The sequence below is a fragment of the Primulina tabacum genome, chromosome 9 (assembly GCF_025594145.1).
Source record: "Primulina tabacum isolate GXHZ01 chromosome 9, ASM2559414v2, whole genome shotgun sequence".
Taxonomy (NCBI): domain Eukaryota; kingdom Viridiplantae; phylum Streptophyta; class Magnoliopsida; order Lamiales; family Gesneriaceae; genus Primulina; species Primulina tabacum.
The window spans coordinates 31,281,344-31,353,432 of record NC_134558.1 but is presented as its reverse complement, the minus strand read 5'-3'; the positions used below and the strand labels follow the sequence as shown (position 1 = coordinate 31,353,432).

The window sequence follows — 72,089 nt, the reverse complement described above, 5'->3', positions numbered from 1 at the left end:
TTTCTGAAAATTGTACATTGTGGGTAGTGCTGTCAGAATTCTGACATTTACAGGTAATCGGAGACTATACTGAATCTTTTATCCGATAAATCTGCTTGATTTTGATCCTTGACATAGTAAACTGATAGTTTTCAAGAAATGTCTTCTGACGAGCCTTATTGTTTCAGTTGAGTATTGTTGGAAATTTCCTTGAGTAAAGGTAGATCTTGATCAGTTGATTTTGAAAATCAATTTTCCAATATCAAGCTCTCGATCTTTGTTCATACGTATCAATTTCTTTCGTAAAATTCTGTTCGATTAGGTTGTTGTTAATCATCCAAACTTTAATTGATTTAAAAATTTTGCCATTTTTTGTGATTGACAAAACTTGGCAACATAAACAATAGCAGAAAGACTAATTTTTTTAATCCCTGAAAAACTGAAGAAATAGAGACAAACTGATAAAGCTAATTCTGGTGGTGAATGTTGCTTGAATGCTTAGATTAACTGGAGTGCTTGTACTGACTAGATTTAGATTTCTTCTCAGGTTCAATCTTCTTCTTTTCAGGTGGCTTGGATGATTCAGTTTTTTTTATTCCCCCTTTTTGTCAATCCCAACTAGTGTCTTGAGAAATGCTATAACATCAGCCAGTTGAGTACTTGCACCATAAATCTCCGATGACAACTGAGAGTAAAAATTTTCGATCTTCACAGCCAACTGAAATTTGTTGGTTTGAATATGTCTGCTAAGATGATTTGTAGTGGCAACTTGAGCTTTCATAATATGTTCGATCTAGGAAAATAAGTCCATAATACTCTTAGACAAAGAATGGACTTATGAAGCACTTTGTCTCTGAAGTTGTTGACTGCTTTGTATGATTTTAGATGTCCACGGTGAAGTTTACTTAACTAAGAGATGATTCCAGTGGCACAGATATTGATAAAATCAAGCGTGTGATCTTCAGGTTTATCTAACTCAGGCGTATTAATCAATCTAAGAATGTATTTTGATCTTGTGGGTGGAGGAGTCAGGGCCAAAGACATATCTCCCGCATTGAAAAATTTATCAATCAACTAGGTTTCATTAGTTTCAACTAGGTTTCATTAGTTTTGTTTAGGGATGGCAATGAGATGGGGCAAGGCGGGGGGCGGGTATGTCATCCTCACCCCCATTCCCGAATTTCATCATCACCCACATACCCGCCCTGATCCCCGCTTTTTCAGGTTAAGAGGATCCCCGAACCCGAAACTGCAGGGATCAACTTCTCATCCTCGCCCACATCCCCGTTTCAAAAATATTAATGGGGCAAGACGATTGCAGGTTCAGGGATTTTTTCAAACCAAAACTTATTATTATCTATTATTATTAGTGATAATATTAATAATAATATCAATATTAATAATAATATATTATTATTATTTAAAAAATTATAACATTATTATATTATTAATACTAATAATAATATTATTTTATTATTGATATTATTTTAGGGGCGAGGATCTCCGTCCCCATTTAGGGTTTTTCCCGCGGAGAAAGTTGTCATCCCTACTTTTGCTCATCGTAGATTCTCCATCTTGATCAATAATAGAGTGGACTTAACCTTACTGATTTGATCAGCACTTTTTACTTATTCGATCTTGATATTCTCTTGATAGCCTGAAGAGATTTGAGTGACTCGAGGGCTTATTCTTCCATCAAAACTTTATCTTCTCATGGAATTACTTTTTTCTGGTATTAAACATCAAGTACTACTTCAAGAGAGCCAATACAATCTCCAAGAATTAAAAGCAAGATGAGAAGAAGAATCAGCGAGAGAGATGGAAGAGTTAAAGAAATACAAGAAGAAAAATTAAATTTGATTATCTCTGCAAGTTTCCTAATTATATTTGGTAACGAAAAATTCGGTTAGAAATATAATAGCCGGTGAATGGTGGATGGTAGGTACTTGCACGCAGTGCTAAGTAAATCAACTAAAGATTTGTTTCATAACCATTCACTAATGATTTGAAGTTTGATTTCATCAAACACAACATTTTCTTCAACATTTAATGTTTTCTTATTGAAAACACTACAAGCCTTTGTGACGACTGAGTAACCAAAAAATATGTCATTATCCGATTTAGCATCAAATATTGAAGATTAGTTTTACTATTATTGTAAATATAGCCTTTACAGCCAAATATTTGAAAGTACGAGAGATTATGCTTATTCTCATTCCATATTTCATATGGTGTTGATTGATTCTGCACAAAATCTATGTGAAATTCCTGAATCATCTAGCATTGTCCGAGCAGCTTCTTTCAGAGTTAAGTTTCTTCTTTCAAAAACTCTGTTTTGCTGAGGACTTCAGGCAACTAAGTATTCACAGTGAATCTTTTGTTATGAGAAATATAACTCAAGAGTTTTATTAATGAAATTAGTACCTCTATCACTTTTGATCTTGATTACTGAATTGGAGTTTTCATTCTGAATGCGCTTGAGATAATTTATCAGTTGGTCACATGTATGATCTTTAGCACTTAAGAAAATCACCCATGTAAATCTAGAGAGATCATCAATAATAACAATAATATATTTCATGTCCCCTAAACTCATTACTGATATATGACCAAATAAATTTATGTGCAACCATTCTAAACATCTTTAGTTTGCTTCCTTTATTTTTAAACCTAGATCTGCGTTGTTAACTTAACTGACAAACATAGCATATATTATTATTAACAAATTCTTTACAAGGCAATCCATCATCTAAGTTTAATTTTCACTAGTTATTAATTGATTTAAAATTAATATGATTTAATCTCTTATGTCATAACCATTATTTATCATTATTAATGGCAACAAAAACATGTTGGCGAGACTAGATAATTACTAGTCCAATCGATGTCATAAATGTTACCATTTCTAATACCAGTTAACAATGTACGATTATCAGCATCTTTAATTACTCTTATGAAATTCAATTAACCATTGTCACAAAGCTAACTGATACTAATCAAATTATAGCACAGATTCTCAACAAGTAGCACATCATTGATCACAACATTTTAATAAGTAATTTTATCCTTTCCCACGGCCTTACCCTTGGAATTGTAACGAAAGTGATCTTGGGTCTTTCATATTTGATTAGATCAATCCTTAGTTGTGCTTGGCCAGTCATGTGTCTCAAACAGTCACTGTTCAAGTATCAGACTGAATTTTTCATCTTCTCTTTATTTTTGTTATGCATTTACATGTTGAATCAACCGGTACCCAATCTTACTTGGGTCTAAATGAGATTAGTCCTTTAAGAACCCACAATTGGATCAGCTTGACTGGTCGACCACTTTATTTGTTTAAAACATATGTGTGTAATGCTCAATGTGCATTGGAAACAAAATATTGTCTCGCCTTTCTGTCATCATTGGTATGTATCTCTTTTGATCATGCTTGTTGTTATAGTATCAGTTGGGCATACCTCTCTCTGAGTTATGACTTTCCGAACTAAATCTTCTACCAGACCAATTAGGCTTAGTATTATAACTCTCATGTTTGTAACCAATACGAAACTTTCTGCCCTTGTTCATTTGTTCAACATGTTTCTTAATTTGAGCAGTTGGTTCCTGATATTCATATATCGCACTGACTTAATAAAGTGAATGTGTTTTTCTTTGCATATGTTCAGTTTCGATATAGTATTGCTGTCAATAAGGTTGCTACCATTAGTATTGAAGCCAAGACCATTTTGTCTCCTGATGGCTTCTGGCAGCTCTTGCATTTTTTTTAGACTGAATGATGACTTGTTTCACAGTCTGACCAGCTTAGCTAATTTTTTATATAATAAATCAACTGTTGATGCTTAAGGATGTAATCGAGTCGAGCCGAGCCGAACTCTTGAATGTTTGAGCTTGATTCGTTTATAATCGAGCCGAGCTCGAGCTTTATTTAACGAATATATGTATGGCTCACGAGCTTATTCAAGCATTTATCGATCCTAAACAAACTTAATAAATATGAATTATACATTTAAATTTTCATTAAATTAATTAAAAAGTAAATTATATATTTAAAAAAAATATATTATTCTTATTAAAATTTGTAAATTTATTATAATAAATAAATTTAATAGATTTTTCTATATATTTCATAAATAATATGCAAAATCAATAAATCAAATATCAAAACTATTATTTTTTCATCTAAAAGATTACTCATGAACTTATCAACGAACATGTTCACGAGCTAACGAGACGAATACTGTAAAGCTTGAGTTTGGTTTGTTTATCTTAACGAGCCTCATTAAACGAGCTCAAACGAGCTTTTATCGAATCGAGTTTCGAATAGCTCACGAATGGTTTGGTTCGTTTACATCCCTATTGATGCTCAATCAGCACTCGTTCATTCTTAGTCTTTAGCTTTGCAACTTCTTCCTTAAGACATAACACTTCGCCTGACTGTTCTCAGTTAGAATTTGTATCACTGTCAATTTGGCTTGTTCACTTTGCTTTTACTGTCCTCAAATGATCAAAAAAGTGTATTGTACTCATTAACCATATCATGTAGTGCAATAATGAAATCATCTCGTGAAAAATTAGTTGAGCTAAAGTCAAATACATCTTCACTACTAGATTCCAGCTCAACGTCCATCGTGAGGCACTGCACTTCTTTTTCATCACTCTCACTGGTGGAACACTCTGACTTAGATGAGTAAGAATCAGAATTTGTCCACTTGGCCTTACTTTCATCGGCCACTAGAACTTTTTGATCTCTTCTCTTCCTAAATTACTTTTTGTCATCCTTGAACCTCTTCTTGTCACGAGATCAGTCTTCTTTGTTAGTTTGCTTTCTCTCATCCTTATTTGCTTAGGGTAGTCAAATATGAAATGATCGGTTTTCACACAATCAAAACACACATTCTCCTCATCAGTGTAATTTTTTTTTTTTGCAAAGATTATGTCTGCTTCATATTTGAAAATTTCTCTAGTTCTTCTTTAAAAACTTGCCAAATTTCTTCACAAACAATGACATCGCACAATTGGTTAACTATTCGGCTTACTTTTATTTCGAAACAAATTGATCACTGGATGTAGCAGTCACGTCCTTTGTTACTTTTCAAAATAACGTATAAGCATCTTAAAACCACTCAAAAGCATCAAAATTCATGAGATCTTTAAAGTAATATTAAATCATGAACATAATGCGGCAAACTAGCAAAGGTCATCGGGTTATGTGCACCATCATTCTAGCTAGTTCAACCATCAAGTCCTCCATCATCAACAATAGCATGCTCAACCTGCATCGATCACATCTAGTGAGTCTATTGACTCAGCAAACTTTAACAATGATAACAAGTAATACATATATATTCACAAGCAACGGTGAAAGATAATTTTAATAAAATAACTTTTCATGAGCATGCATATCTTTAAACATTTTTCCTTTTATCATAAACATTGCATTTCATTATATACGTATACCTTTCCCTTTTATTGAATTCAGATCGTTAATTGTGACTTTTGTATCAACTGTAGTTCGATGGATCCATCTACGTATAACCATGGTACCAGGCGGCGGGGACATCAACGACTGAGCCTTGGGCTTACATATTATCATAATCATCATATTATCGTATTAGTTACAATCAAGCCACCTCCTTCAACCTTTGATCACTTATAAAAGTTTATGTATATATATCATTTTTCTTTTAAACCAAGCATGCAGTCTTCTAACATTAACGTTTCATCATAAAACTTCATAAACATTTAAAATAAACATTTTAACATTCATTACAGCATTCAGGGTACTGCCATGACGCTAACATTTTCAAGTGTAAAATGACTGTTTTGCCTCTGAAACCCTAACTTTCTCAATTTGTCCTTAAGACCTTAAAACGGCGACCCAAATCCATCCAAACTTAACATAACATCTTAAAATACACTCATAAATATTTCTTAGACGTAAACTTACGCTCATCGACTAATTTTCCCATTCGTTTTACAACTTAAACGTATGTCTCGATTTTAACCTGAATCAACTCGAAACTTAACCAAACCTTACCAAACTTCAACTATAGCTTATTAACACTAACCATACTCTATACAACCTAAATCAAGCCAATTTCAATCCTTGAACAAACCTAAACCTTGCTGGAATTTCTGCACATACCTTCATGTCCCTCGACTCCATCCCTTAACCACCATGTCAAGCCCCTAGCTGACCATCCTAGGACCATGACCGAACCCTAGGGACATTTCTGGACCAATCTTAACAAGCCTAGAAGCCACAGCCCCTAATCCGATCGATACTAGCCATGTGCGCCAAAGCCTCTCGCCACAACCCCTTGCCTTCGAACCAGCCGTCATGCAACCACCCTAGGACCATCATACCATCCCCTTAGGTCTCCTAGATGTAACATTACAGCAGCTAAGAGCTGTGCCCCTCTAGGAAACCCTAGCCTAAAACCCTAGCCATAAAAACCCAATTTTCGTTCATCCTCTCACCTCTCTTTTCGAGACTTTAAACGTACTCCTAAGGCCCTTAAACATGTTGAAAAATATCCCTTCCCACAGCCCTATCATGGCAGCCCATTTTTGCATCATAAGCAAGAGTTTTAAAAGATGAAAACTCTAGTTTTGTTAATGATAAGTCATATAAACAAAAATATAAAAAGTGTATCAAGTTTATTGAGATCTTTTAATTCTCGCATAACCATAGTTTTGACATATCATTCTCGCAGGAGTGCCCTCATTACTTTCAAGGCCATTTCACGATTTTCATACTCTCTGCGAGTGCCCTCATTACTTTCAAGGCCATTTCACGATTTTCATACTCTTTGCCAAGAGCACCCAATTCAATTATGATGATGCTCACTCTTTCATCAAAGTCTAACATATACTCACTGTCCTTCATCTTAATGCTATCAAACTTTTGTATTGCAATAGACCGTTTGTTCGCTTTCGTTTGGTCATTACACTCGCACAACTAGATCAGTTTCTTCTATGTGTATTTGGTAGTGGGGCACATCTTGACTTTTCTAAAAGTACTATTATCCAGTATTTTATAAAAGATGTCATTGGCAACATTATCCAGATTTTAGTTTTTCTTTATTCATCGGTACACTCCATTCTTGGCTTTTCAATCATCTGTGGAGAACGTCAGTGATGGCAATGACAATGTTTGCTTTCATGATTTTCATTTGTCCGCATGTGATGATGTACCACATAAAAATCGTCTTGTGCAACTAAATGAGCATGATCTTCCAATCATCAAAATGCTCTTTTGGGAACATGAGAATTTTGCTAAATAAGGTCATTTAAGTTTTTGTTCAGAGACAAGAAACAAAGCTATCTGATATTACTTGTCAAAATAATCTAAACACATTCAAAAATTATTTACTTAGAGGGGGTGAATAAATAATCTAAACACATTCAAAAATTATTTCATTTGGGTTTATGACACATAAATGGAATTCTCGTCAGTTGGGTATCAATAAACGGCCAGTTGAATACTGCACGGAAAAAAAGCTCACTTATATGATTTGAACACAATAAATGGTTTGGGTATGAAACATTTAGGCTAAAAAATGAAAGCTAAAAGCAGAGTAACTGAAATTTAGATTGCACAAATTTATATCTGGAAGTTCGGACACTTCACCCCTTCTTCATCATGAAAAGATTTCTCTAAAAAATTTTGATAATTACAACAATTTGCAAACTGCCTACTTCAGTAGCTGAAAGTCTTAGTATCTCACAAACTTAACACAAATGATCACTATGACTTTTTACTATCAAATTACAAGTATTTCATAATGAAAACACCACGCACAGTTGATCATTCATGATCTAATGAAACATTTTAAGTGCATGCTAATTAAAATCTCAATCTGTTTTTCTTCTAACTTAAAGCTTTTTCAAGGTCTGGAAAGGGAGATTGATTGCTCACTTACTCTATTTACAGGCTTCAATCTAACGGCTAGGAAAATGAAATATGATCCATTCCAAATCAGGTAGCCGTTGTTCACGTCGTTTTCCACATCACTACTATTCTTTCTGAAAATCATACAATGTGGGTAGTTTTGTCGGAATTCTGACATTTACAGGTAATCGGAGACTGTACGAAATGCTTTGTCCGATAAATCAGCTGTATTATGATACTTAATAGAATACACTGATAGTTTTTAGGGAATATCTTCTCACGAGCCTTATGATTCAGTTGAGTAGGGTTAACAGTTGGCTTGAGTAAAGGTTGCTCTTGTCAAATTGATTTCGACAATCAGTTTTTCAAGATTAAGCTCTTGATCATTGTTCGCACATATAATTTTTTTTAGCAGAATTCAATTCGATTATGATGTTGCTAATCATCCAAACTTTATTAATTAAACAAATTATTTGAAACTATTTTATATATAACAAAATAGTGATTAAAAATATTTTTAAATCAATTTTTGGCATTTAAATATAAATTAATTTTTTAAAATTATTTAATTAAAAGATTAATGAATTTAGCAACATAAGTTATTAAACCATCCATATTTTATTAATCAAACCGTCGCAAAATATTGATAGTTTAATAACTTCCGTCGCTAATGTTGTAATGATTTCATAGCTAAATAGTGAGGTTTGATTAAAAATCGTCTTTAAACTATTGTAGTTAACAATAGTTTAATGTTTGTTTGGTTTGGCGACAGTTTATTCATGCGACGGTCCCTACCATGAACCGTCTTCATATTAGGGAAATTTTGTTATATGTCGTCGCCAACTTAGCCACAATCTTCGTAACTCCGTCACAATAAACCAATGATAGTAGATTTAGCTACGAAGTACAAAATTATTGTTAAAATTGATGATAAAACTATCTTTTTTTTGTGTGTGTAGTATATATAATGTTTTAACTAATTTTTTTCATTTTGCATTAAATTATTTTCAAAATAATAAATACAATTATATCTTTCCATAAAGTTTTATTTAATATTTTGCCCAAGGAATACTGATTCCCAGCTTTAATAAATCTCAAAATGACAAAAGATGAGAGTGATCCAAACAGCAAATAATAAATAATAATAATAATAATAATAATAATAAAGAAGCGTGAAGTATACGCGAATAGGAGAGCGTGGAGGAAGAAGGGATGAAATCGCGGGATATGCAGGTAAAGCACGATGCAGGCGTAGCGTTGGGCTCGAGGAAAACACGCTTTACTTATTTCGTCTCTTTATTATTATTATTATTACCGTACAATATTTTACTACGAATAATATATAAATTAATAATTTAGTATTTTTTAAACTATTTTCTTAATGATGCAATACTCCTAACTTTTGAACTACAATTATAATTCGATATATTTTTTGAAAAATTATAATTCGATATTTTACGTAGTAGTAGTCAACCCTACTAATATTCACAATAAAAAATAATATTTTTAGCATAAAAAGTAATACTAGTTCATGGATGACCCAAATAAGATATCTGTCTCACAAAATACGACCCGTGAGATCGTCTTACACAAATTTTTGCCCGTTGACAATTATAATTCCAACAATTTGATTGCTTTTGTTTTATTTATTTTTTTCTATATTATTATGTTTTGTGCAATAATCGTCCATTTTGAGCACATCAATTGAAATATGACATTTGAATTATTATACAGTTAAAACTACACGTTTTCAATCATATATATATACATTATTAATTAAGTGTGAGCCTTTTTAATTTTAATTTTGGTCACCAAACGTAGGTTGCCTGAAATACTCCTCTTTCACATTGTGTTATGGTAAATAAAATATTATATTTATTTATAAAACTCAATTCGTCTAAAATTACAAATTAATTTGTTTCATTTTAGTTTTATAGAGAAAATATATTTACATTTTTTCAAACGTTTTTTTTAAGTTTCTTAAACAAATCTAAACGTATCAATTTTAACAAAATGAAATTATTGTCCAAAAATACGAATTTCTGATTCTATTCTCTTTTATAAAAAAAATAGTATATCTAATGGCATTGACAATATGTGTGTATAATCAAGCAAGCTTTGAGGGTTTTTTTTAAAAATAATATATTTCTAAAACTTATTTATTAAAATATAACAGATTCTAAAACATTATGAAAATATGACAATCCGGAGTTTAAAGTTTCGGATTCACTGTCCCGGTTAGAATCCGGGACAGACTGACACGGATCTTAAGAATCCGATTTTAATTTTTTTTTTTAAAAAAAAGAGAAATCGGCGACGGTTTGGTACCAAACCGTCGCTATACGCGATGATTTAACAAACCGTCGCAGTTTGCGACGATTTCAGCAAAAACCGTCGATAATTCCCAAAATTTAAAAAAAAAATTAAGAAATGTTCTTTCCTAAACAATAATAAAATAACTTTATTTCCCAAACAATATTTCATACTATTGAATCAAAAAATTTATTATTGTTTGGGAATCTTAATTTTTTTGGGATTTAGAAGTTGCGGTAACTTTTTTTAACCGTTGCTCTTTGCGACGGTTTAACCAAAAACCGTCGTTAATTCCAAAAATTTAAAAAAAAATTAAGAAATATTCTTTCATAAACAATAATAAAATAACGTTATTTCCAAACAATATTTCATACTATTGAATCAAAGAATTTATTATTGTTTGGGAATCTTAATTGTTTTGGGATTTAGAAGTTGCGCTAACTTTTTTTAACATTGTTGGAATTAAACAAATTAAGATTTTCATGTTCCTCTTAAAATATGAAAACAATTATTTATAGCTAGAAAAGAATTTACAAATTTTTTTAACATTTTTTAAACATTTCATTGTTAAGTTACGGTAAATTTAAACAATTACATTATTTATACTAATGACAGTAATTTAAATATATTTATTTATAGTAATTAAATTTAGATAATAATAGTATTAATTGTGTACTAATTTTTACATCCATATTTAAACAAATTTTTAATTCAACATAGAATATAAATATATTATGATATTAATTATTTAACTAATCGTTTATATTGAAATTAATATTTGGAGTATTAGTATAATCAAAATATTTGTAGTTATTCATATTACAAACATTATCAGAAATAATATACAAAAAACAATTCAATATAGAAAGAAAAAACAGATATTCGAATTAGACTCGGCGCAATTCTCCCAAATTCTGATACTCAACACAATTCTCAAAAATCAAATTTTGAATTACTGAGACTCGGCGCAATTCCCTCAAATTCTGTTATGCGACAGAAAACTATCAAATCAAATTAAGAATTCCGTTAGGCACACGATCGACGCAATTTATAAGGGAAAGAGAATCATTGAATTTTTATAACAAAAAAAAAGACACGGATCGAAGAAAAAAAAACTGCTCAAGAAGAATGCCGAAACCGAAAAGTTGAGCTGAAGGATGGGATGAATTCGCCAAATACTCGGTGCAATTTATAGGCATGCAATTGTGTCATGCATTCAAATGAAAATCCGTGCCGTAGAAAATAGCGACGGTTTAACTAAACCGTCGCCGATTTCCCTTTTTTAAAAAAAAAAAATTAAAATCGGATTCTTAGAATCCATGCCAGTCTGTCCCGGATTCTGACCGGGACAGTGAATCCGGAACTTCAAACTCCGGATTGTCATATTTTCATAATGTTTTAGAATCTGTTATATTTTAATAAATAAGTTTTAAAAATATATTATTTTTTTAAAAAAAACCAAGCTTTAATGCATTAAATGGTTAATTTTACACCATATATAAGAACTTCTCTACCCTTTTATATTATTTGAATAATCAGAGTAAATTTCAATATACAAGTTACGCATCATATAACATATATATTTTTTGAGTAGGTCTCGATTTTTACTAATTTATATCCATGAGATATATTCATTCAATCTATATTTGTATTAAAAATAATATTTTTCATAAATTGAATTGAATCAAATGAGATATTTGTCTCATAAGATTAAATTAAAAATCATCCACCAAGAGTTTTTGTTATTTTTTTTTAATGAGATTACACCTTATTATTTCGAAATCTTGGCTGCATATCATTTTGCAAATTATATTTTAAAATACTTATTTAATGCTGTACATAGAAATAACAGCACATTAATAGCAGTCTTAATGATTGAAAAAATTAATGCTTTCCCATAACGGATTGGATTTAGTGCTCATAATTAGACCATGACTTGTATAGTCACGAAAGGACATTAAATAAATATTCTATTTATAATACTAAATATTATTTATTTATTTATTATTATTAAAATATTATAATTATAATATAGAAAATACAACACAGTTTTCAAAGTTCGGACAATATTATATTTAGATTATTTCTTTGTTGTTTTTCAAGAAAGAAGTCAACTGCTTGGCAGAGTGGAGATGGTGAAACATTAATGGGACTAAACTTAAGAGTCTAAATTTAAAAATGTCACTATTTTCGATTGAGGAAAAATTACTAAAAATACAATTATTATATTTTGTTATGAATGTGTAAATGATTAATATTAAATGTACTTGTGATATAATTATTGGATTTTAGATAAAAGATACATTTATTTATATAATTAAATTAAATGAACATGGATTTGTGAAAACATAAATTTTTGTGAAAACATAAATTTTTGTAAGACGATTTTACAGATCAATTTTGTGATACAAATATTTTAATTAGATCATTCATAAAAAATTATTAATTTTAACGTGAAACATATTATTTTTTAAAATATTAAATTCATGTCATGAAATCAAACCAAAATTTCATGTTTTAAATATATTATAAATAAAGATATATCAATATATATAACATTAAAAATATATAGTTTCATAAACACTTTAATTAATTAATAAATATATCGAACAAGCAAAATTTTTTTAAAAAAATAACTTTAAACTATAATAAATTTAATATTAGGTCAAAAAATTAATGAAATAAAAATATTTTATAAGAATGTTGTGAAATACTTGACTTTAGGGTTCTAAAAACAAAGCCTAAAGAAAAAAAGAGAGAGAAATCAGCCACCAGTACTAGAGAACTTTTGCTTTGCAGATTCTCTCTCCAATAATCACAGTATTCTCATGCGATGGAGAGGAACCCACCTCACTTTCCACTTTCTGATATACACAGAGAAACAAGAAAGGATGAAACAACAATACCATGTTTTCTTTGAATATTGATTATGGAGAGAGAAGCCAGGCATGGGTCCAACAATGTCACAGCGGTACAGAGATGATAGAGCGACAAATATGTACGTTTCTGCTGCGATTTGTGTAGTATATGGTTGTAGGGGTCTCCCCACCTTCCCTATTCCTTCACAAATCAAGGGTTGTTAATTAATTAATTGTTTGAAAATATTTCTCTGTGTGCGTCTGCTTTTCTGAGCGTATACAAGTTCTTGCAGAGAAGCTTTTTGCACCAAAAGGTGGTAGAGATTTGATGTTTATGGTAAATATGGAGTAGAAGAAGCTCAGCTCAGCAGTAGGCAGAGGGAAGAAGAATCCGCCGTCCCTTCAGAAGCAGCAATTGCTGGCTTTTGATCTATATCAGTGTTCCTTGGTTCATTAAGATATGATTTACTGCTGAAAGAATTGCAGAGACCCCACTTCTTTTTCCAGTGTAAGATAAACGAGGCTTGTTAAATTCTTCTTAAGATTCGGAAAAGATTAGGTTTTTCTTGCAGTGCTTTGATGGAGACGTGCGGAGAGGAAAATTTGTGGTGCTTTTTTGTTGTGTGCATTTAATTTTGTGGTTTGTAGAGAAGAACCTACAGTTGTGGCTACTAGTAGGAGGCTGCAGCCTTCGGATTCCGGCGCTTTTGCAGAGTGGGTGGCTTCATCTTCCTCCGCCGTGGGGGACCTCTCGTTGGGCTTCAATGCAGGCCCCGCCTCTGCCGCTGTTGGCTCCAGCGCCATCAATAGCAGCGGTAGTCTGTGGGCATCCGCGAACGCCGCCTCAGCCGGGAGATATATCAACAGCGGGATTCCCCCTGAACTCTTCTTCGTTGCGCCTGCCTCGTCGTTTCACAACCAGCACTACCGGGAGGCTGCTGGCGGGGCCACCATCAACTTCGACTCTAACACCCTCACTTCCTCCAACTCCGCTGGTGTTGGGGTTGGAGTGATCCCTCTTCTCGCAGCCACCCCTCGTCTAGCGCCACGGACTACCTTCGCAGCTGATGAAACCACGCTACGCACCTCGTGCAACCGCGGCGGCGGCGGGATTCAGCTGTTGCAACAACAACAGGAACATAATCCTTCTTCCCACATGAAGAAACCCATGAATTTTGATCACACGAAGATGCTTCAAAGTGGAAGCAGTAGCGGTGGAAATATCGGAGGGCCTTCTTTATTTGGAGCCACTTCCTGTCAAGACTGTGGAAACCAAGCCAAGAAAGATTGCACCTACCGGAGATGTAGGTCTTGTTGTAAAAGTAGAGGTTACGATTGCGCCACGCATGTAAAGAGCACTTGGGTTCCGGCGGTGTGCCGCCGCGAGCGGAAACTCACGGCCACAGCTAAATCTTCGCAGTCTACTTCTGGTGTCAAGAAACCTAGACTCGGCGGCGGTGCTTCTCAGACAACAACCACCGGATCCCCTACCACAACTTCCAACACCTCCCCTCCAAGAAGCTTCGACACCAGTTCTAGCCATCAAGGTACATTTACATTATGCCTCAAGAAATATAAACTCTTAAATTTCATCATTTTTAGGTTATTTCTAATTTTCATTTTACTTATTGTGATCTTATTATTTACTACATAGTTAGATTTTATATTACACATGTATGATATAATCATGAACTCCACCATATATTCTGTGTCATATATATTTTTTTTATATAAATATACGATGATGATGATTTTAGACTTAATATTTGCTGTGGTTCTGAAACACTCGTTATATGTATATGATCCTAATTGTTTTTGACTATGTGACTCATAATGAGTTCTTAATAGTTATCTATAATCTTCTTATTTTTGATATTTTCAAATATATTCAGTTGATTTATGAGTTATACGATTTTCAGACATTTTAGTCTTTACCTTTGTGGAATAACATAAATCTTGATGAATCCCACATCTTATATATTCTATATAGATGCAAGTTTCAAAGGCCCGTTGCCTGGCCAAGTGCGCGCCCCGGCAGTGTTCAAGTGCGTGAGAGTGACTGCACTTGACGACGGGGAAGATGAGTTTGCATATCAGGCTGTTGTAAGAATTGGCGGCCGCGTTTTTAAAGGTTTTCTATATGATCAGGGAAGAGAATATGGTTTCTCCAACATCTCGGAGCTCCATTCGGGTGGCGGCATCGGTGGCGGCAGCGGCGGAAGAAATGGGGCTTCAATTCTTGATCCATCTGATGTAGTTGCTTCCACTGGTAGAGGGTTGCTTGGGGGAACAAGTTATGGTAACATCATAAATTGATTTTCTAAATATGTATGTACTATTTGATGTCAATTTGGTAATAAAATTTTTGAACCCTTATTATTTACCTCAATAAGATTGCTTCTCTCTTTATATTTTCTCTATACATCTCGAGGGTACAAAATTCTACATAGAAGGAGTAGAAGTTAGGGTGTTAGTGTTTTTGAGTATTGTTGTGTGGGGGTATATATATATATATATACAACGACGACAGGTAACGACGACGACGGGAGATTTACCTAAACCTAACCAACTAAACATCACACACAACCCATGGGATTTGAACCTAAGATTACTACTAGGTCGAGGGATCCTTGGCCATAATTGTTGTATATTTTTACTCTTATCCATCATGTATGAAAATTATTTATGAAGTGAAGACGATAATAACTTTTGAATCGATCTTGGGTATATTTTCTTTATTTACGATGATACATATGTGTTTGGTAGGGATGTAAACAAATCCAAACCGTTCAGCTATTCGAAGCTCGATTCGATAAAAGCTCGTTTAATGAGGCTCGTTAAGATAAACAAATCAAACTCAAGCTTTACAGTATTCGGCTCGTTAGCTCGTGAACATGTTCGTTGGTAAGTTCATGAGTAATCTTTTAAATGAAAAAATAATATTTTTGATATTTGATTTATTGATTTTGCATATTATTTATGAAATATATAGAAAAATCTATTAAATTTATTTATTATAATAAATTTACAAATTTTAATAAGAATAATATATTTTTCTTTAAATATATAATTTACTTTTTAATTAATTTAATGAAAATTTAAATGTATAATTCATATTTATTAAGCTTGTTTAGGCTCGATAAAGGCTTGAATAAGCTCGTGAGCCATGCATATATTCGTTAAATAAAGCTCGAGCCCGGCTCGATTATAAACGAACCAAGCTCAAACATTCAAGAGTTCGGCTCGGCTCGACTCGATTGCATCCCTAGGTGTTTGGATAGAATGATTTGATCAATTGTCGAAATTTATGACGCTGGTTTGAATGATTTTGGATATTGGAAATTCTTTAATTTATATTTCAAATTTGTTACTGCGAGGCCTAATGATAATATTTTAAATGCTTTGTTTATTTATTCCTACTGAATTCCATTAAACATGTAATAATAATTATAGTTTGTTGCACAATATATTCTTATATTTTTAATTAATAATGGAATTTATAAGATTTATTCCATTCGACACATACTATTACGGCCGAATTACTTTCTTCAATAATTATCTTGCTCTGAAATTATTTAAATTAAAATCTGCTTAAAAATGAAATATTAAATAATAATTAAAAATTTCATGATACGTGTATTTTTTTTCAGTTATTATAATTACTAGAGAATGTGGAAAATATAATTTTAATCATTAACATCTATGATATGTTAATGTTATTTATTTATTTTGAATTTTTAACTGTTGGTTAAATAAAGTAAGTGTGTGTGTGTTTATAATTAGATAACTGAAATAACGGTTTATTGAACGTCGGAAGGAAGTCCATCCATCAATGCGGAAGCTGTTCAAAATCAAGAAGGTGAACAAATCAAACCGTTGAACATTCAACATCCAGAATTTCATCAAATCGAGGATGATGCTGAAACAAATGAAGATCAAATTGTTCAACTACCAGGCCCAAATCCATTTGGACCAAATCTCTAGTAGAATAAGAATCATTCACTTGAGCTGATAATCGATAACTCAACCGCTTGTCTTAAAACTAGAAAACAAATGATAGATGAGTTCATGCGTGCTACCTTTATATCCCAACTTAAACCTAAGAAAATAAATGAAGTCTTAGGAGATTCAAACTGAATAGATACAATACAGGAAGAACTTAATCAATTCGAGAGGAACAAGGTTTTTGGCACCTAGTTCCCTGACCGTCTAATGAACATATTATCGGAATTAGATGGGTATTTAAGAATCAAATAGATGATAGTAGATCAATAGTAAGAAAAGCAAGATTACTTGCATAAAGATATATACATGAAGAAAATGAATAGAATTTGATGAATCATTTGTTCATGTGACTTGACTTGAGGCTTTAAGAATATTTCTTGCTTATGTTGGCTTGAAAGAATTTTAAGGTTTACCAAATGGATGTTAAGTCAGCATTTGTTAACGATCTATCAAATGAAGAAGTTAATGTTGAACAACCTTTTGGATTTATTAGTCATATTCATCCAAATTATATTTATAAACTTGATAAGGCATTATGGTTTAAAACAATTTCCTCGTGCATGGTATGACATATTATCTAAATTCTTGTTTGACCATGACTTTGTGATTGGAAAAGTTGATAAAACCCTATTCAAATTTGTTAAGAATGATCATGCTTTACTTGTTCAAATATATGTGTATGACATAATTTTTGGTTCAACTAATCCAAAACTCTATGAGGTTTTCCAAAATGATGCAAGAAAAGTTTGAGATGAGCATGATGGGAGAACTCACATTTTTCCTCAGGTTGAAAGCCAAACAGCTCGAAAATGACATCTTCATCAGCCAGATCAAATATACAAGAGATCTACTCAAAATATTGACATGGATAATTGTGCAGTTGTCACTACCCCAATGTGTACATCAATGAAGCTAGAAAAATATGAAGAGGGAATACCAGTAGGCATCACAATATACACATGCTTAATAGGATTACTTCTATATCTCATCGCCATCTGGCTAGATATCATGTTTGTACTACAACCAAACATGTTCTTAAATATATTAATGGTACTTCATTTATGTGTAGGGTCTTTGGTATCCCAAAAACTCAAGTTGTTACCATATTGACTATTCAGATGCTGATTATGTACGTTGCAAGATTGATAGAAAGAGCACCAGCAGATCATGTCAATTCTTGGGAAACATACTGATATATTGGTTGAGCGAAAAGAAAACATCGATTGCTATATCTACAGCTGAAGCAGAATATGACACTGCAACAATAAATGGCTATTGTGACACTTTTTTATAGACACTTTTAATTAAATGTTGTTAAAAATACTTAATAGTGACTACTTGTAAAATATTAATAATGTGTAAAATAAAAAACATATTAGATTAGTTATCCTGACATTTTTAATTGATGTCATTTTTTATATGGAGGGAAACAATTTTTTTCCCACATAGTAAAAAATCATTAAAAAACTAAAATTTGTCACTATAAATAAATGTGAGAATATTTGGGTTGGATAAATATTGGAAGATGGAAAAATAATTGTTTCCCTCCATATAAAAAATGATATCAATTAAAAATGTCAAGATAACTAATCTAATATGTTTTTTTTATTTTCACATTTATTTTATCTATTTTTCCCTCCTCCAATATTTATTCCAACCCAAATATTCTTACATTTGTTATTGTCACTATAAATAGGGATGTAATCTAGTCGAGTCGAGCCGAGCCGAACTCTTGAATGTTTGAGCTTGGTTCGTTTATAATCGAACCGAGCTCGAGCTTTATTTAACGAATATATGCATGGCTCACGAGCTTATTCAAGCCTTTATCGAGCCTAAACAAGCTTAATAAATATGAATTATACATTTAAATTTTCATTAAATTAATTAAAAAGTAAATTATATATTTAAAGAAAAATATATTATTCTTATTAAAATTTGTAAATTTGTTATAATAAATAAATTTAATAGATTTTTCTATATATTTCATAAATAATATGCAAAATCAATAAATCAAATATCAAAACTATTATTTTTCCATCTAAAAGATTACTCATGAACTTACCAACGAACATGTTCACGAGCTAACGAGCCGAATACTGTAAAGCTTGAGTTTGGTTTGTTTATTTAACGAGCCTCATTAAACGAGCTCAAACGAGCTTTTATCGAATCGAGCTTCGAATAGCTCACAAACGGTTTGGTTCGTTTACATCCCTAACTATAAATAACATACACGACATTTTTAGTTGTCATTATAAATGATTTTAACTGACATATAAAATTATCATTATTACTATAATAACAAGGCATGTATAAATGTATTTAAAACATGAGTTTTCCTGACATTTAAAATTGTCATTATATGAATAATTAGTAACACGTATGAAGTTGTCATTAACATCTTATAATGACATTAAAAAATGTCAGGAAGTTTAAGACGACATTGGAATAGAGGGCATTTGTTAGAGGTGTCACTAAAAGTTAAATGTCACTAAATATTGAATATGATGACATTTATGCATGTCACCATAAGCGCATTTATTCTTGTAGTGTCAGTCACCAACAGTTGATTTTTTGGCACCAATATTGATATCACTATTGTTGCCAACTTCAATCTCAATATCGCTACCAATGCCACCACTAGTAACCTAAGTTTACAAACAAATTGTGTCAAGCAATGTAATCATGATAATCTAAAAATATTTAAATATACAATATATCAAACTGATTTTATATATGTTGTTTAATTACTAACTTTTTCTTGTTGATTTTGTTATCTCATATTTTGTTAAAACATGGACATCATTTCTTGCATTTCTTGTTGAAATTTATGCACCATAGTTTGAAGTTGTCTAAGAGTGTCATTTTGTAGTATATAAGCTCCAACTTTCGATGATATAACTCCAAAGCTCATCCCACGCACTCTACCTCGAGCTTCCTTGCCAAACACAAGGCTAATTGCATCATCAGCAATATTAATTGTGTTTTGAGACTCAGATGAATATTCTTGTATTTCTTTCTGCAAATAACAAAGAAAATTTATGAGAAAATAACAAATTTAGTAACTTACATTTAGTATTAGCACAACGTGATGCACTTTTATATTTGGATCTGTAGATGCATGTTGACCTTCTGCAATAACTAATCCATCAACACACCAATGAAGTAGCTTACATTTAGTATTAGCACATAATCTCCGCAATTCATGTTCTTCAAATTTGACTCTAAATAAACAATAGAATTATTAATTTTACAATGCCTATTCTGTAATAATTTTGTAGTTTAAAAACATATAATTTTAAGATAGTTGTCTGATCTATAGCAAGATGTTTGTTAACATTATCAAAATCATCATTTTTTGGCACCAATATTGATATCACTATTGTTACCAACTTCATTCTCAATATCGCTCCAATGCCACCACTAGCAACCTAAGTTTACAAACAAATTGTGTCAAACAATGTAATCATAATAATCGAAAAACATTTAAGTGTACAATATATCAAACTGATTTTATATATTTTGTTTAATTACTAACTTTTTCTTGTTGATTTTGTCATCTCATATTTTGTAAAAACATGGACCTCATTTCTTGCATTTCTTGTTGAAGTTTATGCACCATAGTTTGAAGTTGTCTAACAGTGTCATTTTGTTGTATATAAGCTTCAACTTTCGATGATATAACTCCAAAGCTCATCCCGCGCACTCTACCTCGAGCTTCCTTGCCAAACACAAGGCTAATTGCATCATCAACAATGTTAATTGTGTTTTGAGATTCAATGGATATTCTTGTATTTCTTTCTGCAAATAACAAAGAAAATTTCTGAAAAAATAACAAATTTAGGTTGCTATTTTTTTCCTTATGAACTTTTGCAAATAAAAAAGAGATAATTTTATTATCATTTTCTCTCCAGTAGTTTGAGTACTAGGTTCCTCATTTTTTTTCCTTGTGCCCTTCAATCCAAATTTGTGATCTTATAATTTTTGTATCTGTCGGAGTTGTCTTTTCCTCAAATATAGAAATATATACATTCAAAAGATGTATATATATTATTACTTATTACTTAAATTAGAAAATATAAAAAATAATATTTGTCATAATATGAGTCAAACGAGCATAACCTCTCCGGTTCATTGTGTGAATATGATCTTGTTTTACATTTTACCCTCGTTGCTCTAAATCTTACACTCTTTTCTTGAGATATAACAAAACCCAGACATTAATTACAAGTATTTCATGTTAATTGCAACAAAAAGAAGCGATAAATTGAAATGTATCACTGAACCAATAAAAAGAAAACACCTAAATATTTCGCTCAACCAACATCAATGCCGAAAATGCATTAACTACTGAAGCAACACTAATTCTGGGTCTGTTGCAATGTTTCACCTGAATTTCATGTTTGGAAGGAATATACTTTACAGTATCTAGTGAAGTATTTTATGGTTGACTATGATTTTTCAAATGCTAAGTTCCTAACTATTTAATTTTGCAGCCAACTGGTGAAGGTGGTGCCACAAGTGCTCCAATATGTGTTGATTTAACAAGGGATAACTCAATGAGTAGTAAATCCATTACTTTTTCCCATTAAGAGCTAGCTTATAATATGATCTGGTCAAATCCAAGGTAGTGCAACAGTGACTTCCTTGGTTCAGATCATAATGTGAAACACACATTCAAATGTAACTTTATTGTTAATTTGTCATGCTTAGTAAATTCAGCTTCCAGTTGTATGAAGAGAATGTCATCAACTCTTTCATAATCAATTTAGTTATTGTTTCATAACTATAAGAAAATTGAATAAATACGTAACTTAAAAGGTAGGTGATAGTGTCCTCTTTACAAACAAGTCACACTGATTTCGGTCCATAAATTCGGGCTTCAAAATATCGAGATTTTGTGAAGCCACTCGACTTGTATTAACTTCTCGTACAATTATTTGCAGTTTGGATTTTCTATCGCGCCACAATTTAGCCAACTTTAAAATTTTATTATTTTTCCCAATTTTCAACTTTATGTCATCTGTACATAGAAACACAAAAATATGTCTACTATTTATCATAAAAATGTAAATGAAATATTCATTTACTGAAGATATTACCTGAAGACAACTCCACATCGTATCATTTACTTCTTCATCTATGTCATTCCATCCATTCAATGTACATGGACAAATTCATTTATCATGCAATCTAGAAAAGAAGCGTAATTCACTAAATTATCTCCAATCGACTGTCCTAACTCATTATGCTCCACCTCCTTGCGCTTGTCTTGGCCATTAATTATTTTCAACTTTGATGCACCTCGTCTTTTTTCCTTACCATTTTTGTTGTCATCAATTGGTTATTTATCATGCAAATCTTGTGATGCATTAGTTGAATTGTTAGAGTTCATTCTTGATAACCTACTAGCTACATTCCTTGTAAAATAACGAAAAGAGATATTGAAATGTCAAGTGTAATTTATTAAAATAAACAAAGATTTAAAATAAAATATAATATCACCTGAATTTCATCTCCATATGTTTTGCTACGCTTTTTGCCCATTTTGCTCATATTTTCAATGCAATGTAATGACCTGATCAAACATGTAATATATATCGTATATTGCTGAAAATAAACAAGAAAAATAAACAAGAAACAAAATATATTGCAACAATAAATAAAATGTTATGTACATATATCAATCAAAATAAATAACTACAAAATATACCGCTGAAAATTTCAGGCATGTCTCAGTCACATGAATTCCATCAAACTCATTTTTCTTGCATACAGGTTCCTTCTCAGTAATGTCAATCTCATGTCCGGACACGTCAACAACTTTCTCATCGAGTAAAGTGTATTTTTTCTGGAAGAATGTCAACTAAGATCTTAAGGAGCTCATTGAAACTATTGTCACTGTGACCATTAGCGGACTTGCAATTATAATGTGACGAATGCTGAAATGTCGTGTAAACTGTACAACCAGGGAAAGAGGAGTTTCTGCATCTTCTAATAAATCAACAAAGTCGTAATCTTTTGCTTCATACATTTTGTGTCCAACCTCTTCTTCTGACACAAAGACATCCTTATATAAGTGATATGTCTATCTACTTTCATCCTCTTTCTGAATTCCTCCTGAACCACTTTCACCTTGAGATTGTGAGTTATAGCTTTCATCATGAAAGACCCAGATAATGTAAGAAGGATCAAACTTCTTAATGATTTACTGGTCGCACACTAGGTCAAATTTCATATACTTCCTATTTTTACAATGCTTGTAAGAAGATAAGATTACTTCACATGTTTTTGCATAGTTCCTAGCTTGTGCAATAAATTTTTGTACCCTTTCTTCATACTCGGATACAAGCCTTGAAGGCAGATACATTCATTCCTTAACCATTTCGTAAACCACCAAAACCATAGTGTACAAACATATGACTTCACCATTCTTTACAGAGTTTGAATGCCAAATAGAAAATTAATGAAAGTTATAAACTGAAAGTCAAAATAAAACAATAGAAGATAGTGCAAGGGGGATAACACTGTTTAGTAGAGGCTAAAATATTGTATCTGCAACGAAAAAGTCTTTGTTGATGTTCTTAAATATTTTAGAAAATATTAATCATATTTTAAGATCGTTAGCTAGGGGAGCAACGTCAAACTTGGTAGCCTCCACACCCACCTTCCCACCCCCCCTGCACTGTCATACTCGACACATATTCTTTCTTCATCCTAATCACAGTACCAATTAATAAGATTGAATTGTGAGAGTAGAATTCACTCAACCTGTTTTCTAGCTTTACTTCCCTGTATCAACAAAATCCACCCAAGAACTCAACATGTATCATCAAACCCAACAGAAATACGAAGATCACGTTCACAAAACTCCAAGTAACGAAATAAAAAACGGATAAATAATAGAAATGGAAGAAATATCCAAATGAAAATGGAAGAAGGGAATATGGGGAAAAAATGGCGAAATAGTGGTGAACTTCTGACAACTATTTCTTGGAGAACAACCGGCTAAATTACCTGAAAATTAATTTGTCAGATGTTCAAGATCATCATATCATACAACAAGGCAATGTTAGATGATTGATCACTGTATCGAATGTCAACAAAAAAGGAATTCAAGTATTGCTATACAATAGAAGATTGAACCTCTCAGGCAAATTGGTCAGTAACCCTTTTCTTTTCAGGCTCATAACAAATTTTGCTATTTTGCCTTAAAAATAGATTTCCTTCAACCATGAGTTAGCTATGAATTAAGCTTTCGTGCATCACCATTTTAAGCTTGTTGACCCAATAAATGTAGAGTTTATAAAATTTCAGAAGCTCCGTTTGTTAACAATTTACAATCTGACAGAAAAATTTCAGGAGCTCCATTTGAAATCACAGCTTTAAGCGAGAAACAGTGGTACAACCTTTTCATACATTAGACCTTATACATCCAATTATTTAATCACAAGAAAACCCCGTTAAAAAAGAATTTACTATCACATTCACTATCTACACTAGTGGACCTGATCTTTCTCTAAAACCTATAAATCTAATTAGAATCTTTAATCGGATTTAGTGTGTCTACTCACCAAGGTTGTAAATGGCGGGAGGCGGTGGCGGGGCGGTCGTGACCGCCTACCGCCTCGGCCGCCTCGGCCATGCCCAGGCAGTTGAATTTTTACGTAATGTTTTTGAATTTTTTTATAGATAATCATGCAATATAGATAATCATAAATCATCATTTTTTTTATGTAAAATATGCAATTAAATAATATTTAAGAACAAAGAAGCTTCATACAATATAATATCATCTAGATAATGTACAATTAATAAAGATTCATCATCATATTAATGCTATTATGCTAACAATGTAATATAATTACTTTTACCAAAAAACTAAATTTAAATTTCAAAGTTTCAATCAATTATCCATCATTAGAACAAGTAGTAGACTAAACATAACTAATCTTCCAAATCATTTACATATGCACCATCTACTACATCCATGATCCTCTCATCATCGGACTCAAAATTGTTAACTAAGTTTTTAAAATTGTTGACTAGGATTTTAAAATTGTTGACTACAACTTAAAAATCTTGACTGCCCTCCTCACCCGCCTTGCCGCCTAGCCCGCCTGCTCGCCCCCTCGACCCGACTCCCCAACGAAGTATAGCTTGGGCCGCCTAAAACACCTGCCTCATGCATAGGCGGTGCGATCGACCTAAAACACCTGCCTCGTGCCTAGGCGACCGCCTCGACCATCATTTAGAACATCGCTACTCACAGCTTGTGATAACAAAATCTCCTGCATACTAGGGAAATCTTGAAACCCTTCCTTTTTGATCTGTACATTAAAACAAAATCTTGTAAACAGATTCATATCCAGCTCTGATGATAAATGCTAAACTGAGCAACCATTAACATTCACAGAGCAAATGCAGATGCTCGGAAATGATTCGAGAAACACCCAAATTAGTGATGAAAAAACTTGTCAAAGTATCTTCAAGAATTGAGGAATAATATTCATATCAGTGCGCTAATCAGAATGTCCCGACACAAGGGCTTTAACACGACCTTCAATCATATCATAAAATCAAACTCTTCGACTGAGTCCAGACTCCCAAAAATGAAAGGAGATTGGGAAATGAGGAAAACAAAAAAGGGGAATAAGCAGAGAATTACTGAGGGAATAATGATAGAGGAGGTAGAGATGGGGCAAATTGCTTACTGAATACGGTGAAATAGCGAGAACGGACCCGGCTGATAGGTTTCTTACCGACAACACCATTTAACAATTTCTTCTCCGTACGCTAAGCGCCACTCCCAATTTTTCATCGTGGATTCACAGTAGATCTGCATTCATAACACACTTGAAGCGCCGTGGAAGAAATCGGAGATGAAAGTAAAGAGGATTTCGCACGGTTCTTTCCGCACGGGTGTTTTAGCATTGAAGGTAGATATGTGGGTTTTGTCATTGTTTTAAATAAAACACTTGCATCTATATATTTTGAAATAAAAAATGTCTAGTTTCATGTCATTCCAGAGTCTTTTGTTAATCATATATTTGTTTTGAGTGCAACAAGCTGTATTGACTTCATATGCCCAAAGTCTTTGAAAAACATTTGAATTATCAATCATTGTTCTAGCCGCTTCTTTTAGGGTTATGTTACTTCTCCTAGCAACACAATTTTGTTGAGGAGATCGGGCTGTTGAGAACTCGTGTTTGATTCTATGATAGTAGGATCCAAGGGTTTCGTTTGTAAACTCGGTATCAATGTCACTCATTATCATATCTATCATAGTAGATTTTTCATTTTTCATTTGTTTTAAAACTCTGATCAAATTTAAAGCGATTTGAACATTGGATGGTAGAAAGATTAACCAAGTGTATTGAAAGATTACCCAAGTGTATTGGAGTAATCATCCACTATCACTACCTCATCTCCCTTATGCTCTTTACTGGTATAGGGCCAAATAGGTCTATATGCAGTAAATCCAAGCACTTGGTGGAGGATTTATACTCTGTACTTTTAAAAGTAGATCTCACTTGCATGTCCAATTGGAATTCAGTGCATGTCTTATTTTTTATAAAAACATTTTTGGACAAACTGTTCATCAACTCTTGTTTACTCAGATTGGTTTCAAGTGTTGATTATTTTTAGCAACTTTTGATTTTCGTTCAAAGTGGATTAGAACAGTCTCCACAAGTTAACATTTTCAGTGCACAATGGACTTAGTTTCACCTTGAAACCGTCGAGTTCTTTTCACTGCAAGCAACTAGATTCACTCAACTTATATTTTAGACTTACTTTTTCTGCTTTCACTTGTCAAATAATTGAGACAAAATTTTGTGCTCTTTATCCATATCATGAGGTGCAGTGACAAGATCTTCTTGTGTAAATTCACTATATCCAAAATCAAATACCTCATCATCGTCTTCTTGTGGTTTTGAAACTGCCATCAGGCATTGGACCGGCTCTTCATCATTTTCACTTGAGCTGATTTTTTATCCAGAAGACTCACTCTTTGAGTCTTCCCACTTGATCTTGTTCTCCTCAGTAACAAGTACCTTTTGATCTTTCTTCTTATTGAAAGATCTTTTATCATCCTTTGACTGTCTCCTTAGAACAATTTCTTCTCATATTTTTGGTCCTGTTATAGTCTTCAAAAAAGTGACATTTCTTGTCAGAGTTAAAACAAGCTTGATCATCCTCTGTCTGGTCCTTTATATAATAAAGTTTAGTAAATTTAGATTGATTCTATCGCATAAATTTACCAGATTTTTTGACGAACAGAGACATGGCCTCATTGCTCAATTGCTTTGAAGACTTCTTGCTTAAAGTCTCTTCGACCGGAGGAAAAGCAACGGTCGCAGCCAGAGCTTTCTTGGTTGGGATGTGGATGAATCTTCTTCAATTCGAATCCCAATCTCTAACTCATTGGCTTTGAGATTGATAAACAAGTCAGTCAACTCCAATTTTCTTAGATCTTTGGATTATCTCATGGGGACCATCTTTACATCTCAATCTTTGGGTAGAGTTTACATTACCTTCAAAGCAATTTCAAGGTCAAAATATTCTTTACCCAGATATGTAAGTTAAATAATGATACTGCTAAATTGCTCATCAAACTCAATAAGAGTTTCTCTGAGCTTCATCTTGGCACTATCGAACTTTTGGATAGCCACAATCAACTTGTTCTCTTTAGTTTAGTCATTGTCCTCATAGAGTTGGATCAGTTTCCCTCAAATCTCTTTAGTTATAGAACAAGTTTTTATATTTACATTTTTCTTATCCCCAAATCTTTTGCCACATTATCAAGATTGATTTTTTTCTTATTCTCAATGGTCCAATCCGACTGGTGCTTCTCCGCCATCTGTGGAGCACCTCAGAAACTGCAACAGCTATGTTTGCCTTTAGGATCTTCAAAGGACCATCAGTGATGACATTTCACATGTCATCGTCCCGTGCATATAAATTTGACTGCATATGAATTTTCCAATCAACATAATCTTCTTTACAAAACATTGAAATCTTGTTGAAAGATGTCATTGAGTATATGTATGTTTGAGATAAAGATAAACCCGCAATGATACAGTTGTTAGGATCGGGGATGTGTTTAGAAGATAGTGATAAACACTTTAAAATTTTCTCGGAAAAACTACCAAATAATGTGACCGGTCTTGATAAGGATAGCTATACAAGACCTGATTTTCTCAACTCTTAAGAAAAGATCTGACCACAAATAGTGCGAACAAATGATCTGATGATTCTTATAAATATCATATACTCAAATATTTCAAATAAACAAGATAAGTTATTGCATTAAAGGAAATGAAACAAGAATTTCTTGGATGTTTGAAGATTAATAACTCCTATGTCACCCTTTTTTTCCCATTGGAAGAGAATTCACCAGAATACTTTGGTTTTACAACTCTTTGTAATAACCTGATTTAATCTTAGAACTTATCAAGTGCTTAACTTGAAACTCTTAGTTAACTCAAACAGTTGATACACACATCCTAACAACCAATATAACGCAAATGAAGCAAAGAAGTGAATTATCATATTCAAACTGCCGATCTTCAAACACTTAAGATAGAAATGGCCAAGTAATTTTGACAGAAGCCCTTGGTGATCATTGCTTATTTGATAAATGTTCTTTGATGCGAGGATTGTTTGAGCAGTAATGAATACCAAAGGGTAGAGTGCTAAAAGTATTTTCAGTAAATGCTAGCTTGAATGTGTGTTGTGAATTTTTCGTCACTTCAACTCTTCTTGACATCCTCTATTTATATTACCTTTTGTATTTCCCGTTCAACGATAACTTGTATTGTTTCTTGAAAATATGTACAGGTGCTAACTATCATTTAATACTCATTAATATCTTTCTTACTTTTGCGACTTTAAATCTATACTTTATCAAAAAGATGTTAGAATGTAGATTTTATGTAATTCGAGAGTTGGTAGGATCTTTTTTGTAATCTTTCTATTTTAAGCTTTCATCTGTATTGTTGACTTAATATTCTCATGGGAAACCTCAAATCCGACCATTTGCAGTGCTATTGGGAATCAATAGTTTGAACTTGTACATTGTTTTAAATACTTCAATCGGTCATATTTGTCAAAAGATATCTATGCATGTGGATTAGCCTTGAGACCGGTTGAACGTGCATCTTTTAAATCTTAAGTGGAACGGTCGAGTACCTTGTAATACACAAGAAAAGGAAGCTTGTACTATGAGTTGTTGTTTGTTATGATCAAAACTAAGGGTTTTAACACTCATACATCGAATTCTTAACATACATTGGACAATTGTATTGACGACGGATTTATTGCAAGTGATTGTTTTGCTGCGTATTCTTAATCGAAGATGGAGAGACTTTGGGGCGCAACTTGAGGGGCTAGATTGGGCTTTTCTTGATATCAATAAATATTTTTTAATGCGTGAATTGACAAAAGAAGAAAATTCATTTAGAATTGTGCTCAACCCACTCTGGCCCAAGCATGAAATAAAAGAATTGAAAATTTTCAATTCTGATTATATATGTTTGTTTTATTGTGATAAGGTCTTCTATATATTCAAATGTTAATTTTAGTCACATATATTTGATTTTGAACTTCAATGTCCAAATTCCAATCTCAAAACTAGAAGCACATTAGAATTCATAATTTCAATTTTTTATCTAATAAAAAGAGAATTCTGCCTCAATTTTTTTATGGAGAACCTATGAACAGATCTTACTTGGTGTTTCGTTCTTGATTGTGTGTGTATTTTTCTCAAAGAAAAATAACAATAATACGGAACTTTAAAGTAGAGATGTCAAAATAAGTCAAATACGTCAGATCGTCCCCGCCTTACCATCTAAAAAATAGGTGGATTGAGTTGCAATTTTTTAAGCCGTCAAAATGGTGGGCTGACCATGGTGGGTTGAGGAAAGTTGTGGGTCGTCCACCCCACCCCTACCCACCAAATTACCATAAAATTTGCGAGACTCGTAAAGTGCAAATTGAATTCGATTGGTCTCCATCACATATAATGTACAACAATACATTATGCTAATTTCATTATATATGCTATTGCTTTCAAAATATTGCAATTAATTTAATGGATTTCGAGATTATGAAATACTATTAGAGACCATTTGGTGTGAACGATGTGATTCAATATCCTTGTTTCATCATGTCTTTTACTCAAATTTTATAATAATTGGAGCTATAAAATAGTTATATTTTCTTTATCTTTCAATTTATTATTTATCATCTCATCTCACGGAAAAAATGGAACATATGTATTTTAGTTGTAATCAATGTTTGCAGACATTTTTGATCTGGTTTCAAAATTATGTAATTAGATAAGAGGTACGAATTTTTATTATGATTATTTTTTTGTTGTATTTTCTTAATATTGTAAATGAAAGTTCGCAATCATAATGCCAAGTGAGTATATCCGAAGCAGCAAAAGTAATTGTCTTTCATTTCTAGCAAATTAATGGTCAAACAAATGCATTTAGGCCTTTATAACATATTGATTTCTTATCTTATTCAAAAAATATTTTATTTAATCAATGTATGGACCCTTATCTCATGTCCTAGACCGAAGCGTATTGACAATGTCATTGTTTAATGATCATACAATCGTAAAATAACAAGTTTTATTGTACAATTCTTGTCAAAACCAATCTATAACTTAAATCGAATCATCGTCTTTACAATGCGATAAAAATCAAAAGTAAAATATTTATGATAATTTTTCTATATTTAAATTTATATAAATAATGAGATAAATTTATTGTATTATATATATATATATATATATATATATCGATTGATAATTATATTATCAAATTTCATATATTTTAAAAATATTTATTATATTTTTTTCTGTATTTGTCCTATAGTAATAAACATACTAATAAATTAAAACTGAATAAATAAATTATAAACGCGGTTAAAATATTTTTTCATATATTGACAAAAATACGAAAAAAAATATCTATATTTATCATATTTAAATTAAAGTAAATTTTTTAAAACCACAAAACTTACCAGAAAGGCCTAAATAAATTGTAGAATGTGAGAACCTGAAATTCCAGCAGCAACTCATATTTCAGAAGCTGGTATTTTTCCAGCAGACATGTATTTTCCAGCAGACAGAATCTAGCAGCAGAAGAGCGAGAAAGCAGCAGACAGTTACTAATTCAGCTTAGACTTGTAACCTGAGGCATTAACATGGAATAAAGGCTGTTAATGGCAGATTATGGTCATTAATTGGGAGGCTAACAGTCAGAATTTGACCTATAAATAACACTCTCAAACCTCTGAATTGGGTTACACAAATTTTGAGACTATCACTTGAATTTTTCGAGCTAAAGGAGTACTTATTTTCGAGCAGTAGAATCCAGTAGGAAGAGCAACCAGAATTCCAGTAGACTTCAACCGAAATTCTAGCAAATTACAGTAAGTGGACTTATGTATAAATATCTTGAAATCCGTTTGATAATTCTGCTTTAAAGTTCAGTTCTGTATGTTTGATTTCTGATATATGATTTTGAAGCACTGAAACTCCCTAGTGAACTAATGGTAGGAATATATATTCTGAACACTTCTGAATTCTGATTCTGATTCTGGCCTCACCCCTTAGAGGAGAGAACATATAGGGGACTGATATCAGTTTAGCCATGAAATTCACTAACGTGCTCAGTGCTTACTAATTGTGATTTCTGTTCTGAAACATGTGATATCTGAATTCTGATTACTGTTCTGAAAATATAAGTTTCTGTATATTATTGTATTACTGTTTCTGTTGAAAACGATTTCGAAAATTGGGAGTTATTCCCGCCCCTGCTTACTGAGTGACAACCATATCACTCACCCACCAAACCCATCTCAGATAAGAACGATGAAGAAAAGTTAGAAGAAGAAGAGCAGATTCAATTTTGGGGCTGGTGATGAAGATCGTTGTTTTCAGTTCTGATTTATATTTTATATCCGCTGCATCTATTCAGACATTGTATTTCTGGTTTTACATTTCCGCTGTAAAACTATTATTAATTGAGTTACATCAGACATTGAATATTCAGTATTATGAATAAAAAACTGGTTTCTGAATTCTGTACTTTTGAAGCTTGTTGTTTTCGAACGTGAATTTGAGAGCAACGCCGGTGTCAACCAACCCACGTCTCGGGGCGTGACATAGAAAATTTCGGCCATTGGAATTAAATAAATCGTAATAATGAATGAGATTTTTCATGTTTAACCATATTGATACTCTGTGTGAGAACCGAAATTTTAATCCAAGTAAGAATCAAATAAGGACCGAAAATTCAAGATCCAAACAAGTTCTAATCGAAATTGCCAGTCAAGCCCTCCTATTTTCGAAAAGATACATACTTGGACACCAAGTTTTCATTGTTTGGTATTTATGGAAGAAATATCATCAAAAATATGGAAGGTTATTGTTGGAATATTTAGTTTTGGTGTTTGATAAAAACATCACAATTAAATTAGAGCAGAAACTGAAATCGGTACCCTAACTTATCGCTAGCCCAAACTGTTAAAAAGCAACCTACCAAAATGATTAGGGACTTCTGATTTAATTCAAACTGACATGCCATCACATTAAACAAAGATCATTACAAGGACATTATCGATAAGTGATTAAGGATCAAAACCTAAGGTTATACAGTTAGTGTTAAGGTTCAGATTGACAGTCTCTGTCAGAGGTCAGCTAATACCAAAAAAGAGGATGAATCGGAAACAAGTACATTTTCATTTATGAACAGATATTTTTTGTACAAGTTACCGTTGAAGATTTAGACTATATATATCAGTTAAGCCAGCCAAAAAATGATCTTGTACAGTAAACAAAGCCAGATCTCTTAGAAAAATATTACAAGTCAGATTAAAGGAGAAGCACACACTGATTCGTTTATCTGATCATATCAAGGATCATATTGGTGCACAAAATTCTTCTATTTAGTTCACATAAGCTGTGAGCAAAGAACTCTACTGCTCTAAGTTTTCAATTTCAGTTAGGCAGTGTTAAGTCTTAACTGAAGTGGGTAATTTCAAATCACTTGTAATTACCAAAGTCTTTTGGTACAAACTTTCCTTGAGGAAGAAGGGTGACGTAGAAGTATTGAACTCTCCGAACATCCATAAACATTCATGTGTTCATTTATCATTTCTTTTAACCACCCAACTGAATATTCATTTGTTCAAATTAGTTTCAGCAAGTCTACTTCCACACAATTAACACTGAATGACTTGTTGAACAAAACATTCCTGATGGCATCATTCAGTAAGATTCCAATGTTCTCCAAAGAATACTGATGATTGGAAGATCGAAATACAGGCTCACTTAGCTGCTCAAGACTATGATATGTGCTTTATCATCATAGATAGACCAATGAGGATAATGAAGGCAAAAACTGTTGTAACCATCACTGAAGGTGCTCCTCAAATTCTAGAAAAACTAAGAAGTGAATGGACAAATGATGATAAGAAGAAAGCAAATATCGACAATGTGGCCAAAGACATTATATACAAAACTCTCAACAAAAACATATTCAGCAAGCTCAAAATGTGCAAAACTGCCAAATAAATCTGGGAAAAGTTGATCACAGCTGTGTGAAAGAAATGAACAGACCGAAGAAAATAAGCTATATGTGGCCATACAGAAATTTGACAACATTAAAATGAAGACTGGTGAATCTATGTCTGACTTTGATCAAAGAGTCATTGGAATCATAATAGAACTGAGCGGACTTGCAAAATTGTATAACAAGCATGAAGTAATTTTCAAGGTAATGAGAGGACTACCGAAAGAATGAGATGTCAAAACTATAGCTATGCGTGAACCAAAATACTTGAAAAAATGGAGCTACATGACTTATTTGTAGACTTGAAAGCCTATGAATTTCAATTGCACACAAGGGAAGATGATCAACCTACCGTTCAACTGACTAAAGCTTTAACAGCGGTGAAACTGGAACCATCAGTTTCAAATGAAAATTCAGCCGAACAATTAAGCAATGATGCTATGTCACTGTTCGTAAAAAATTTCGGGAAATGATACAGCACCAGGAGATAAACACGCATCTTACCAAACTCATAGGCCTAATAAACCAACCCATTATCACCCAAGTAGGTTCACTCTGTGCTGCTACAATTATAAGAAAATAAAGTTAATAGCTATAGCTTTTGGCCTAGTGGTAAGCAATTTATCCTAACAATTGGTATTAGAGCAATGTCATGGGTTCAAGTCTCCCAATAAGCATATTTCTATACTTCTTGGAGGGAATGTTGGGCATGCATGAGTGAGAGTAGTACTGAGATATGATACCCCTTGAGAAGTTCTTGTGCGTCAAGCTGATGACATTGCAATGCTTGATCTAGTTGACCAGGTGTGTTGTAAAAGAGTGACATCAGATCTTAATGAGTAATATTGTCTATGCTGGGGGCATGGTCAGCGGTAGAACAGTGGTAAGACTGATATATAAGGGATATGAGGCAGCACCAACAGATAGAGGCATACCTCCCCGTACTCATAGGCCTAACAGCCTGACCTATTAGCACTCAAGCTTGTGCACTCTATGTTGCCACAAGTATAAGAAAGTAAAATTACATATTTGCTAACATTTATAGCTTTTGGTTTAATAGTAAGCTCCTAATCCTAACATATTTTGTGAAGTGTTTGAATTTATAAAAAAAATTGTTTTTTTTTTGTGGACAAATTAAAAGTTTAGAACTTTTACTCTTAAATTTAGATATCTAAATCCATGAAACATGATTATTATATATTTACGCCATGTTTTATTATTGTGTATTTAAATTAAAATATTAACCACGTTTTTAAATTTGTATTTAATTATTTTGTTAAATAAAATAATAATATTAAATAATAAAAAATCATATATCTAAAAAATTAATAATCTTTTTTTAAAAAATAAATTATATCGGGTTGGTCGAGTGGGTTGGATTATTCCGGTTCATAGTTTTGGATTTTTCGGGTTAGGATCGGGTTGACCCACCTGACTCATCCTAATCGAGACCCCTGCCCACATGAGAGCACATTGAGATTCTTCAAGAAGGAAATGCCGGGGGACACATCTTGTGCCAAGAAGACGCATATATGACCTTGGCATGATATTTTATGGTTTATAGCTGGTAAACTATTTCAAAACTTAGAACACCCTATTAATATAAATCAAATACATGTTTGAATCTTTTGGATTCTTTTTGACAATCACGTGGATGTATTGTTTGGTTAAGATTGTATTTTTGGCCGGTGAATTTTGTTTAATCAATAGATAAGAGAATTATCATATATATTACTTGGGACACTTCATAATTCTAAGTAGATTTTTCGATCCATGGTTCGTTTTGTCCGAACCATAATTGTCTTTGCCATTAAGAAATACACATTTGGCATGCTGCCTAGGGTAGTGGGGACAAAGATCATGGGCCTTTGAATTCCCGTCGAGCATGGATTAGAGGAATAATGTTGATTTGGGGGGGGGGGGGGGGGGGGGGGGGGGTCGCGTGGACCTCCATTGTCTCTAGTGGAACAAGTTTTCAACAAAAAGAAAGTGGAGCAAGCTGCATTTTCAAGCAAAGCAAAACCACCATCTTTACGAAACAAAACACCATCACAACACCATGTTCTTGATTTTCTTTTCTTTCTCACCTACTCCTATAATATTATCTCAAAAATGTAAGTATTTTGAGTAAATATCGAGTGAGTAATGGGGGATGTTGAGTTCGTGCCACACACGTGGAATTAATGATCTTGTAAAACTTTTTTTTTTAATCACGACATAAATTTATGGAGAAATATATTATATATGAATACAATTTGCAAAGTGTGAGTGAGTAATAAAGAAACTGCTAAGCCATTTTGCATTATATTGCTTGGTGTTTAGTTTTTCTTGATAGTTTTTTTTTAAATATTGATGTCCGGAAGGATTTGAAGTCAAGAAAAGCCTGTCTCAACTGATCTTTGATATCTCATTTTGTTTTCTTGTATCAACTCTGTTTCTTGACCAAAATCATCACCTAATCGTATCTCGAGGTTCGTAGGATCTGCATCAAATGGACATGGAGACAGCTCGATTCACCTACAACTTGATATCCGACCAAGAATCGGAACCATCCTTTTCCGGGATTCTTGAAATCCATGTTCATCATGCAAGAAACATTCACAACATATGCATATACGACAACCAAGATGTTTATGCAAAATTCTCCCTCACATACAATCCTGATGATGTTCTCTCTACCAGGATCATCGACGGAGGTGGCAAGAACCCGGAATTCAATGAGGATTTGATCATGAAAATCAATCAAATGGATGCTGTGCTCAAATGCGAGATATGGATGCTTAGTAGAGCCAAGAATTTTATGGATAATCAGCTTCTTGGATTTGTTCTCGTCCCAATTTCTACCGTTACGGGTAAAGGAAAAGTGACTCAGGATTTCGATCTTTCTTCAACTGATCTGTTTCATTCCCCTGCCGGTACAATCAAATTATCGCTTTCCTTGACTGCAAATACTCCCCTGAATACAATGTCAGTTCCTTTCGTTGATTCAGTTGCTGATTCTTCTACCACTTCTGAACTTTTAGTGGATAAAAAGATTTCGGAAGAGTACTCCAGGATAGAATTTCCTGACATGAATGTAGTTAACGAAAATCAGCAGATGGTTTCGGAGTATTTTGATTTGGCTAAAAATGGAACCCTTTTGAGACCATGGTCGGAGAAGGCCGATGGCTTGTTCCTTTACCTCGGGGCTGGGCCAGATGTGCCTATCGACGACTATGAAATGGCTGGTAACTCGTCTGAGGGTTATCATTCATCCTCGACATCACCCGATGGAAGTATCCAAAACTCAGGTCTTCACAGTTCAACCATGACAAGCATAAGTGAAGATCGAAATCTTGCTGATACATTGGAGAAAAGAAGTCACGTGTTCAGTGATTTTTCGACTTCGTTGGATGATAATGGATCAATCATAGCAGAAACTTCTGTTTCGAAGAAGAATGACGATTCCCAATTCGGAAACGAGCTTAACTTTTCCAGTAAAGACGAGGAAAGCAACAAGGAAAGGAACAAACATGCAGCAAAAATAGTGAGCAATATTAAGTTTGAGGCTGAGGAGTCTGCCATGCAGCAACAGATAGTTGATATGTACATGAGGAGCATGCAGCAATTTACAGAGTCTCTGGCGAAAATGAAGCTTCCAATGGACTTAAATAAGCCTGAAGCTGATGATCATGGCGATTCGATTCAGAATCATAATGAAAATATAGAGATTGAGAACAAGAGAGAAAGAAGGTTCCAGGGTATTTTATGGCAGCAGGGCATTTTTCTAACATAAATTTATCAGTTAATGGTTATGTTTCTAATATGTTCACTTGCTCACATATCAAGATACCACATCTTTTGCATTCAATAACCTTCTCCAATCTCTAAAGTTCGTGTTTTATTTGGATTAGTCTATGTTATATCGGAAGTGTTTCTCCTCCTATTCCAATACAATTAAATAACGTGGGTCTCTCACATTTTTATGAAATTAACACATACATTGATGATCCAAGGCTAACGTTTGACCACATCATAGGAGGAAAAATACTCGATGTGTAGCATAGAATAACATTGTGTGAAGACCCAATTTAGCCACCAGATTTCAAACTAATTTGACAAGCCAAAATCGTGCAGCTATGGCATTAGATTGGAGCAATTGCAGCTGAATGATGGAGGAATTGAAGCCTTGATGCTAGCCTTGTCATCGTTTTCCTAATTTAGCTCCTCCACCCCTCTTATAAATATGTGTCTCATTTTTTAATGGAGACACAACAAAATCTCCATAAACTTCCTCCCATTTTTTCGAGCAACATCAATTCCCTAAATTCAACCATAATTCAGGCCAAAATTTCGTCCATTTTTTGAGTGATATTTTCAGGACAAAGTTCTCTCCAAATCCGATCTTCACCATTTGAAATATACAATCTCATATTCTAAATATCATATCTCAAATTCAGCCAAATCTAATAGCTCAATTTTTTTATAAAGAAAATTATTCAGATTTTAGCCGAGAATAGCATACATATCGTTTCTCATCAATACACTGGTACAAAAGAATACCGAACCCGATCTTCACCATTCCGAAGTTGGTTCACTAACTTTTAAACGTAATATCCAAGTTTAAACTTGATACAACGATTCAATAAGTCGCCAACACTTTTGTAAGATGACTGATTTTTTGATGATAAATTTCAGTTTGTTCTTTCATTGTTTTTTGGAGAATAATTAGTAAGTGGATTCATGTTTTAAAATCAATATGTATATTTAACTCGATCGTTCATGACATGCTTTATCTATTTGACTTTTATTTCGAAACGTTTATTTGGCTATGATATTTATACTTTCAAATCGTTCGAAATGCTATTACATGTAATTGTTAATCACAAGCATGTTACAAATTCGAGAACTACTATGATTTTATTTGAAATGGCAAATGGAGATTTTCAAAATCATGTTAAGTTTATGGCTCTGATGTGATGTGTAATAATAATCGATTTATGGTCTCAACCCTCAGAGGAATTACATATAGGGAAGTCATAAAAACACACTATGAAATAGGAGATAATTTCAATGTTAATATGATAAGTACATGATCAAGATTATTGTGAAGACCTGAAAATCCACGGCAAAAACTTGTGTGAGACGGTCTCACGGGTCGTATTTTGTGAGACGGGTCTCTTATTTAGGTCATCCATGAAAAAATATTACTTTTTATACTAAGAGTATTAATTTTTATTGTGAATATCGTTAGGGTTGACCCGTCTCACAGATAAAGATCGTGAGACCGTCTCACAAGAGACCTACTCAAAATCCACATACTTAGTGGCATAAAAACATGGCTTAGTAGCTAATTAAACATGACTTGAGACATGAGATCATGGAGTTGTGGCTTGGGACATGGGATCATGGAGTAGTGGCTTGAGACATGGGATCATGGAGTAGTGGGGTGCCTTATCAATTCTCTATAAAAGGGTACAAATTGCCACACATAAATTACTCCAAGTTTCTATCAATTTTCGAATACCAAAATTATGCACAAATCCAGAAAGTTTTTCTCGTCATTTTAAATATCAGAATCCGATCTCCACCGTTCAGAATATACCTACACGTGTTGTGAGCAACATATCCAAAATTCAGATCGATCCAATGGTTCAATTAGGCGCAAACATTTTTTCAAGGTGACTGGTTTTTAGTGTCAAACTCCAAGTTGTTCATTTCAAGATTTTCGAAACAATTTCTCAAGTAAGTGGGTTTTTGCTATACTTTTATGTACACTTGCATTTCATAAGTGTACTATTTTCTATATGTAAAATGACATGCTTGTTCTTCATAAGTGTGTCCATGTTTGTACAAGCACACTTATGTTTATTTTAAGTGGCTCTTGATATTTATATTATTTTAATAAATATGGTTCATTTATTTAATTATTTTAAAATGGACTTTTGAATATATATATATTATTATATAAAAGATTTGACACACTTATTTTCTTTTTAAATGAGCATGATATATTTCGAAAATAAATTAAATATGACTTTGAAAATTCGATCGACATGATATATTTGTTTCCATTTGGTATGAAATCCCCTGAATTATTCATTGTTCGATATCAGTTATAATATTTGAAAGCATGTTTGAATTATTTGAAATGCACTGTAATGATTTGATTTAGAAATGATAAAGGAAATTCCGAACTTTGATATGTTTTGTTTAGGCCATGATGCGGTGGGTTATAATAATTGTTCCTTTGGCCTCGCCCCTTAGAGGAGTAACATATAGAGGACTGATAAGTAAAACCATCGAAAATGAGATGGTTTTCAGTGCTATATTCGTATTTGTGTTAGTATTTGATTCAACATGCTTAATATTGAAATTATGATAATGTATTCATATAAGTATAACTTTGATATTCGTTATGCCCGATCGACCCCCATTTACTGAGTATTTCCCAAATACTTACCCCGTACATTCCTACCCCAGATAAGAACGAAGAACAAATTGAAGATAGAGAATATTTTTGGGGATGGTGATGAAGTCAATCTAATTCAAGATCAGTCTTGTTATTTTGTCTTTTAGTTATATTATCATGTTTTACGCTTCCACATTCCGTTTTAATCGCATTATAAAGGCGATTATTTAATTATGAAATAGACTGGTTATTTTGATTACTACGAGGCTTGTTGTTTACAAATTGTGTGATTTTGAAACAACGCCGGTGTCGACTAACCCCGGTCTCGGGACGTGACAACTATGTTATGATGATGTCATGCTTGGTGAAATTTTGAAAGATTGTCTTTTTTCTTGTGATTACGTGTCATGCTTATTATCAAGGATTATATGTATATTTTGTTATTCTATGTACGATCGACCCCCCTTACTGAGTATTTCACAAATTACTAAATCTTACAATCTCGCATCAGATAAGAACGAAGAACAAATCGAAGATTTAGAGCAAGAGCATTGTTGGGATGGTGATGAAGCCCTATTCGATATTGTCACACCCCGAGCCCGGGCCACACCTGCGTGACTGCACAATGAGTCTCTATAGCAACTACTTCGTATTCGTTATCGCTTTACGAAAATAATTAACTCAATTTGCTATAAAAGTCCATTGTAGCCCATTATAAACTCATTTTAAATATATAATTTTTACCATGTGGGACAAGGGGTATCACAATCATCCCTCCTTCAAAATGTGACGTCCTCGTTGCGGCATGATCCCTCGATCTACCAGCGCCGAGAATATAGAGATGGCTCCTGCAAGTTCAAGAGATTGCTCCCGTTATGTAGCACTTTGTCCCGCAAGTTCAAGAGGTGACTCCCATGCACGTAGCACTTTCTCCCGCATAGCACTTATTTCCCGGTGTTCCTTGCCAGTGACCGTCTCTGATACCATTATGTCATATCCCGAGCCCGGGCCTGCGCCTACGTGACTGCATAATGGGTCCCTATAACAACTACTTCGTATTCGTCATCGCTTTACGAAAATTATTAAATCAAGTTGCTATAGCTGCCCATTGTAGCACATTATAAACTTATTTTAAATATTTAATTTTCATCGTGCGAGACATGGGGTATCACATATATAAACTAAGATTTAGAGCGTGACATGTGGTGTTTACATTCAATATATTACAAGATTAGAAGTCATTTGTGTTGATCCAAGAATAAATCAGTTCACGGCTTGGACAGTCTTGTTGAAAGGGAGGGCCTCATTTTCACAGTTTGTTCATCATCAACTCCTAACTTCAGAGCTGCAAATCCTGCTTCTAAGAAGCTTTGGACGGAGTCTTCCATGTATTTTTTAGCTTCCCTAACCGTCATTTCTTTCCCAAAAATGCCAAGATTGCTCGTCAGGATATTATCTCCTCTCAATACAGCTGCAAGTTGTATCAGTTCCTGCTGAAATTCACTTACTTTGGCATCTTCATTTGCTTCTCCTTCCCTGATCTTAACTGGAGTGGGCAGTTTCACTACCCAACAAAGAGCATCAAAACAGTAACTTCGAGAAAATTTAGAACGTAATTACGGAAATTTAAGGTTGTAATGAATCTAAACATTTAGCAACCTGGGCAATCTGTTCTTGGAGTGCCGCGCTTATTGAGAATGCCTTCAAATGTGCCGGCCCATTTTTCTCTATTCGTCAGAGGAGGCGAGGACAAGTTAAATATCTTCCTGACTGTAGCCGGAATAGAAGAATGCTCGTATTCCGAAGTTGCGTAAGGAATGCCGTTGGGACCATGAACAACTGCACCATTATCACAATAATCTGAGTGTAAGACAGACTTTTGAAGCTAGAGAAACACAAATATGAACACATTTATGAGTTTCGTCATCCATATTTAGAAGACTGTTCTGTCAAACGCTGATTGACGTAATGTCGAGAATATGGAAGGATATTTTGCTCTTTAACCTCTTCTTCTTATGTTCTTTTTGTTTATGGTGCGAGAGATGATGGTGAAGAAGATCACTTTCCATGATCAGAACAAAAAACTCACAATCTAGAATTCTATTCAAATCAAGAACGACCTTCAAAGTAGCACTAACGAGAAACAGACTAAACTCACCAGTGCCCTTTTCAATCCAAGGAGAAATAAGTATGGCAGGAACTCGAACTCCCAATCTGTCAAAATTGAAGAAAAATGGCTCAGGCCCCACAATCCCATCCGGGCTCGGAATCCCATGATTCGGCGTCGGTACATGATCATAGAATCCTCCATGTTCATCATATGTAATCACAAACAGAGTTTCATTCCACTGAGGACTGGCCCTAAGTGTCTCATACACCTCCTTCACAAACATCTGCCCCTGATACACATCATGCGATGGATGATCATCGTTAGCAGGCTCGATCTTTGAATCTGTGTATCGTTGCTCGACAACGACGTAGCCCGGTAAATTTCCGTTTTTGGCAGCATTCTTGAACGTCAAGTCGTAGGGATGAAACTTCGTAAGATATTTGAGTTTTCTCAAGTTTCTGTAGAAGAGTGTGGCTGGAATGTTTTGGAAGTATATTCCAAATGATATCCCGGCATCATAAAGATCATCAAATATTGTGCGTTGCGGGAAGCCTTTTGCGAGCTGTGCTGGCACGTTAGACGTGGCGCCATGAGAGGTGCCCGAATGGACGTATAGACGGTTTGGCTGGGTAGATGCTGGTACGGAGGCAAACCACCTATCCACCACTGCAAATTCAGATACTAACGACTCGTACACAGCAACCTGAATGCAGATATTCACTCATCAGCTTCACTCCAATAAAAAATTTAAAATTCAATGTTTTTAAAAATTCTGTATTTAATTCTCGTCCACCCTGACATTCCACTAAGATATTCAGTGTGAAAGATATTTTTATACAGAAGAGAAAAGGACAAAAAGCAACATTACAACTTGCCTCTACGTTGATCTTAAAGAAAGTGCAAACAAATAGCAAAAAGCAACATCATGGGCGAATGCAGGGCATTAAAAGCTTGCAACTTTGGTCTAACTCCAAAGTTTTAAATCAATTATTGCCACCAAACGGAAATGCCCACATGAGAAAACAAAAAAGTCAACAGAAAAAATCAAAAATTTCATACAAAAACCAGCCAGCTGTTCTCCGACAAGTTTTTTTTCAATCAAAGACGAGAAATATAGAACCACACACACACTACAGACAAAAAAGTAACGAAAAGAGTAACCTTCTCGGGAAAAAATCCATTCATGACACTCTGTGGCATTTTAGGATCCATGGATAAAGCTTGCTGAGCAAACCCATTCATGGGAGGCGGGTCGGCAGAAGTGTCAGTTGATCCAAAAATCTGCTCTCTAATGGCCTGAAATGAGTGGCCCGGATCGGGGTCGACGAAATGGGATTGATTTCCAAAGAAAATCTTAGATGAATTCTGATCAGTTGTGTTGAGAGGATTGGATTCAGAGCCATCGACGCCATTGATTTCAGGGTTGAGCTTCTTCATCCATCCTAACATGTGGTCGAATGAGCGGTTCTCCATTATTAGTATCACCACCGTCTTTATTGGGCTAGCGGCGGAGGTCGGATACAGGTAGGTGGCGGTGAGGAGGAGGACGATGAAGGTGGCGGTGGCGGTTTTCGCCATTGATGAAATCTTGATTTCGTTAGTAAGATTTACTTTGAGGCACAGGAAGCTTTATAGTTGTATGGTTTACTGAACTCGTTCTATTATGCTCGGATGCTTTTCTTTTATTTATTTACAATTTTTTGCCTTAAATTTTAAAAAAATTATTTAGAACGTGCCAGCACCGGTCTTGAGCTATTCTGGCATATACCTCGTGTTTTTTTTTTTTAAAAAAATATATATATAATATTTTAGTAGTATTAAAATGTATTTAATTTTATTTTTTCATTTTAAAAAAATATATAATTGATATTTTGAATATATGTGTTAGTTATTTAGTTTTAAAATTTTGGTAAATATATATTTTTTTGTCTATTATATACATTTTTTAGTTTTTTTAAAAATTTTAAAAATATTATATTATAGATTGAACTTTTTTTTAATATTATGAAAACGTTTGTTGAAATAACTATCTAAATATGATAATTTTTGTTATTTTCAAATTAATGATTTTTTTTTATTTTTTATTAGAAGTAATGAACTATTTAAAAATTTTAAAATAAAGATAAAGATAAAACTAAAATTTGAGAAAAATTATTTTAGTATAATAAGAGTGAAATTACTTATAAGCATCACATTTTTTTGTTTGTGCAATAAGAAAATAATGGGTATTATTGTAACTTTATTATGAACTTCACCGGTTAATTAAGAATCGGTTTTTAAAGGTTGTACATTTTAAATCAAATAGCAAGATACATACATTTATATATATATTTAAAGGTTATATATTTATATATTTTTTAAATAAGAACGGATCCAATTTTTGTGGAATATGAGTCGAAACAATAATAAGAATATTTCTATCAGAATGTCAACCGCGAATACTCTGAAGTCACTACAACTATCTTTTCGAGAATCTAAGACCAAAACACCAAAAAGGAGTAACCTCGCCGCTCTTCAACACTTCACGAACTCTTGGATCATCATTCTTCGGATGACCAGACTACCTTCCCCCTAGCCCAGCCTCCCTCTTAACGGCAACAACCATTAAAAACATAGAAGATCCAGCATCGAGGGTTCGAATATCTCTCTTTCCGTTTCCGTTGATGACTTGATTTATTTTTTTCAAAATTTTCAAATCTTAGTTAAACGTATAAAACATAGATGTAGAACATAAAAACCCCTGTCCACGGTGCAAACAATTTCCCATATGTTCACGAACAATTAAATCATTTATCTGTATTATATAATAAAATAATATATTTAAAGTGATTTAACATGTATTTTAGGACGGAACAATTGGCGCCGATTATAGCTGGTAATAACTCAATCGCTGTTACGTAAATAATTAAACAATTATTGTTTGAAAATCAAAGCATTTACGTAAATCGTTTCAACTACTTGGAAGGCACGATGACAGATTGGGACATCTGACTTAATTGGGAGGTTCTTCCACTATAAAAGGAATTTCAACTTCACACACAAATAAATCAAATATACGGAACCTTTTTTATCGACCATATGTATATTTCAGTTCTATTTTTTAAAATAAAAAAAATTTCCTAGCCACATTTTAATCTGGAGGCACGTTTTATTTTAAAAAAAATTAGTATATTCGTCTCGTTATAAGTACTTAAATTAATTTATACGTAAAACGAACAAGGATACAGAATGATAGTTTAAAAAATCTATTGTTCAGTTGCCAGCGTGTAGAACTGAATATGGAATATTTCTTAAATGATTCCCTATATTTTTCTATTTTTTGTTTTGGTATTTTGAGTGGTCAAAGTTGGGTTGTGGTATTGTGAATTAGATTATGTCGTTTTTGGGATTTTTTTTCATTTGAATACTTGTATAGAATCGAACATGTAAGTAATTTTTGATGTCATGTCATCAATTTCTAATATTATGTCAGTAATTTTTAATGACATGTCTGTAATCCGGTAAATTATATGTGACTAAAATTTATCCAAATGACCAAAATCTGAAATGAATAATTTAAATGATCAGAAATCTGAAATGAGTAATTTAGATGACGAATTTGGCTAATTTTTTCCTGATCTGGATCTACGAGAGGACAAGAATAATAAGGAAATATTATCCAAAACGGTCCTCTAAATTTGCAATTTTTTTTTTGTTTTGGCGAAGTAGTGATCTGGTGTCACATCCATAAATTTGGTGCTACTACAACAAATTACGATATCATGTTAGCTATTTAAAGGAACAAATCTCAAGATGTGCAAATTTAAAAAACCTTTTCCCTAATAGCAAAAACGTGTGTGAGACGGTCTCACGGATCGTATTTTGTGATATATATCTCTTATTTGGATCATCCATGAAAAATTGTTACTTTTTTTATGCTAAGAGTATTATTTTTATTATGAATATCGGTATGATTGACATGTCTCATAGATAAATATTTATGAGACCGTCTCACAAGAGACCTACTTTTCCATAATAATAATTGTTTTTTTTTTACGATTAAATTTATAATTTTTATTGATATCATTGAATGTCTTTAACCAATCAATAAGAAAAATTCACAGCAACCCAATAAAATGGAGCGTGAACCAGCGAAGCTCAGATCACTTCTTGGTTTTGTGACTGCTTGTACTACCAGGAGTGAGTCTAAAAATAGAATCACTTGATGGAAGCCTTTGTTTCTGACGATCTTGAGACCTTCTCGAATCGCTAGCCGCTCTCCTAGAACAATGGTTTCAGGCTTTGGTACTACGCGCCCGAATTCCACCAACATTTATTCCTTGTGATTACGAATAACCCTACCAACACCACAGTGGTCTCCCATATTCGGGAAACGAGCATCGACATCTAAACTAAGGGGATCAACTGGTGGTGCTTGTCAGTGATATTGCGAGGGCCATGCACCTGTGGTACGGGAGGTCAAACCATTCTTCTGAGCTTGACATATTTCATTTAATAAGCGAGCCACACTGACATTCAGGCTTCGCATCTCATTACTCCTACTATTATGCAAGTCATGAGGTTCCTTGATAACAATCAAGTCACGAAAGAAGCTCCAAGGGTCTTCCTTTTAACACTCTTTATAACGATCATGGACCATTAGGATGAACCAATATGGGCCTCGGCCCATATCCATGCACCATTACTGGTCGTTAGGATGGTCCAGCATGAGCCCTAGCCTGTGTCCATGCACTGCTACTCATAGAATATCTCGCCCCTGGAAAGTGGTTTCTTTCGCATCCCCCAACACTTGAATCTAGGACCTCCAAACTTTAGGTGGTGCATGGGTATGGGCCGAGGCCCATGTCGGTTCAGCCTAAAGGCCCATGATCGATATGGACCACTACTGGTCATGGGTCGTTAGGATGGTCCAGCATGAGCCATAGCTCATGCCCATGCACCGCCACTTATAGAATATCTCAACCCTGAAAAGTGGTTTCTTTCGCCTCCCCCAACACTTGAACTCAGGACCTCCATGCTTAAATACCTAGATTCTTAAAGTGTTGGTATCAGTGGAAAGTGCGATCTACTAGCTCAACTGGTACTAACACTTTAAGAATCTAGGTACTTAAACTTGAAGATCATAGGTTGAAGTGTTGGGGAGTCAAAAGAAACCACTTTTCAGGGGTGAGATACTCTATGAGTGATGGTGCATGGGCATGGGCTACGGCTCATGCTGGACCATCTTAACGACCCATGACAATTAGTGGTGTATGGGTATGATCAAAACCCAAATTGATTCAACCTAATGACCCATTATCGTTACACTCTTCATCTATCCACTTGTGACGTAAAATCCGTAATGAAGGTATTATATGTTGGATCTCGGTTTTCTCATGTCCAAAATGCAGTGGAAGTTTTAAAATTTTAGATCTTGACATTCAAGATGTATTTTTGGACACTTGTATGGTTTTAATTAATAAACATACATAGGATATTTAGTTTTTACCTTTAGTGAAATTTCACTTGACTCCAACTACGCCGGTATAAGCGAACGTAACTCTTGTTGTAAATCCCATGTACGTTCTTCAAATCTTCTTTCTTCAATCTCTTACTCCGGTCCACGACTGGATTGATTGTTCCTCTTCTAAATTGCACTAGAAATTTAGAAGATATTTTTCGTTGAAATGAAACACTAAAAACCGGCACAACTCTCAAACTTGGAGTAACCAAGTTTTTCTTGTTTTTAAAAGATATTTTTCGAGAGCTACTTTGAAAATTGGGAAGAAGCCGAAAGTTATCAAAATTGCCAATTAACTTTCGGATGCTATTTTGTAAAATAAGAAATCAAAATCCTTATTATATTTTCTAATCTTTTATTAACTTAATTAATTACTTAATTAAGTTAATTAAAGATTCCAAAATTTCATCCCATCCCATGGTGAATCTCGATGCATATATATATATTTTTGAGAATATCATGTAATATTATTTTCTTTGTGTGCAAATTTTTAAATTATGGTGCCATGAATATTTTCATATTACATAAATCAATACCATATTTATAAAAACTTAATGGGTTATATTTTAACTCAATTAAAATATAATTTAATTATTAAAGCTCATTTAAACTTTAATAAATTAGCATGATGGACTTATACTCTTACAAGCCTATAATCCATGCTCCCATTATATTAATATCATCATAATCCCGATCGACGATCCTACATCATCGATGCGACAATTTCAACTTATTTGTTATTACGATGCACACTTTAATTTCGAGATCACCAATGTCTAAATAAGACATGTGTACTTCTTTGACTGTACTAATAGCCAAGCTCTCAAAATTTCTATAAGCTTTTAAAAATTTTATTTACAAGCTTATCGATTGATCATATCAAACTTATTTCTTATAAATTCAACTCATTGAATTTATTATCTCAACGGGAACAAGTAAACCAGTACTTGTGTGACCCTCAATGGTTCAGGGATACAGCTAGCAGTGGGTTCACAACTCTTTGTGATTCAGGACATAATCCTTTATTCGGGCTTACCCTAATTTGCCACATTCTATGTATCAACTATTGATCATGAGAATGTCAGAAATCATATTTCTGATTAAAGTCATCGAATCATGGTAAGAACGTCTAGTAGCATCGCCCCATGATTTCCTAGGTATCACTAATAGTGCCTGCAAGAACCTGTCGATTATGATTAATGTACAGTACGGTCCATTTATCTCATATATCCCGATCGAATTTGCAACCATTGGTTCATCGAGGGTTGCATAATAATTCGATAACTATGTGACACATCTTTGAAAATAAATAGTGACATCGCATGTACAACTAGAGAACTCATTCTCTAACGTACATCTCATACTCTGGTCAGAGATTCCATGCACTATATTTCATTAGATCACATAGGATATCCACACTCGTAGGTGAGCGGTGAAATTCCCGACTACAATGCACTGGCTCCTACATGTGTCGCAACTGTACCCAATCTCGCCACCTGATGACCCTCCTTGGGTCGGTAAACGAATCAAAGCACAGCTCTAGCATATACAGCCTCAGTGTTGTCCCGGGTCGTAAGGACTAATGGTGCATAATCATAACCACGGACTTATCCTCTCGATGAATGATAACCACTTGGAAAGTCCGAGGGAGGGTAGTTCGGTATAATCATCATATGACTACCCATCTGCATGTTTGGACATCTCTATGCTCGTACCAAGAAACACGGTACACAACATCACAGATGCTAGTCTGGAGCTCAAGGGACATTTATCCATGTTTTAGGCGGCTGAATCGACTAGGAACGAATTTAGATTATACAGTGTTTACAAATGATTTTCATCATCGAATTACGATTCATTTCTATTAAAGTATAATCAAAAACTTTATCTATACTGAATTACTGATTGCATGGGTATTCAGATAAAGTAAAACAAGACCATAAAAAGTTAAATTATATTAAAATAAAGATTGTTTATTACACTTGAGTCAATAAATTTCCTAGCCAATCGTTAGCTTGCAGGACATCTACTCTAACATTATAGCCTACAACTTCGATATCGACTTTTCACTACAGTTGCTCTCACAAGGGTTCCCGTAGAAACCTCATTTTTAGGACCGTACTGTTCCCCTAATAATAATTACTAATTCGTGTAAAAGTAGAAGGTTTATGGGAGATATAATATCATTTATTTATTCGAATAAAATATATTCTATTCACGTTGCTCGAAATTAATTAACAAATCTTGGAAGTGTGTTGCATCCGTTTGCATGATAATTTTAAATTCCTACACTTTGAGGTTTTCGCTTCTCTCTCTCTCTTTTTCCCCATAAATTATTTTCGATTCTTAAAATACCGAAAGTAATTAAATTTCCCCTTATTTTATAACATATACATAATATAAAAAAAAAGTAATGAGAGAACATACGCCACAAAATAATATTGTTCGGATCGAAAATCGAAAGTATATTTTTGTGATCTAATTAATGCTCAATTCATATGGGAAAAATATCCAACGATCGATAATTACTAATCACGATAATTCAATCAAATTTTTAAAAATATTGTAATTGAAATAGTATCTATTGATTCTATAATTGTAATATATTACAAAAATATGCATGCATCCTTCAAAATTTTAATGTGCTCATAGTTAGGTAAGCGCATGAGGATATATGCAGTTGTATCAACTAATTAGGCTTACCCTAATTTGCCACATTCTATGTATCAACTATTGATCATGAGAATGTCAGAAATCATATTTCTGATTAAAGTCATCGAATCATGGTAAGAACGTCTAGTAGCATCGCCCCATGATTTCCTAGGTATCACTAATAGTGCCTGCAAGAACCTATCGATTATGATTAATGTACAGTACGGTCCATTTATCTCATATATCCCGATCGAATTTGCAACCATTGGTTCATCGAGGGTTGCATAATAATTCGATAACTATGTGACACATCTTTGAAAATAAATAGTGACATCGCATGTACAACTAGAGAACTCATATTCTAACGTACATCTCATACTCTGGTCAGAGATTCCATGCACTATATTTCATTAGATCACATAGGATATCCACACCCGTAGGTGAGCGGTGAAATTCCCGACTACAATGCACTGGCTCCTACATGTGTCGCAAATGTACCCAATCTCGCCACCTGATGACCCTCCTTGGGTCGGTAAACGAATCAAAGCACAGCTCTAGCATATACAGCCTCAGTGTTGTCCCGGGTCGTAAGGACTAATGGTGCATAATCATAACCACGGACTTATCCTCTCGATGAATGATAACCACTTGGAAAGTCCGAGGGAGGGTAGTTCGGTATAATCATCATATGACTACCCATCTGCATGTTTGGACATCTCTATGCTTGTACCAAGAAACACGGTACACAACATCACAGATGCTAGTCTGGAGCTCAAGCCACATTTATCCATGTTTTAGGCGGCTGAATCGACTAGGAACGAATTTAGATTATACAGTGTTTACAAATGAGTTTCAACATCGAATTACGATTCATTTGTATTAAAGTATAATCAAGAACTTTATCTATACTGAATTACTGATTGCATGGGTATTCAGATAAAGTAAAACAAGACCATAAAAAGTTAAATTATATTAAAATAAAGATTGTTTATTACACTTGAGTCAATAAATTTCCTAGCCAACCGTTAGCTTGCAGGACATCTACTCTAACATTATAGCCTACAACTTCGATATCGACTTTTCACTACAGTTGCTCTCACAAGGGTTCCCGTAGAAACCTCATTTTTAGGACCGTACTGTTCCCCTAATAATAATTATTAATTCGTGTAAAAGTAGAAGGTTTATGGGAGATATAATATCATTTATTTATTCGAATAAAATATATTCTATTCACGTTGCTCGAAATTAATTAACAAATCTTGGAAGTGTGTTGCATTCGTTTGCATGATAATTTTAAATTCCTACACTTTGAGGTTTTCGCTTCTCTCTCTCTCTTTTTCCCCATAAATTATTTTCGATTCTTAAAATACCGAAAGTAATTAAATTTCCCCTTATTTTATAACATATACATAATATAAAAAAAAAGTAATGAGAGAACATACGCCACAAAATAATATTGTTCGGATCGAAAATCGAAAGTATATTTTTGTGATCTAATTAATGCTCAATTCATATGGGAAAAATATCCAACGATCGATAATTACTAATCACGATAATTCAATCAAATTTTTAAAAATATTGTAATTGAAATAGTATCTATTGATTCTATAATTGTAATATATTACAAAAATATGCATGCATCCTTCAAAATTTTAATGTGCTCGTAGTTAGGTAAGCGCATGAGGATATATGCAGTTGTACTTCACATGAAGAGATGGAATAAATGAAATTTAATAAATGGCGGAATAATCGTTGTGCCAATCATGATTTATTTAAATTCGATTTATATCATTTAAAATTCCTGACACTGATTATTAAAGATTTTTTTATATTTATAGGAATTTATTTATGTATTATGTTATGTCCTCGTTTTGCTTACCGTATATATTTTATTAAGAATCTATTTATGTATCATTATGTCCTCGTTTTGATTTAAAATTCGATTTATATCATATAAAATTCCTGACACGGAGTATTAAAGATTTGGTATATTTATAAGAATTTATTTGTGTATTATGTTATGTCCTCGTTTGGCTTACCGTATACATATTTTTTAAAATTAAAAAAACTTAGTTGCTAATAATACTTTGGCATCATATTAGAGTTTAGAAGTGTGAATAAACTCTTAAATTTTTTATTAAAATCGAGATTTACTTAATCTTTTTTAAGGTTTTAAGACATTCTTGAACAGTAGCTTTATTGAACCACTTAAAATAAATAAGTGTGGAAACGATCGGATTTGTTTTGTGGTAAGATATATATGATGTAAGTAGTTAGTTAACAAGAAACAACTTGAGAAAGACTAAACACGAATGTGAAGTGTGCAAGGAAATAAGATAAATATTTATGGATGTTTGGAGATAAAAATTACTATGGTGTCACCTGTTTTTTTACTTAGGAAACAATCTACCAAAAGACCTTGATGTTATAACTTCTTGCAAAAATCCACTTCAACTACGAGCTACCACTTCCTATGTTGAAACTCTCAGTGATCGCTTTAAGTTCTGGATATTTAAGAACCTTCGGTTCACCAGAAAAAATCATGAAAAACAACGGTTAACTTGAACGGCTTCAATTGATATGATAGAACAACATATCCTCCTTGAATTACTCATATCCGATCGGTTGCATTGCAGTTTGACTATAATGGTTATGTTTGAGCACTTTATTTAATACATGGCCAGATCAAAAGACATGCGATCTCTGGCTTGATTTGATAGTAATTCTTGAATGATCTGACTTGATTTAGCTGTCGGTAAACACGTAAATATAAAAGATGAGAGACTGGATCTTGAAACAAATCGATTATCTTATTTTGTCAATCATCAGAATTATAGTAATAGAAATATTTTAACAATTTCTCTATTTTTGGTGATGACAAATCAATCTGCAAGATTATACAAAAGTTAAAGGAAAAACGATAAAAGGATAATTAAAAGCAAATGTATTTCATTAAATGAATGAAATAACATTGGTACAAATTCATAAACAAATCCTAATACACCTACAGGAAAGATAAATTATTTTCTAAAACTTGAGCCTCTATTGCCATCACTTTTTTTTTCTTTGGGCTCTTCTTCTCTCTTTGACTCCTCGTATCTGGTTCTCTCAGCTTGCCTCTTTTGTTCTTCAAATTTTTTATAATCCAACGCTTCTTTTTTTTAAAATCACCACGTTGCATAAATTCGAGAACTTCTTGCAACTATGCTCCCATTGTAGTCTGAAGGAGATCGAACCATGCGTCCTTATGTTTGTTGTGCAATAATTGTCTCTAATGTTTGAATTTCAAATATTGTTAGGTGCAATAATTGTCTCTGCTAAGTAGAGTGATCGAAACATGGTACTTGAGGTATTGTACGATTTAAAAAGATTTGAGCTGCACAATTATCATTATCTATAGTTTTTGATAAAACGACAAACGATCTGTCCTACAATTGGTCTCAGCCAATGTCACGGTTCGATTCTCATTGATTGCAATGAGTGGGAGGAAGATTGTTGGATACAATAATTGTCCATCTTAGGTAGAAAAATCGAAACGTGTACAATTTAAAATATTTGAGTTGCATCATTATCACTGAATATATTTTTTGCTAAAATGACAAACGATTGATCCTACAAATATACTTAAAAAACTAAGACAACATTTTTTGATGGACAAAAGATACTATTTTTATAATTTTTAAAAGTTTTATGAAAATATATTGATGATATCTAAAGATAATGTATTTTTTTAATTCGTTATTATGAAGTATTGAACATTTTGACAGCCTAATTCTTCTAATTGTCATATACTTTATTTTAAATCAATAGTTCTAATTTTTTAAAATTTTCATTATACTAACTTAAGATTTGTTAGTATCGACGCTACAATTTAGAAGAGGTGAATAAATTGATGTCGGGGTTTTCAAGATTTTCGAGCCTATTAGTCTTGTTAAAAACTGAAGATGCTTTTCTTGATCTAAACCGATCGAAAGGGCGACTTAAAGCAAGTCTAAATGTGAAAAATGCTCAAGCAAATGTGATGAATAGAGTGTGTATTGATGGCAGACATAACAGAATGGACAATATGCATAGCTGAACTTAAATAAAGTGCAGAAAGTAAAGAACACGTAAATCTGTTCATGGAAGTTCGAATGTTACTTAGATGTTTTTTTTTCCCGAAACAATAAATATTCTACTAGAAGATTTTGATTTATAAATGTTTTTGTTAAATCCAACTCAGATTATGTCATGCTTTTAAACGAGACTCCTAACAAACTTTCAAATATATCTTTTATCACTTGATTTATTGAACCACTAATCTTGATCGTTTAAACATGATTCAACATATCTTCCTAGCAACATGATTCAATTTTTAATATATGTTAATAATAAATATTATTATTACTATTATTTTGTTGCAAAAACAATATTTATACTTTTATTTTTATTTTAGTGGCTAATTGTTTTGAGGAAAAAAAATCACTCCCCTCAAAAAAAAAAAAAAAAATCGCTCCATCTCTGTCCACAAGAAGAGTAGGTCTCTTGTGAGATGGTCTCACGAATCTTTATCTGTGAGACGGGTCAACCCTACCGATATTCAAAATAAAAAGTAATATTTTTAGCATAAAAAGTAATATTTTTCATGGATGACCCAAATAAGATATCCGCCTCACAAAATACGACTCGTGAGACTGTCTCACGTAAGTTTTTGTCCCACGAGAAAATAGATATATTGTGAATGAATACATGATTAATATCAATATTATGAATTTTATGTCAATTTTAATTATATCGAAAAAAAAATGTAATCAGTGGGAGATTATGTTTGATAATAGCTGATGCAAGAAAAAATTTCATGTATACTTAAAATAAAAGGGAAAACTCATTTTTAATTAATTTTCTAGCTAAGAAACTTGTTTTAAAATTTGATCACCATCTTTTACAAAATCATTTTCTACCTAATTTAATTTTAGAAATCATCACAAAACTTTGATTTTTTTTTTAAATTAAAATAAAATGTTTAACTATATATACATCCCCTGAAGTTTATTATAATTACAAAAAAAATCCAACTAAAATTAAAAATTTCATATACTTTGCTACAAATTTATATCAAACTTAGATTTACACCCATTAACTTTAAAATTACATTACATAAAAAAAAAAACTTTAAAATTACATATACATACATCTCTTTAGGTTTTTATAGGCCTTTCAATTGTCACGTCTTAATCATAATATTAAATAATTTGCCCATTTAGAAAAATTAATTCACGAAAAAAGTATAAAAAATGAACGTACAAATACAATTAAACCAAAACAAAATTGTTATTTCAATTTTGTATGTTAAAACTCAAAATATTAATGTTTATTATTTGTATTTTAAAACTAAAATCGATAGAACCAGTCTAAAATATATTTATTATTCGACTTTTAATTTGTTGTTTGATTTTATCTAAAATTATATTTAATTTTTAACTTAAAAATATTAAAAATTAAACTAAATCGAACTTACTTTTGAATGACAGTAAGATTGACATATATTTCAGAGAACTATAGGTAATTTTTAAAGTTGGAGGAGGCAAAATGTGAACTTGATAAAAATATGAGGGGATCATATGTAATTTTAAAAGTTAGTTGGAATGTTTCGTAATTAAGGTACACTTGAGTGATGTAAATGCAATTAAACCTAAATAAAATGCACACGATTTCAAGGAAACCAATTATCCCTCCAGTTCACATCTGTTTTCGTCTCCTCTCTTCCTACTCGTGGGCTCCCGCCTTTGAGACCGCCATTCCAGCATTTGCTTTCCCTGGTACGGCTGGTAGGAATCGCGATGTTTATATAGTTTATGTGTAATATGTTTATATGTTCTCATTTGCTCCATTTGTTACTTAAGTTCAGTTCTTGAATCCCTAAAAGGAAAAACAAGAATCCAATTTCAACAGAAATATAGCTATGACAGTGAGCATGATTCGGACAAGGCTGTTTTTAAACCCTTGTTTCTATTTTCCAACCCAAAATAAGATATTTTCAAATTTCTTCACTTCAACCCCAGGCTTAAACCTTTCTCCAGTCCCATCAACCAAAAAATTAGACATGGTCGAATCCCAAATAAATTCTTTATCTCAAAAACCCATCACCCAAATCCAGTTGAGAAATGTTTATGGACTTTTTGAGCAATCCTTGGACACGGGTGTTGTTCCTTCGGAGCCTAATTTCAATCTTTTGTTTCAAATTCTTGCCAAGAATAAAGAGTACAAGATGGCTTTCAGTGTTTACAAGAGAATGAGTATTCATGAGATTTTGTCTTCATACTTGTCACTATCTGCTCTAGTTGAGTGTTTGGTGCATTTCTGTATTCCGCAGTTGGCTATGGCAGTGATTGGTTTGATTTTGAAGCACGGATATAGCGTTCATGTTTATGTTGTGAATCTTATATTGAATTGTTTTTGTTGTAATGGGTTAGTTATAAAGGCAGAGGAATTATTAGGTGAGATGGGTAGAAATGGTGTGTTGCCGGATCGAGTTAGTTTTAACACTTTGATAAAGGGATTTTGCCGGGAGAGGAAATTGAGTGAGGCTATGGGCCTGAAGAAATGGATGGAATGTGCTAATGTAGTTCCTGATTTGGTCACATATAATGTTCTAATAGATGGTTATTTCAGGGAGGGTCAGGTGGATGAAGCTATCGAATTGTGGGAGGAGATGAGGAAACGGTTAGAACCTGATGTTATTGTGTATAGTACACTCATAAATGGATATTGCAGCAGCGGAGATGTTGATAGAGCTAGCGAAATTTTTGATGAAATGTTGAGAAAAGGAGTTTCGCCCAATAATGTTACGTATACTTGTTTGATTATTGGTCTTTGTAAGAAGGGAAAACTAGAAAAAACCAAGACATTGTTCAATGATATGATAGGACGTGGGATACGCCCTGATGTCGTTATATTCACTGGTATGGTTGGTGGGCTTTGTGAACTTGGGAAAACCAAGAAAGCGGTGGAGTTATTTGATTTTATGTTGGAAAAAGGCGAAGGTATTAGTATTACAACTTACAACACTCTAATTAATGGATTATGCAAGGTTGGGTTGTTGGATGATGCATTTAGGATTCTGGAAATGATGGTTGACCAGAATATGAAGCCTGATGTGGTGAGTTATAATACAATACTGAAAGGCCTTTGTGACATGGGAAAGGTTGATGGTGCCCTGAAACTTTTCAATTCGATGAACTTGAATAAAAATCATGCCAAGCCAGATTCTTGGACACTAACCACTTTAATTCAAGGCCTGTGCAAGGAGGGTCGTCTTACAAAGGCGGAGATAGTCAATCGTGAGATGGTTGAATACAAGAAACTGAGGGATGTTGGGCCTTATACTGTCCTAATTGATGCTCATTTGAAGTCGAAAAATGTTAAAAAGGCTATGCGCCTATGGAGGGAGGTTTTTGAACTGGGATTGATTCCAGATTCATTGATTTACAGTGCTACAATAGAGGGATTATGCAAATGTGGCTTAATCAACGTGGCAAAAGGTATTTTTACGAAAATGAGAACCAATGGTCCTACTCCTACCACGTTTGACCATAACACATTAATGGCGGCTTTACGCAGGGAGAGTAGCTTGGAGCAAGCAAGAACTTTGTTCAAATATTTGGTCAGTGGAAAATGCCAACCAGATGTTATCTCTTACAACATTATCATTGAATCAAGCATTAAAGCAGGGGATGTTGAGTTTAGCAACGAACTACTGGTTGATATGCAGAATAGGGGATTGAAACCTGATGCGTGGACATTTTCAATCTTGATCAACAGGTTTTCAAAATTAGGAATGATGGAAGAAGCTAAAAGCGTATATGATCGAACGACGGCATGTGGATTCTCACCAGATGTTTTTGTTTTCGATTCTTTACTCAAGGGATTTAGTGCAGTGGGTAAAACAGAAGAAATAGTTGTGTTGCTTCACCAAATTGCAGATTCAGGTGTTGTTCTGGACGATGAACTGACTTCTACAATATTGATGTGTATATGTGGTATCCCCGAGGCAGAAGATATTGTTAAGCTTCTACCATCTTTTAACCATGATGTATCAAATTCAAAAAGAAGCAGTCTCATGCATGATAAGTTGCTAACCAAACTCCACAATAGTGCTGACCAGCTTCATACGTCAACCCCTTGATCAGTGTCAACGTGAAAATATAAATACACTTTCTTTCTTTTTCTGGTTCTGACAAAACGAACACAGCCCTTGGTTTTTCGTGGATCTTAAAGATGTGTCCACCTCAGAGTTGCCTTCTGCCGATCCATTTTCAGATTTTGTTATGAAATTATCTCACAATTGAAGGCCGTGTTTGTGTTTTGTATCATGACAGATTGTTTAAAAAGATAACAGGGAGATGTAAATGTAAACGATTGACAAATGTTGAGATCTGTGTGATTGTCTATATAACTCACCACATCAGTAATACAACTTACAACGCTCTGATTAATGTGATGCACTATTTTCTTCCACTTCTATTTTCCTCCTCTGCGAATCCTCTTTTCTTTGTTTCTTTTTTCTTTGTTTCTTTTTAACATGATTATTGCTTTTGAGTGTCGATGTCCTTCAGATTGAATTATTTTGAAATTTTGATTTATGGTGCTAACTCGATGGTTTTTACATTAGTTATCTAAGGATTATTTATTATAGCTGGTTTTTATCTTTGGGGAATGGAAATCGTGGTGTAAAGAAATATCTTTTTGCAATTCCTCCTTGGTGATTGGTTCCTCTGTGATGTATACCAGTTTTTCAAAATAAACTGTTTATGGCCATGGGTTTTGTTTTACTGGTTCTTTCAGAGAGCTACCAGAAGTTCACGCCTTCGATGCATTTCTTTTTATTATTTAATTCCTACAGTGTATGGGCAGTTGATGGAGTATTGCATAATTTGATGTTAAAATATCTTAGAGCAATTCTGTTTTATTGAATTATGCACGTATTTTTTCTTTTATGGAAAACATAGCTAATGATTTTATGCCAATTGGTTGAATTTTTAACACTAGAGTTATGCGGCATATTTTGCTGACACTAATGTTTAGTCATAACCATATATGAAATATGGAAGTATGAAACTACTGAACTTTGGAGTTGGTATGTATAGGAAAAGTCTTTTTCTTTTTGATATGTTAATAGTGTTAAAAGATACATCATCCAGATGACAAAGATGAGCAACCAGAGGGTGTTAAATTCTTCCTACTTTGCCTTGTGGGATGATTTTCTTTAAACTTTCTTCAAATGTTATTCCTGGAGATCTGGATTAGAAATATGTGTTGGTAAAAAGTCCATCCACTTGACTTATATGAAAGAGATCCTGTTTCTTAAATTTTTCTGTTGTATCAATCGTTGAACTGAGATGATTTGTGATCCAACAGCAGCAGTTCGGATTTCTTACTTTTCAGTAGGTGGTTAACTTTGTTAAATAGGAGATCGTGTATGTTATTTCCACTTCTATGTGTATGTCATGTTTGTTTCCTTTTTTCTGCGGCAAATTCATCAGCTAATAATGTCACTAGACTTAAATGGAATTGAAATCAATACAATAAATTCCCTTGAACCTTGGAATGTTGGTGTTCTCGTGGTTGTTACTGATTCTTTGAAATCTAGAGATACTACCAGGTGGAACAAATCTGCGCGGACTTTTTTTTTTCTTGCCCCACAAGAGAGGTCATTTTGTTCTGAATGATGTGTTTCTGTTACACACCACTGTATATAACATGCGTTAGTATATGATTGGCTACTGAGTTGACAAATTCTTGTATACCTATAAATAAGCCATGCTGTAGAAACCACTTTAGTTTTTGACAGAATACTTTTTTTTTCTCGTTCTTAGTAAGAGCAGTTTCTCTCCATTTTGCTTATTTCTTATTCCTCACGATCACCGATCAATTGATTCGGATTACATAATCTGTGTGGATTTAACATGGTATCAGAGCAATTTTTTTTTTCAATTGATCAATCTGCACATTGTTGAACTCATTTTTGGGTAATTCATTTTCCGATCTCTGATCGTGGGAGTATGGTTGCTCATATCTCAAATTTCAGCTTCAATGATCCTTTGTATTTGCATCCATCTGATGCCCCAGGTATTTCTCTTGCTGTTGATCCACTAATTGGATCTGAAAATTATGGTATTTGGAGTAGGGCAATGAAGATCGCGCTGCACGCTAAGAACAAGCTCGGATTTGTGGATGGTACTTGCCGAAAGCCAGCTGCCAATTCTCCATCTCTATATCAATGGGAGCGTTGCAATGCAGTTGTTTTATCATGGATTTTCTCGTCTATATCCAAGGAAATCTTCTGCGGTCTTGTATATGCAAAGGAGGCTTCCAGTGTTTGGGCAGATTTGCAGGAGCGCTTCGACAAGATATGTGGTTCGCGCATCTATGCTATTCACCGTGATTGTCTCAAGGATCGGGCACTATTTCCGTCTATTTCTCGAAGCTTAAGCAGCTGTGGGATGAGCTAGCCTCGTTGGTGACTTCTCCTTCCTGTGAATGTCCTACCTCAAGATCCTATGTTGAATACGAGCAACAGCGGTTAATACAATTTCTTATGAGGCTCAATGATATTTATGGTACAATTCGAAGTCAGATTCTCCTCATGAATCCAGTTCCCTCGGTGAGTCAAGCGTATTCTCTTATTAGTCAAGAAGAATCACATAGACATGTGATGACTTTTCAACCCATATCTGATGCTCCTACAACAGCCTTTTACTCCTCCAAGCCCTCGGACATCATTAAGTGTGATCACTGCTCAATTCTGGGACATATGAAGGAAAATTGCTTCCGATTGATAGGTTACCCACCGGGGCATAAGTTGCACAAAAGGTTTCCTCAAACCAAAGGCATTAAGTGAGTTTCTAAGGCTCAACGAGTATCTGCACACAACACAATCAGTGATCCTTCAGTTGCAACCACTGATGCAAGTCATGCTTTGGGAGCCACCTTCACACCTGCACAATATGCTCAAATCCTTCGTTTGCTTGAAAACTCTACTGTCAGTTAGGAACATTCAGCAAATTTGGCAGGTACGGTTACCAGTTTGATGTCCATTTCTGCTGCCCATGATTGGATATTGGATAGTGGTGCAAATGCTCATATTTCAGGTACCTCTACTGGACTTCGAAATCCTCAACCATGTCCTTCATCTACTGGATCAGTTCGCCTACCTAATGGTAATTCCACCCCCAATTTTTCCACTGGAACAATTCCATTGTCACCCTCTTGTACATTACCAAATGTCCTTCATGTTCCTGATTTCAAATTCAACCTTCTGTCAATATCCCAATTCACCAAAGATAACCAATGTTGTGTGGTGTTCTATCCAACATTCTGTTTGTTTCAGGAACTCTTGACTGGGAAGATCATGGGGATTGGTAAGCTGAAAGATGGATTGTACTATCTTGCCAACCCGTCCTCACTTGATGTGCACAAGACACAGTTACCTGTTTTTTCTTGTAATTCAGTCACTTCTTTACCCAAACAAACACCATCTTGTAATGTTTCTTTGTCTCTCAATAATAATATAGGTCTTTGGCATAAAAGATTTGGTCACATGTCTGTTGCCTGATTGCGATGTTTACCTTTTGTTACGGAAAATCAACTTATACAACAATGTACAATCTGTCCAATGGCCAAGCAAACCAGATCTGTATTTCTTTCTGTCCAAAGACATAAATCTCCTCATAGTTTTCATCTTGTTCACGTGAACATATGGAGTCCTCATCGTATTGCCACTCATGAAGGTGCTCAATACTTTCTCACTTTGGTTGATGATTTCTCGAGATGTGTATGGGTTTTTCTAATGCAATTTAAATCAGATACCCTTCGCATCTTGAAACAATTCTTTGCCTTTGTGTCAACCCGTTTTCATACAAAAATTCAGCACATTCGTTCGGACAATGGTTCTGAATTTTTTAACACCGAATGTAATGAATTCTTTAATACTCTTGGTATCATTCATCAGAGTTCATATCCTACACACCACAACAAAACGGGCTAGTTGAGCGCAAATATCGTCATATTCTCAATGTGGCTCGTGCTCTCAAACTCCAAGGGTCCATACCCGATATCTATTGGGGAGAATGTATCTTACATGCGGCATACTTAATCAATCGCACTCCCACTCCACTCCTTGAAAATAAGACTCCTTCCGAAGCTCTATTCAACAAAGTACATTCCTTTGATTACATCAAAGTATTTGGTTGTTTTTGTTTTGCCACAAATCTTCGTCCAACTCATAAATTTGATGTTCGTTCAAAACCATATATTTTCATTGGTTATCCACCTCATCAAAAGGGTTTCAAGCTTCTTGATCCTCTGACCAACCGATTTCTTGTGTCACGAGATGTGGTGTTTCATGAAAATGTTTTCCCTTTTGCAACCATATCTAAACCTTCTGCCTTGTTTCCATCTCATACACCCATGATGAGGAAGTTGGTTACCAGCCTTCAGCTCCAGTAGTACAGGAACAGGCTGCCGATTATCAACCAACTGTTCCTACCAATCTTCCTAATCCACCTGGTAGAGTTGGCTAATCTATTGAGCTTTTTTTTTTTTGTGATTTCAGTACTCGGTGCTTTCTTGCATACAGAAATTTCTTTCTCACGAATTCCTCTGTCAACCACTTTTGATGGCAAAATGGTCTTACAAATATTTTGTATGGATACTGTTTAGCTTTAGACTTTTAAAAAATTTATCTATATCATCAACAAGATTTTGAGTATGGTGCGGAGCAAGATCCGAAGTGCCATTTTTTTAAAAGAACAACAAATTCTTCAGATATGGCAGCTCAACAGCGAGAATCACGAAGTACTGAGGTGACACTAGCAAGTTCCTGGTCCAAGAAAGTATTGGTTGTGTGAATATTATTTTTAGAGCGAGTGAGCCATGTCAGTTCGAGGAATTGAGTTGGCTGGTAGTATTGGTTAGTTCAGGGACATCACGGGCGATCTGCAGGACCGATGGAGGAGGAGCAACGAAAGATGATGCGGCCACACATAGGGGTGGAGTCATCCTTGGGTTAGGACGAGCTCCAGTCTCACCCTAATCAAAATACATTAATAGTTTTGGTTTCTTGAATTTTTTCAAGTCTCGCCTCGGAATTTTTTAAAATGATCCTTTAAACCTATAATTAAATATGGCTTTAACTTAAGTTAATTTTTAAAATTAATTTTATGTTCCAAATATATTATTTAAATATTTTTGCATTAATGTGCAAATATATTAAATTGAGTTAAAATGATAATATAATTATGGAGTTAGTACATATTTTATTAAATAATTTTAATTTTTTAATATGAATAAAATTATATTTATAAGGATTGATTTTGAGAAAAATAAAGTAAATTATCTTTCAAAATTTGAATCTACAGCATTTCGTTAACTTATGAATCTACAGAATTTCGTCAATACAACTTGGCGGAATCATTTTTGTTTTTTCAATAACTTTTTAAAACATAAAAAATAAGAAGACAAGAAAAAATAATTAATAACAAATAAAATAATAAAACAAAGAATAATCATATACAATAATATATAAATTAATAAAGATAATAATAACCATCATTTTTTTATAATAATATAACACATTATATTTATTACTATTTGTAATAATATTGTCATTGTCATTATCATGATCATCGATTTTTATTAAGAAAATAAATAATTTTTAATGGAATAGTTTATTTCAATTGTTTTGGAGAGTAATTCTTATTTATCTAGATTGTAATATTTTATTGAGATTGGGAAAAAAATGAAGAACGAATATTTTAGGATTATTAATTAATTAAACTATAAAAAGTTATATTATATAATCTTTAATAAAGACTGTTATTTTTTAAAAATACACAATTGGTATGGACTTGAATAAGTAAATTATCATTATTAAATTGTGTTTAAAAAAACTTACGATATAAAATAAATACAAGAGTTAAAATATGTTAGGATCAAATGCTTACGGCTAAGCCAAAATCTATTGTAGTTAGTCAATACGAAACTTTATTTTTTTATATTTGTGGTAGCGCATAATGCACTTAATTAGGTTCTAATATGTCGGGCAGTTAGGTCCATTAGTCAGATGATGTGTATGTCTATCAGCTAGCGATGTGTCGTATCTCTTAGATGTCGGTCTTACCATTTATCTATTGTTAGTATTTTTCCCATAATCTCATCAGAGACAGCATTACACATTAAGATCTGATGTCACTCTTTTATGACCACGTACCAACCAGATCAAGTGGTGCAACGTCAACAGTTTGACGCATAAGAACTTTTTAGGAGGTCACTTATCTTAGTACTACTCTCACTTATACAAGCTTCACCCAACAAAATAACTCATAAACATTAAAAATATACATGATCGGATCATGTTTGCACAACATTCTATATATAAAAACATTCTATATATAAAGTTCCAAACACACATGCTAAAATAAAGCAAACCAATCATTAACTCCCACAAATAGGACTATAAACGAACTAAGATGGTTTGTGAATTTTTTGTGTCTGCTCGATAAATATTTGATTTGTATTTGAATTTATCGAACTCGAGCCGAATTGGAACATGTCTGAAATTTTTTTCGATCCGAACTTTAGCCAAAATTATTTTATTTTATATTTCGCGAACCGCTCATGAGCCTTAATATTTTATTTTATGATATATTTATATATTAAATATATAAATTGATACTCACGGAAAATTTAGGGTCTGATCCACGCAAGCGTCACTAATCCAGACACGGGCTTCAAAATTACCCTGGGCCTGAAATCACAAATAAGACCGTTAGGAGGGGGCCAGGAGGGTGTCCTGGCGTAGCCCCTCCGATGCTCAAGTCAGTGACTGAGGATATATGGGGGGAGCAGCTAAGGGCGCTGCTGAAAACAATATATTGAATCCATCAACTGAACACCCAAACCTGATATTTATAGGAGAATACATGGGCTTGTCATGGACCCTTCACCTGTGGGCCCTAGATATGGGCCGAGAGTTTGGGCCAGATCTTGATGGGCTCATCCCTGGGGTATCATCAGTCTTCCCCTCCCAAGTCGAACTGAATCGCAGGTTCGAAGTTCGATTAATTGTATTGTCCTCGGTATGCAACATGTGAGTTGTGCATTTTTGCTCTGCTGCTCACTAGTCTCCTCAAAATATCCTTTGCGTTACATTCAACAATTCTCCTTTGCTTACACATCACCCCGCAAATCACCGCCCGCGCCAACCGCCCTAGCCACCTCGCCCAGCCAGCCTCTCCGCGCGCACGCCCTGCCCAGCCGCGCTCTCGCCTACACAACCCCGCCCTCGCCTGCTCCGACGCTCAGCAATTCGAGTGCTCGTCCCATGCAAGAGCCCGCGAGCTCGCCCCGCAGCATGCCGCGAGCTCGCCCAGCAGCCGCGAGCTCGCCCTGCACGCTCGCCCAGCAGCACGCCGCGAGCTCGCCCACCGCCTGCGTGCCATCTCGCCCCTCGCCCCTCGGCAGCCCTGCACACCATCTCGCCCAGCAGCACGCGCGATCTCGCCCAGCAGCACGCGCGATCTCGCCCAGCAGCACGCCGCGCGCTCGCCCAGCAGCACGCCGCGCGCTCGCCCACCGCACAGCAGCGCCATCTCGCCCCTCGCCCCTCGTCAGCCCTGCACACCATCTCGCCCAGCAGCGCCATCTCGCTCCTCACCCAGCACATAAGCTCGCCCAGCAGAATGCGCGCTCGCCCAGCATGCCGGGCGCCCGCCCTGCACGCTCGCCCAGCAGCGCCATCTCGCCCCTCTCCCAGCACATAAGCTCGCCCACACGAGCCTCGCCCCTGCAGCTCGCCCATCGCCAACGTTCGAGCTCGCCCTCGCCAGCTCGCCCTTCATCCGCCAGCTCGCCCCGACGCCCAAACATGCCCTCGCCCAAGCACGCCCTTCATCCGCCAGCTCGATCCCCGCGACCTGACCGGGCAGGTCGATCCCCGTAATTTTCGCAGTGGCAAACATTGTTCGTTAACGACAAACGAAATAAATTTTTCTAACACAATATGCCCTCGTCGCCCCCATCTTCAAGCTCCTCTACTAAGCTTTTGAAGGGAAATAGTTTCCACTTCCCCGTGCCCTTGACTCCTCTGCTAAAATAGTTCATAGAAGAAAATAAAATCAACACCTCCATCCTCTAACTCCTCTGCTAGGCGATGCCTTAGCAGGAAAATAAAATCAACATCTCCACCCTCTAACTCCTCTGCTAAGCCGGGCCTTAGCAGGAAAATAAAATTCAACGCCCCCACCCTCTAACTCCTCTGCTAGGCGGTGCCTTAGCAGGAAAATAAAATCAACACCCCCACCCTCTAACTCCTCTGCTAAGCCGGGCCTTAGCAGGAAAAATCAAACTCTCACCTCATCATCTCATAACTCCTCTGCTAAACCGGGCCTTAGCAGGAAAATAAAATTCAACACCTCCACCCTCTAACTCCTCTGCTAGGCGATGCCTTAGCAGGAAAATAAAATCAACATCTCCACCCTCTAACTCCTCTGCTAAGCCGGGCCTTAGCAGGAAAAATCAAACTCTCACCTCATCATCTCATAACTCCTCTGCTAAGCCGGGCCTTAGCAGGAAAATAAAATCAACATCTCCACCCTCTAACTCCTCTGCTAAGCCGGGCCTTAGCAGGAAAAATCAAACTCTCACCTCATCATCTCATAACTCCTCTGCTAAGCCGGGCTTTAGCAGAAAAATAAAATCAACACCTCCACCCTCTAACTCCTCTGCTAAGCCAGGCCTTAGCAGGAAAATAAAATTCAACACCTCCACCCTAACTCTGCTCCTCTGCTAGGCGATGCCTTAGCAGGAAAATAAAGATTCAACACCCCGCCCTCTAACTCCTCTGCTAGGAGATACCTTAGCAGGAAAGTAAAGATTCAACACCCTCGCCCTCTAACTCCTCTGCTAGGCGATACCTTAGCAGAAAAAAAAAGATTCAACACCCCCGCCCTCTAACTCCTCTGCTAGGCGATGCCTTAGCAGAAAAATAAAATTCAACACCTCTACCCTCTAACTCCTCTGCTAGGCGATGCCTTAGCAGGAAAATAAAATTCAACACCTGCACCCTCTAACTTCTCTGCTAGGTGATCCCTTAGCAGGAAATAAAACTTATCCTCATCCCCAACTTCGCTCACCCCCTAACTCCTCTGCTAGGCGACACCTTAGCAGGAAGACAAAGATTCTCCACCCTCACCCCTAACTCCTCTGCTAGGTGACGCCATAGCAGGAAAATAAAATTCAACGCGCCCACCCTCTAACTCCTCTGCTAGGCGATGCCTTAGCAGGAAAATAAAATTCAACGCCCCCACCCTCTAACTCCTCTGCTAGGTGACGTCTTAGCAGGAAAATAAAATCAACGCGCCCACCCTCTAACTCCTCTGCTAGGCGATGCCTTAGCAGGAAAATAAAATTCAACCCCTCCACCCTCTAACTCCTCTGCTACGAGATACTTTAGCAGAAAAATAAAAATTCTTCTTTTCCACTCTGCTCCTCTCATCGCCGACTCTGCTCCTCTGCTAGGCGATGCCTTAGCAGGAAAAAAAATATTCTCCACCTCACCCTCTACTTCTCTGTTAGGCGATGCCTTAGCAGGAAAAATTTAACTTTTCTCCCCCCCACTCTTCTCCTCTACTAGGCGCAGCCTAAGTAGGTAAAATAAAATTCATATAATCCTCATAATACAAGAACAACCACGTACTTAATATAAGAACTTGGCTTTATTAAATATCAACTGATAACGTAAGACAAATTCAGGAACGAAATACATAAAAAATGAAGTAAAGATATTCTCTAAGGTGGTAAGCGTTCCCATGCCTCTTTAGAGCCTTACCCAGCGCATTCTCCAACTTTCCTCTCAGCTCCTCTTGTACCTCCACAGGACAAAGTTACCCATTTAGAAGCTTCTCCGAATGACTATACAACTGCAAGACTGAGCTTAAGCTTCCATGCGAATGCTCGTGACCTCTCTTTTCTTCTTCCTTCACGATTCTTTCATAACAACGACGTGCGACTTTTTGGTCCCCGCACAGGACTCCAACTCCTCTTCCCACAGGAAACTTAAGCTTCTGATGATAACTGGAAGCTACTGCTCTAAAATCCTTCAGGGCTGGTCGTCCTAGAATTCCACTATACGCTGACGGGGTATCTACTACAGTGAAGGCTATCACCTTTGTTACCCGCCGAGGATCAGTCCCCAAGGATAGGGGAAGAACAATCTGACCCAAAGGCAAGATGACGTGTTCTGCAAACCCATACAGCGGGGTGGATACCGGCTCAAACTCAAATCCTCTCATCTTCATTTGATCTAACGTGCTCTTGAACAAGACGTTCACGGAGCTTCCATTATCAATAAATATTCTCGCCACATCATAATTGGCAATGGTGGTCGTTACCACCAAGGCATCGTTATGTGGAGTCACAACGCCTCGGAGGTCTTCCGGCCCAAAGCTGATGACGGGGTCTTGTGGTAAGTCTGCACCCCTATATATCTCAAAGTTCTCCAACCTTCTCCCATGTGCCTTCCGAGCTCGCCCAGAGTCTCCATCAGTAGCACCCCCCGACATAATATGAATCATTCCTCTCGTAGGGTGGTTATCCTCATTCATTCACCTCCTCGGTTCCACGAGCTCCTGAGGGACATCTTGACATCCACCTTCCCCTCTCTGCTCACCCATCCTCTGATTTATCCATGGAGGACCTTGACCACGCCTAGGGGGCGAGCGAGACCTTTGTCGACTCCTTAATGAGGATCCTTCTCGTCTATCCCGTGAAGACAATCTAGCACTGTACCCAACCCTTCGCGACTTCTCCCACCTCTCCGCGGGCTCCCTCACCTCCATCACCTCGTCCCGACTCCTATCTAGGGGAACATGGGATGAGAATTGTCTTCTACTACTTGTTCTGTCTTCCTCTCTTTCCCCCGCACCCCTCTTCCTTCCTCCTTTCTCCGCTCCCTCAACTCTACTTCCTCCGGGCCGGCTCTCCATCCTTCTGTACCGTTGGGCATCTTCCAAGTTTACATATTTCTCAGCTCGAGCCAACAGATCATCATAGCTCAACGGAGGCTTCTTGACCAGCGACTTGAAAAACTCCCCTCCCCTCAGTCCTTGTGTGAAGGCACTTATCATGATGTCAGGGGTAGCCGCTGGTATTTCCAGCGCTGCACTGTTGAAACGCTGGACAAATTCTCGCAAAGTTTCATTCTCTTGCTGTTTCATCACGAACATGGTCAAATAATTTTTCTGGTGCCTCTTGCTGCTGGCAAATCTGTGCAAGAAAGCTGTAGCAAAATCGTCAAAAGACTGTATGGAGTTGGGCTGCATGGTATTAAACCATTGCTGGGCTGACCTCACCAACGTGCCCAGGAACACCCTGCACCTGACTCCATCTGAATATTGATGTAACAGGGCCGCATTCTCAAATCTCCCCAAGTGTTCCTCGGGGTCAGTATGTCCATCGTACTCTCCCACATTCGACTGTCGAAAATTTGGAGGAAGTTCTTCTTCTAAAATGGCTAGTGAAAAGGGACTTCCTCTCTTGGGTGCCGGTGCTCTGCTTGCCAACTGCTGCCTCAACATCTGTATCTCCCTCCACATCTCCCCCATCTCCGGATTCTCCTCACTTGGGAGGGGTCGCGTCTCCTACACCCTACTCTGACTGCCCTTCAAATTCTCCTCTCGCTCCTGGCGAGCGGCCTGCTCTTCTGCAAACATAGACTCTTGATTCCTCTTCATTGCTTCATCCACTGTCCGGGTGATAAATTGGCCCAACTGTTCTAGGGTCAAGTTCCCCACATTCTCATTGGGACGGGGTTGCTCGACCCTTGTCTCGTGAAGGGACTGCTCGGTTCTTGTCTCTTGACGAGATTGTTCTTGTCTCGTCTCAAGACTCGGTTGTTCTTGTCTTGTCTCAACATGAGATTGTTCGGGTCCCCTCTGAGGACGCGATGATGCCGAGGTAACTCTTCTACTTCCTTTCTTGCCTACCATCTCTACGTCTCAACTCAAGTGTTCCCACAGACGGCGCCAAGTGATACTCACGGGAAATTTAGGGTCCGATCCACGCAAGCGTCACTAATCCAGACACGGGCTTCAAAATTACCCTGGGCCTGAAATCACAAATAAGACCGTTAGGAGGGGGCCAGGAGGGTGTCCTGGCGTAGCCCCTCCGACGCTCAAGTCAGTGACTGAGGATATATGGGGGGAGCAGCTAAGGGCGATGCTGAAAACAATATATTGAATCCATCAACTGAACACCCAAACCTGATATTTATAGGAGAATACATGGGCTTGTCATGGGCCCTTCACCTGTGGGCCCTAGATATGGGCCGAGAGTTTGGGCCAGATCTTGATGGGCTCATCCCTGGGGTATCACCTGGCTGATACTCACGGGAAATTTAGGGTTCGATCTACGCAAGCGTCACTAATCCAGACACGGGCTTCAAAATTACCCTGGGCCTGAAATCACAAATAAGACTGTTAGGAGGGGGCCAGGAGGGTGTCCTGGCGTAGCCCCTCCGACGCTCAAGTCAGTGACTGAGGATATATGGGGGGAGCAGCTAAGGGCGCTGCTGAAAACAATATATTGAATCCATCAACTGAACACCCAAACCTGATATTTATAGGAGAATACATGGGCTTGTCATGGGCCCTTCACCTGTGGGCCCTAGATATGGGCCGAGAGTTTGGGCCAGATCTTGATGGGCTCATCCCTGGGATATCATAAATATTTCGAGCTTTCGAATCTTTATTCTCGAACCTCGCTTTCCAAACGATAATTCAAATAGCTCAAGAATATGTTCGAATATTTCGTGTCGAACTTGAACTTTCTTTCGAGCCGAAATTGATCAAAAAAATAAAAATTTTCTAGTTTCGAATCGAACTCGAATATATTCAATTCGAACATAACACGAGACGATAAGTTAAAAAATTTCGAACTTTGAATCGAAACCGAATATACTTAATTTGAGCCAAATTCGAACATTAAAATTTTATTAATATTCAGCACGATTCGGTTCGTTTATATTCTTACCCATAGAGTTGTCAATGTGGGTTGGCCAAACCAGCCAACAAAACTTAATGCCATTAAAATTTGGGCATCCACAGGCCGGCTTGCACTGGTCGCGAGGCTAAGATGGGCCAACCCGTAGCGGGTTGAGATTTTTTTTAAAAAAATTATATATAAATTTTGTAGTGAAAATTTTTACTTGTTTTTTGTAATAAATACTTTAATTAACATGCAGAAGTGTGAAATTATGAATAAAATTTAGATAATTTAAAAGATAACATGTATTATCTCAGTCGAAATTGAAGGAATTGCAATATTATAAAATGAGAAGCGTACCTTTTAATTATTTTGGTTAACATATATAAGTGTGAAATCAAATATTATTATTATTATTATTATTATTATAAATATTTATTTATAAAATAAAATTATTAAATTCAATTTATTATTATATATATATTTAAAAATAATTTGGACGGCAACAGGCTCGCAACCCATCTTACGTTGAGTTGGGTTGGGTTGAGTTTAAAAATTCTAAACCCATCTTGAGTCGGGATGGCCCGTGAGCCAACCCGCCTACTCGAGGCGGGCCGCTCCGTTTGTTAGGACTACCTACCCACAACCCCATTCTCGTCACGGACCCCTTCGTCCCTCCAATTTCCAGCTGATTGTTATAGGAAATGAAGTACGAATCTTAATTGAAAACTATGGTCATTTACATCAAAAAAATTGAGAAAAAAATAATAATTAATAAGTTTG

The 72,089-nt window shown here is 34.9% G+C and overlaps 5 protein-coding genes across 7 annotated transcripts; 4 read left to right on the top strand and 1 right to left on the bottom strand.

Moving 5' to 3' along the window:
• Positions 1-13,624: 13,624 nt before the first annotated feature.
• LOC142555207 (protein LATERAL ROOT PRIMORDIUM 1-like) lies at positions 13,625-15,457 on the top strand (the record flags this gene model as incomplete). The annotated part of the gene is made up of 2 exons (XM_075665958.1): positions 13,625-14,591; positions 15,035-15,457. Coding segments are annotated over 2 exons (1,293 nt in total), but the record flags the coding sequence as incomplete, so codon positions are not given.
• Positions 15,458-35,657: 20,200 nt separating this feature from the next.
• On the top strand, positions 35,658-37,572 carry LOC142555205 (uncharacterized). 2 transcript variants are annotated; one of them, XM_075665956.1, is made up of 2 exons: positions 35,658-36,550; positions 36,626-37,572. In XM_075665956.1, exons 1-2 carry the CDS (start codon positions 36,127-36,129, stop codon positions 37,408-37,410), a joined length of 1,209 nt encoding a protein of 402 aa, XP_075522071.1. In that variant the 5' UTR covers positions 35,658-36,126; the 3' UTR covers positions 37,411-37,572. The 2 variants fall into 2 exon arrangements, with proteins under 2 accessions (XP_075522071.1, XP_075522072.1); XM_075665957.1 differs by having other exon boundaries at positions 36,659-37,571.
• A 3,590-nt stretch (positions 37,573-41,162) lies between these two features.
• LOC142555204 (non-specific phospholipase C2) lies at positions 41,163-43,793 on the bottom strand. The gene is made up of 4 exons (XM_075665955.1): positions 43,298-43,793; positions 42,185-42,839; positions 41,686-41,865; positions 41,163-41,590 (listed from the first exon to the last, which is right to left on the bottom strand). The coding sequence occupies exons 1-4, from the start codon at positions 43,712-43,714 to the stop codon at positions 41,295-41,297; spliced, it is 1,548 nt and encodes a 515-aa protein (XP_075522070.1). The 5' UTR covers positions 43,715-43,793; the 3' UTR covers positions 41,163-41,294.
• A 12,165-nt stretch (positions 43,794-55,958) lies between these two features.
• LOC142555203 (uncharacterized) lies at positions 55,959-58,771 on the top strand. Of its 2 annotated transcripts, XM_075665954.1 has the most exons (2): positions 55,959-56,095; positions 56,741-58,771. In XM_075665954.1, the coding sequence occupies exons 1-2, from the start codon at positions 55,969-55,971 to the stop codon at positions 58,450-58,452; spliced, it is 1,839 nt and encodes a 612-aa protein (XP_075522069.1). In that variant the 5' UTR covers positions 55,959-55,968; the 3' UTR covers positions 58,453-58,771. The 2 variants fall into 2 exon arrangements, with proteins under 2 accessions (XP_075522069.1, XP_075522068.1); XM_075665953.1 differs by having other exon boundaries at positions 55,985-58,771.
• Positions 58,772-60,328: 1,557 nt separating this feature from the next.
• LOC142504398 (uncharacterized) lies at positions 60,329-60,778 on the top strand. The gene has a single exon (XM_075617272.1). It carries the CDS (start codon positions 60,329-60,331, stop codon positions 60,776-60,778), a length of 450 nt encoding a protein of 149 aa, XP_075473387.1.
• The last annotated feature ends 11,311 nt before the right edge of the window (positions 60,779-72,089 follow it).

Coding starts and splice junctions, on each gene's coding strand:
- LOC142555205 (XM_075665956.1), top strand. CDS start 36,127: ATGGACATGGAGACAGCTCGATTCACCTACAACTTGATATCCGACCAA. Junction 36,551..36,625: donor TCTGTTTCATTCCCCTGCCG/GTACAATCAAAT, acceptor TCGTTGATTCAG/TTGCTGATTCTTCTACCACT.
- LOC142555204 (XM_075665955.1), bottom strand. CDS start 43,714: ATGGCGAAAACCGCCACCGCCACCTTCATCGTCCTCCTCCTCACCGCC. Junction 42,840..43,297: donor ATGGATTTTTTCCCGAGAAG/GTTACTCTTTTC, acceptor ATCTGCATTCAG/GTTGCTGTGTACGAGTCGTT. Junction 41,591..41,685: donor TCCAAGAACAGATTGCCCAG/GTTGCTAAATGT, acceptor TTTGTTGGGTAG/TGAAACTGCCCACTCCAGTT.
- LOC142555203 (XM_075665953.1), top strand. CDS start 56,230: ATGACAGTGAGCATGATTCGGACAAGGCTGTTTTTAAACCCTTGTTTC.
- LOC142504398 (XM_075617272.1), top strand. CDS start 60,329: ATGGTTGCTCATATCTCAAATTTCAGCTTCAATGATCCTTTGTATTTG.